Source organism: Andrena cerasifolii, chromosome 11 (genome assembly GCF_050908995.1).
Source record: "Andrena cerasifolii isolate SP2316 chromosome 11, iyAndCera1_principal, whole genome shotgun sequence".
Lineage (NCBI taxonomy): Eukaryota > Metazoa > Arthropoda > Insecta > Hymenoptera > Andrenidae > Andrena > Andrena cerasifolii.
In genome coordinates this window covers 287870-359958 of record NC_135128.1, presented here as the reverse complement: position 1 = coordinate 359958, position 72089 = coordinate 287870, and the positions used below count along the sequence as shown (strand labels likewise).

Sequence of the window (72089 nt, the reverse complement as noted above, 5' to 3'; positions counted from 1 at the left end):
TTTTCTTGAACATTCCCGCCCGCCATTCATCGTTCGATGAATGAATGTAACGTGGATTGGCTGGGACGCTATGGCGTGATCGCTCGCGGCTCGCGGCGCCACCGCCCTGTCCATGGGGAGATCGTTCATCGATTTAGATCCGGTTGTGAATTAGTGCCGTGTATCTGAAGTGAAATTCGTCGTTTCGGCAGCCTGAACATGCGGTAAGTAAATTAGCTTGACGATTGGTGTCAATCCATCCGGCCCGGGGATCAATCGCGTGACTCGTGCAAGTGGCCACTTGTTGGGTGGCAAAAGCTCATTCTTCAGGATACAAAGATCCCCAACTCGTGGTTGGGGGTGAGGTCGCGTCCATTTATTGCGGGCTTGGAGTGACTGTAGATACTCGCGCGACCAACTACGCCAAAACTGCAGTCTCATCTGCTGCAGTAGATGCCATCGGGACAAGCGTGACCTGGGGACGTCTTCCACCGGTGGATCGGGAACGGCAAGTAGTGCGTCACCAATCAAGAAATGCCCTGGTGTGAGGGCCGTGACATCTCCCGGGTCGTCGCTCAGCGGTTGCAGAGGTCGTGAGTTCAAGCACGCTTCAATTTGGGCAAGCAGGGTCGTCATCTCTTCATAGGTGAGATGCTGATCGCCGACGACCCTCCTCAGATGGTGCTTTGTGGCCTTCACGGCCGCCTCCCAAATTCCCCCGAAGTGCGGGGCTGCAGGTGGGTTGAATCGCCAAGTAATGCCGTCGCCTAGTAGATGGGCCTGCATAACCTCACTTGTGCTGCGCAGAGGTTCCAGGTTATCGCGCAGCTCCCGTGCTGCCCCGACAAAATTGGTGCCTCGGTCGCTGTGGATGGTGGAACAGAGACCTCGCCTCGCGGTAAAGCGTCGCAGTGCTGCAAGGAAGGCCTCGGTGCTGTAATCAGATACGACCTCCAAGTGGGCGGCACGAGTGGTTAAACACACAAACACGGCCACATAACCCTTGTGTGTTCGTCGACCCCTGCCTCGGGAAGCCAACAGTGTGAAGGGCCCAGCATAGTCCAAGCCCACTTGATAAAACGGCCTGGCTGGCGTGACACGGTAAGCTGGTAAGTTTCCCATCAACTGTTGTCCTGGCGATGCCCTCCAGCGGAGACAGGTGACGCAGCGATGAATATGGGCCTTGACTCTCTGTCGACCCTGCAATATCCAATACCTTTGTCGTAAAGCCGCCAAGGTAAGTTGCGTCCCTCCATGTAGCGTTCTTCGGTGAGCTTCGTCAATTAACAGCTCCGTGAAGTGTCCTTCCTTTGGCAGGATGATGGGGTGCTTCTCCCAGGATGCCAGCGCAGCGTGCTTCAACCGCCCACCGACCCGCAGTAACCCTTGGGAATCTAAGAAGGGTGTGAGTCGTAGCAGCTTACTGCGACTCGTCAGCGGGGTTCCCTGTAGCAGTTGGTGGCAGTCCTCCCGAAACTCCTGGCGCTGAATCACCCTGATCCAGCGCGCCCGCGCGGCCTCGACTTCAGCGGGTGACAAGCACGGGTCCCGGCCTCCTCGGGGGGATCGGTGTGTCGTCCAGCGTAGACACCAGGCCGTTATCCTCAGGAGGCGCTGAATGGAAGAATAAGCGTTTAAGAGGTAATTGTGTGCAACCTCTTTATCACTAGTGGCCAGGTTCGACACGACTCTGGCCTCCAGATCTGTAACCTCCTCCTGGTTTGCAGTGTCGTTCAACCAGTGAGGGGGTCCGGTGAGCCAGGCTGGGCCCCTCCACCACAAGTCAAAGCTCGGTAGTTGATTGGGTGGCAAGCCCCTTGAAGCGCAGTCCGCAGGGTTCTCGCTCCCTGCCACATGATGCCACCGTGCCTCCGGCAGCTCCCGCTGGATATCCGCCACCCGATTCGCTACGTAAGTTTTCCACCGTGACGGATGGCCTCGTATCCAGTCCAGTACGATCCTTGAATCGCTCCACAGGTGTGTCGGGACGCTGTCCCATTCCATGGCCCCCTTCGTGACGGTCACCAGACGGCTCAGCAGTGCAGCAGCGCACAACTCGAGCCTCGGGAGCGTGACTCGCTGTAGTGGAGCCACCTTCGTTTTGGAGGTGATCAAGTGCGCCTGCGCGTGGTCGTCCTCATCCACGACTCGTAGATATACCACGGCGGCGAAGGCTCTCTCTGAAGCGTCCGCAAATCCGTGGAGCTCCAGATGCTTGACCCTGGGGTGAAGTCCTAGCCAGCGTGACACGCTGACCTCTGCCAGGCTCGGCAAATCCGCTAGATATTGGGTCCACTCTCGTCCGGCCGCTGGCGGTAGCGTGGTGTCCCAATCTATTTTCAACAGCCAAAGTGATTGCAGAAATATCTTTGCTGTTACAGTTACCGGCGCCAGAAATCCCAGAGGATCGAAGATTCGAGCAATGCGGGAGAGGACTGTGCGACGGGTAACGACTGGGGTAGCATGATCCTCCACTACCCGGACTCGGAACTCGTCCTCGCGCACGTTCCAATGGACGCCCAAAGCCGTGTGGAGTGTGCCTTCCTCCCAGTTGACGGCCGATGGGACCTCTTCGCCTGGGAGCTCCTTCAGTAAGGTGGGAGAGTTAGACACCCACTTCCTTAAATTAAAGCCGCCCGCCCTGCAGAGTAGGCACAGCTCCTCTTGGATCTTGCGTGCCTCCTCTTCTCCGTCGGCTCCAGTAAGCACGTCGTCCATGTAAACATCCCTTTCCAGGATCGCAGCAGCCCTTGGAAACCTGGAGCGTTCATCCTGAGCCAGTTGTCGCAGCGTGCGAATGGCCAGGTAGGGAGCACAGGCCAGGCCGTAAGTAACAGTATTCAGCTCGTAATCGCTGATCGCTTCGTCTTCTTGTCGTCGCCAAAGCAGCCTTTGAAAACGGCGGTCATCAGGGTGCATGATAATTTGGCGAAACATCTTTTCAATATCGGCAGTCAAGCAAATCCGATGTACTCGCCACCGCAGTAACACTCGTAGAAGACCCGGTAGCAAGTTGGGTCCCACCATGAGGAGGTCGTTCAGTGACTTCCCTGAGCTGGTAGCGTAGGAGCCATTGAACACCACCCGAAGCTTCGTGGTAGTGCTGCTCTCTTTTAGTACGCCGTGGTGCGGCAGGTAATAGCTCTCGCCATCTGGGCAAAGTTTATCGGTCTTAGACATATGCCTTAATTCCTCATACTCATGCAGGAACGACTGGTAGGCCTCCTTGAAAGCGGTGTTCCGACTGCTCTTGGCCTCCATCCGTTGAAGCATTCGGACGGCCCCGGCTCGAGACTCGCCCAGTCCTTGCGTCTCCTTGAAGGGGAGGCGCACCATATAACGCCCGGACGGAAGACGCTGGTGAGTGGTCGCAAAGTAATCCTCGCACTCCTGGTCCTCAGCATTGAAGGTAGTCGTCACCCTCACTTCTTCTTGTTCCCAGAACCGTTGGAGCATCGGGACGAGGTCATCTTCCATCGTACACTTCAGCGTGACGAGCCCGTTCGAAGCACGCGGTTCGTCTGGATTGGCCGTGGTAGCAAGGCCGGATATAATCCAACCCAAAGTCGTCTTTTGGGCAATGGGCTCACCCTCTTGCCCCTTGCGAACGCCGTCCTCCAAGATCATGGAGTAGACGTCGGCACCCAACAGGACATCGATCTGGGTGCCAGCAGTGAAGTCCGGATCAGCCAGTGGTAGACCTTGGAGGTGAGTCCAAACATTTATTGACTGCTTGACCTGTGGAGAATAGGCCGTAATACGTGGCAGCACCAAAGCCGTGGTGATCTGCCGTGAGCCGTCGCCTCCATGTGGCGTGAACTCCAGTTGTATGCTTCCACGCACTCGCTCCTTTCGCTGGTTGACGATGCCAATTAAGTGTATATTCGAGGGTCGCCTTGATAGTCGTAGCAGTTGTACCAAAGCTTCCGTAGCTAACGAGACTTCACTGCCTTGATCAATCAGAGCCCTCACTAATCTTGGCTCGCCGTCCCGGGAACGCAATACTATCCTGGCGGTAGCTAATAAAACAGGTGGGAAGCACACCGCGGCGCGAGGGAGGCTCTCCCTTGTTCTGGATTTCCCCAAATTTACTGAGACTTCCGAAGTCTCGGCTGGAGCACGAATGGAGGTCGCTTCGTGAATCGAGGTATGGTGCCTTTGCTGGCACTCCTGACACCGTTTGTCGCATTTACAGTCGGCGACGCGATGTCTCCCCAAGCAATTAAAGCAAAGGCGTTTAGCTAGCAGGACTTCTTTACGTTCTTTCGGACCCTTAGCCTTATAGTCAGCACAAAACAGAATAAAAAGACTAGCGCCACAGAGACTGCACTGGTCAGAAGAGCCTTTGGATTTGCTCACCTGGTGAACCTTGGCGTTTCTTTGTGTTCCAGGTGGCTTCGTCGACTTTCCCGCTAGACCACCACGCTGCTCTTCCAAGGCCTCCACGGTATTAACGCGTCCCTCTAAAAAGTCCTTCAGCTGCTGGAAGGTCGAGGGAGTCTTTGTCTTGCCAAGCTGTGTCTCCCATTCGCGCCTGGATTGGGGATCGAGTCTTTCTATGACCAGATGCACGAGCCAATCGCCGCTGGCATCATAGGGCCTCTTCAGGGCTGCGAGGGCCTCCACCGAATCGCACAACGTGTAGTAGAAGTCTTTGAGGTCAGGCCCTGACTCTCGTGTTAGTGAAGGTAAGCCAAAAATGGCCGCCATCAATGCTTTTACCGATAACCGCTGATTATCGTAACGGTCTTCCAGCAATTTCCATGCAGCTTCGAAATTCTCCTCCCGCACCGGTAGATTACGAAGGAGTTTGGTCGCATCGCCTTTAAGAGTGCCCCGCAGATAGTGTAGACGCTCAGCGTCCGACAAAGTCGTGTCTCGGACGACGAGGGACTGGAAAAGTCCTTGGAAAGATGGCCAGTCTTTATATTGACCATCGAAATTCGGTAAGGGGATCCGCGGTAGCGAGGCCTTTGAACGGACGATCCCCGTAGCTGCCACGTGGCCCGGCTCGTCCATGGACAAACGTTCCAGGGCTCGGGCCACAGCCCGTTCCTCTCTGGTAAGCTCCTCTAATTTTCCTACCAAGAGAGCCTCTTGCACGAGGAAGATCTCTTCCGTCTCTGCTGGTTGATCTTCCCTCCAATACGGATCGCCTACGACTTCCGAGTCCTCAGCCATGGCAAGTAATTGGTCATGCTGTGCCTCAAATTTAGCCCAATTTTTGCGGAGAGCCTCTAGCCTCGTAGATACGTTGGCTTTGTTCCAGTTATTTGCTCCTAATTTCTTTAAATTTTCGAACGCACGCGAGATTCGACCTTTAAGGTCGCGTTGACTCGTTATCAAATGGCTCATTGTTTCAGAGGTCACGCGCGACTGTTACCCACAACACTCGCGAGGAATCCCGAACGTTCCAGAACTACAGACTCCAACAGCGCTGCTCCGGCTCGAAGGACCAAAAAATGTTAGCAAAGTTTCGGATCACTCGCGTCGCAGGATCGGGATACTCGCGTGGAAGCTGTCTTTGACTTAAGCACTAAATGTAATCTTAAATATAAGTCTATTTACAGTATAATACAATAAAGAGTTATAGGGCACAATTATTAAACAATTATTACTTTAAATTTAATATCAGCGGTACTGGTTCCCCGGCACGATTAACCAGTTTAATTCTTAAACAGCGCGAAGCACGTGGAATCGGCACGATTCTCGTAGCAAGCAAGCGATTTAAGCAATTCAAGCGAAGCAGGCAAAGCGTTTTACAGGTGTTACCTCTCGGATGGCTCGTCGACAAGTAGATCGAGGAAATCTCGCTCGATTTCCTCGAATCCGCGTGCTCTCCCCCTTCCATCGATCGCCGATGGAGCTGGAAGGGAGATAAGATCGATGCTCCACATGAACAAGGGGGGATAGAATATTGCGTCACCACGCCTGAGTTAACTCGGGCTCGGGAGATGGCGCAATAAGTACTATTTTTCTTGAACAACCTGAAAACCTTTGGGGGTGGTTTCACCCCCTAAACATGACAACAGGCGAAAATAAAAAAACACGTATATGTTATTTTTCGGCCCTCTAAAACATATCCAAAAATCAAAGCAATCGGAGGCGAATACCTGGAAAACCATTGAGGGGTGGTTTCACCCCCTAAACATGCAAACAGGCCAAAATAAAAAAATACGTATATCTTATTTTTCGGTCCTCTAAAACATATCCAAAAATCAAAGCAATCGGAGGCGTACAACTGGGAAACTTGTGAGTACACGAGCGCGCTCGCCGGCAGGATACGCGGCATACTTTCGTTTTCGTTCAATCAGAGACACTTGCAAACTGAATTTGAACCTGTCAAGTACGTGGCATTATGCAAAAATGTCCGCTAGAAGAATACATAGGGGTGCTGGGTACAATAGATCACGGTAAAACGGTTTTTTCAGCCAAAAACTGAACTCCGTGCACTCCGTGCACCCGCGCGAGTACCGGAAGGTTAACCGGCTATACCCTTTGTAGAACCATATCCGTGGTATAATATGCCAACGACTGTACACAAAACATTAATTCATTCTGCGGACGTCATGGAACATACAATATTTCCAATTGGGCAACTGGGAGAAGAAGCACAAGAAAGCCGCAACAAAGATATCAAAAACTACACACAACATCACTCTAGAAAATGTTCTAGAAAGAAAACAATGGAAGAAGTTTTCCATAATTTGCTTGTTTCTTCGGATCCATATATAAGCAGCATGAGGAAAATATATCCCAAAAAATCAAAAAAAAATATCCAAAAGATGTCATGCAGTTTCTTGATACACCTGATATCGCTGAATCTGGAGGAGAAGAACAAGAAGGGGAAGAGGAGGAGGAGGAGGAAGTGGAGGAAGTAGAGGAAGTGGAGGAAGAGGAGGAACAGGAGGAACAGGAGGAACAGGAGGAACAGGAGGAACAGGAGGAACAGGAGTAACAGGAAAAACAGGGTGAAGAGGAGAAAGAAGAAGAAGGGGAAGAAGAACAACAACAACGACGACGACGAAAACAAGAGGAAGAAGAGGAAGCAGAAGAAGCAGAAACAAAACGAATAAGAGGAGGATGAAGTACAAGAAGAAGAAAAAACAGTAGAAGAATATTAAAATTAATTAATTACAATATTGTTCTTGAAAATGATGTTCATTACCCGTAAGTATAAATATGTAAAATGCATTCGACTTTATATTTATTATACATTATTAATTATTTGATTAATTAAATAATTATTGTACTCTTAATTACAATATTCCTCTCCTCGTGATATCTTCATGTGCTTTAAATTTGTATACATATAGTTAATTTCATTATTTTTATATTCAATATTTAACATTAAAACAGTACATTATTATCATTTTAGAGTCATAATATTGCTATTTATTCCAACAATTTATCTTAGATTCAAAAATATTACTTTTGGCCAGCTTTCTCTATAAACACGCCATTGTGTAGCGTCGCGAGCGAAAATCGAACAGTGTTTTGTTTTACCGACCAACGCGTCGTTACGTAACCATTTTCGTTCTATTATAATTTATATTGCAATTCCACGACATCACGTCTTACTATAACTATGTGAATAAACTATTTCTGTTAATTATTATTAAACGAAGGAATCTCGTTCGTGAAATTCATTTCTTTATCGCACGCCACCCGAACCAACCCCACCATTCTACAAGTAAACGTTATACATGTAACGTTCTCGATCGAGACGTTGCCGTTTGTTACAGGAGATTCCACAAGTAGAGCGGTTTATTTACCCGTGGAATTGTGGGTGTTGCGGCGCAAGCGAATCGATTTGCTTCGAGCACCAGGTAGTGCTGTGTATTCCGAGAAGATTAGTTCAGAGGACAAGAGTGTCGCGGCTACCGGCTGTTCTTGCGCGATTTCTTATGAAGCTTGTTAGCCTGCGTGCGAAGGCTCTCTCCTACTACCGACATTTCACGCGTACGTTAAGAAAAACGAACCAATCGGATTTGGACTAGCGGCGTAGTTTTGAGTGAAATCGATACGCAACGGTAGATACGAACGAGAACTCGAACAGACTGGAAGACCAGGAGTCTGAATTTCAATAAATTACAAGACATTCGTTACAACACAAATTTATCCGGAAGTATAATTATCCTTCACATCCACGTCTATTAAAGATCGCGTGTGACGTCCGGTACTGTTCCGCAAGCAAGTGGGAGCATATTCAGGACAAAACATATTGGTCCTTCGAGCCGGAGTCCGGCGGCTGATGCCGTGGTCCAATTCAAACAATCCTTCCGGAGTGGCCTTTTGAGCTGTGCCTAAATCAACCAACCTACGGAGCTGCAGTATCCAGAATCGTTAATTGGACGCTTGGGAGGAGCTGATAACCACATCAACCCACCAAGGAGTCGCAGACGGAGCCCTTGGATGTTTCCAAGGCAGTAGCAGAGGAGTCACGTGTCAGCCTCCTGCAGCTAGATCTTCGCATCGCAGCATCTGGACAACCTGCTACGTTCGACTACGAGGATCGCAGTTCGAGATCCGCATCAGTCATCCAAATCATCGACCAGGTAGCTGTGTCTGACCATCCTTCCTTACCGCTGTCCGTCTTTCTTGCCGTGCTTCAATTTCATATTTTAGTATGGCTACCGATCTCAAAGCCCTCGTCAAGAGGCGTGCCACCGTTAAAGGTCAAGTGTCGCGTTTAAATAGTTATGTCAGGCAAACGGACGATTTAGATATACCAGCCTTAGAAAGACGACAGCGTATTCTCGAAGAATATATCGAGAAATATACCGCGGTTCAGGAAGAAATAGAACAAGCAGATGATAGCGGTCAACAAGAACAGGAACGTATAGAATTCGAAACATTATGTTTTGAATGTGGAGATTTTATTGATAGAGCACTTTATAATTTAAAACATCCTGCAGTTATTACCGCGGAGACTACTATCCAAGATACTACTCTATCTACAACTTCTTCGCAGTCCATAATACCGAAAATTCAGATTCAGCCATTTGACGGCAATTACGCCCAGTGGCAGAGCTTTTTTGATACATTCCGGTCACTAGTTCATGAAAGCACTACGATAAAAACTGTCCATAAATTCCATTTATTGAAATCTTATCTAACGGGTAGTGCAGCGGCGGTGACTGACGTATTGGCAGCTACCGATGAGAACTATTTAGTCGCCTGGGAATTGGTTCAGAAGCGTTTTAACAAACCGAGAAAGATAATCCAAAGCCATATACGCGCTTTGTTTGAGCTACCGCAGATAATTAAGGATTCCCCATCCTCATTGCAAGCCCTAGCAGAGGGAGCGGAAATGCATGTAAAATCGCTGAGGTCACTTCAGCAACCCGTTGATTGGGAAGAGATGCTTATTTATATAGTATCGGCAAAGTTAGACAAGGTGACTCGAACTGCCTGGGAACGCACAATTGAGGATGGCGATCAGCCAAAATTTGCCGATTTGTTAGCATTTATGAACAAATACTCACGAGATGACGAACCGGTTCAGTTAGTAAGTCAATCTCGCGACCCACAGCCTAAAGGGCAAGCAGATAAACGTACCAAGTCAAGCCATAGATCCAGTGCCTTTGTTAGTACGAGTACGACCGTATCTTGTGCCTTGTGCCACCAAAACCATTATCTGAATCAATGCAATCAATTATTAAGCTTATGCCCGCGTGAACGACTTAAATCGGTCAAGGCTCTTAACCGTTGTATTAATTGTTTGCGAGATAACCACAAAACGGCTCAGTGCCGTGCCGGCACTTGTAGACAATGCAAGGGTAAACACCATACGTTATTACATTTTCCTGATACTGTATCAGCAGTTAAGGTAATTCCAAATACGGAGCCACCTAAGAATTCAGCTCCTTCGTTATCCTGTATCTCAGTGGGAAATTCGGAAATTTTATTGTCTACCGCACGCGTGAAAATTCTAGACAGGCTGGGCAGACCCCACGAGTGCAGGGTGCTTTTGGATCCCGGCTCCCAACGTAATTTTATTACAGAAGGGATGGCTAACAAGTTACAATTACAAAGGATTGAAATTAATCTGCCAATATTAGGTGTAGGTCAGATTAGAAACTGCAGTCATTATTACGCGCAGTCGCGTATTATTTCTAGAGTCACTAGTTTTTCATGCGAGGCGGAATTCCTCATGTTGCCTACCATCACTAGTCGATTACCTGCACAAACGGTTAATAGCAATTTACTAAACATCCCTTCGAATGTAGCTCTAGCCGATCCAGAATTCAATAAATCAGCAAATATCGATGCATTATTTGGAGAGTATCTATACTACAAACTGCTAGGTGCAGGACAAATTAGATTATCGAACGAAACTACGATATTACAAGAAACCCTTTTAGGTTGGATCGTTTCAGGAAGGGTAGGAATAAACCTAAACTCGAATGGAGGAACGAAGTGTTTTCTCGCCACAACTCAGCTGGATTCTATTTTAACAAAATTTTGGGAATTAGAAGAGTGTCCTGGTAAAAGGGTGTTCTCAAGGGAAGAAGAAGAGTGTGAGAAATTATTTCAAGACACCACGCGTCGAACTAGTACGGGTCGCTACGTGGTTAGGTTACCCTTTAACGATAAGGCGAAACGATTGGGCAGTTCCTATGGGACGGCTCTAACTAGACTTTACTCATTGGAACGCAAACTCCAAAATAATTCCGATTTATATTCTCAGTACTCGTCATTTCTAGAAGAATATGAAAAATTAGGGCATATGACCGACATAACCGATTCGGATCAGGTTCACGAAGGGTGCTATCTACCCCACCATGCCGTAATAAAAACAGGCAGTCTAACATCTAGGCTCCGAGTAGTTTTTGACGGATCGGCCAAAACCAATAGCGGAATTAGCCTAAACGATTGTCTTATGGTAGGTCCGACTATTCAAGAAGACATTTTTTCTCTAATAACGCGATTTAGATCTCATACTTACGTTTTAACTGCTGATGTGGAAAAAATGTTCCGCCAGATAACAGTAGATCCGAAGGATGCAATATATCATAAAATATTATGGCGCAGGGACCCATCAGAGGCAATAAGAAGCTATCGATTAGATACGGTGACTTATGGCACAGCAGCGGCTCCCTTTTTAGCAGTTCGATGTTTACACCAATTGGCCAGTGATGAGGCTAATGCCTTTCCGGTAGCTGCTGAGGCCATTAAAACCGATTTTTATATGGACGACTTATTAACCGGAACGTCCACATTAGAGGACGCCTTAATGCTTCGAAACCAATTAATAGATGCCCTTCGGGCAGGAGGTTTTAATTTGAGGCAGTGGGCTTCGAATGAACCAACGTTGATTGAACATTTAATGGAACATAGATCCGAAGAATATTTATACTTAGATTCGGATAGCATTAAAAAAACCCTGTGAATCGCTTGGCGTTCGCGCGAGGATATCATTTGTTATGAAGTAAAGGTAGATAATTCGGAGGTGCGCGCAACGAAAAGAAACATCCTGTCTAGAATAGCAAAACTTTTCGATCCCTTAGGATTACTGGGCCCGGTTATAATTAAGGCAAAGCTAATAATGCAACAGTTATGGAAATCGAGTATTGGTTGGGACGAGGTCATTCCGTCGAACCTAGCCTCCGCATGGAAAACCTATCAGGAGCAACTTCCACTATTAAATAATTTTTCGTTGTTCCGTAACCTTTTGATAAGGAAGCCAGTGGATATACAAATTCACGGTTTCTGCGATGCGAGTGAAGTAGCGTATGGGGCTTGCATCTATATGAGATCCGTGGATGATCAGAATAAAGTTGTGATACGTCTAGTTGCAGCCAAATCAAGAGTAGCGCCACTCAAGACCATATCATTGCCCAGGTTAGAATTATGCGCCGCTGATCTACTTAGCAACTTGTATCAGGCAGTTTCTAACGCAATGAAGCTTTCGATCAATTCAGTCCACTTTTGGTCCGACTCGACCATAGTGTTGCACTGGATTCGTGCACCACCACATACCTTGAAAACGTTTGTGGCGAATCGAGTGTCGAAAATCCAAAAACGTACGAACTGTTGGGATTGGAATCATGTAACTTCCGCTAATAATCCTGCGGATTGTATATCTCGCGGACAATTACCGGAAGATTTTCTGCAGAACCGGTTATGGATCGAAGGTCCTGTCTGGCTGACTCAGGCACCTGCAGCCTGGCCAATGATACCTATAGTTAACATTGATATTCCAGAACGACGAGCGGTAATAACTTTGGTAGGATGTAACGATATATTTACGTTCTTCGAAAGGTATTCCTCGATAAGTTATCTTGAGCGGGTAGTAGCATATTGCATTCGATTTTACAAAAATGCGTTGCAGCTAGAAAGGAATACTGGCCCACTGGCAACCACTGAAATCCAGAGAGCCAACAAAATCATAATCCGATGTATACAAAACAAACATTTCACTCAAGAAGTCCAGGATTTGGGGGAACAGGGATTCGTGCGCAAGGAAAGCAGAATCTTTAGCCTGACGCCCTTTATAGATCGGGATAAAATTATTCGCGTGGGCGGTCGATTAAAGAATTCAAATATTCCGTATTCCCAAAAATACCCTATTCTTCTTCCGCGATCAGAGCATGTCACGCGTCTCATAATTCAATACGAGCACCATAGGCATATGCATGCGGGTGTACTCGGAACCTTTTACGCAGTAAGACAAAGGTATTGGCCTATAGATGGCAAAAATATGACCAGGGCAGTTGTACGTAGGTGTATCCGATGCTTTAGAACAAATCCCAGAGATGCACCGGATTATCTTATGGGCAATTTGCCTAAGGATCGCATAACCTCAATAAGGCCGTTTCAAGTAGTCGGTGTAGACTACTGCGGCCCCTTTTTCATCAAAGAAAAGAAATATCGGAATACAAGGAAGCTGAAGGTTTATGTCGCCGTCTTTGTCTGTTTTGCCACAAAGGCGATACACTTAGAAATCGTTAGCGACCTTTCTACCGAGGCATTTTTGGCTAGTTTGAAAAGATTTTTTGCTCGGCGAGGGTACGCACACACGATCTACTCAGATAACGCTACTAATTTCGTAGGCGCTAAAAATGTTCTGGAGGACCTGCAATCCTTAGTCTCATCGACTAGGCACAACGAACTGGTGACCGGAGAGTTATCTGCGAAGGGTATTTCCTGGCATTTCTCCCCTCCAAGATCGCCGCATTTTGGAGGGTTGTGGGAAGCAGCGGTAAAGAGTTTTAAACACCACTTGAACCGTACAGTAGGCGATACATTGTTTACTTACGAGGAGCTCAACACTTACGTCATTGAGATTGAAGCCATACTAAACTCCAGACCACTAACTCCCTTGTCCACCGACCCGAACGATCTTACAGCCCTCACTCCGGCTCATTACCTCATTGGTGAGACATTCACAAGCCTACCTGAGTCTGATTTGACCAGCGTTGCCGTTAATCGATTGTCCGTTTGGCAACACATCCAAAGGGTTAAACAACATTTTTGGTATAGATGGTGTAAGGAATATCTTAACGAGCTAAATCTTCGAAGCAAATGGCGGAACAACCCCAAGGCGTATTTAAAAGTAGGCACCTTGGTGTTACTCAAGGAAGAGAACCTGCCACCTATGCGTTGGTGCCTCGGCCGTATCCTAGAGGTGTATCCTGGTAACGACAATATAATTAGAGTAGTTACTGTTAAAACGATCCATGGCACTTACAAAAGAAGTGTAAAAAATATCTGCCCACTACCGATAGACCAAAGCTCGGAGCAACCAGGCGTTGTGTAATTGGTGTTTAATACTTATAAGACGTTTTACGCTATGTACTATTGTTATTACTCCTACACTTAGTTCATATTAGGGCCAAGTGCCGTTATGCTTGTTTAATGAATTATAAGTTAGTTTAGACCAAGCCGATAATGTTAAATCAAGGCGTTAGGACTCTAGCCCTGTTAAGGTAATATTCCAACATTCAAGCACCTTCTAATAGCCAAACATTATCATTGTACATACGTTCACTATAATTTAATATGTCATAAGCTTAATATATAGAATGATTAGTCATAAGTTTCGAAAGGCGGTTCTTTAGGAGCTTTCGCCAACTTCGTTTTCCTTATTGTCTTTTCTCTTTTTGAACGCAACCGTTCAAGGCGGCGGCATGTTGCGGCGCAAGCGAATCGATTTGCTTCGAGCACCAGGTAGTGCTGTGTATTCCGAGAAGATTAGTTCAGAGGACAAGAGTGTCACGGCTACCGGCTGTTCTTGCGCGATTTCTTATGAAGCTTGTTAGCCTGCGTGCGAAGGCTCTCTCCTACTACCGACATTTCACGCGTACGTTAAGAAAAACGAACCAATCGGATTTGGACTAGCGGCGTAGTTTTGAGTGAAATCGATACGCAACGGTAGATACGAACGAGAACTCGAACAGACTGGAAGACCAGGAGTCTGAATTTCAATAAATTACAAGACATTCGTTACAACACAAATTTATCCGGAAGTATAATTATCCTTCACATCCACGTCTATTAAAGATCGCGTGTGACGTCCGATACTGTTCCGCAAGCAAGTGGGAGCATATTCAGGACAAAACAGTGGGAATGGTTCGGGTGACGTGCGATAAAGAAATGAATTTCACGAAACGAGAGTCCTTCTGTTAACAATAAATAACAAAATAGTTTATTCAAAAGTTTTGACTCTAGGTCTAAATGGAACATAGAATACGACACGGAGATGTGTGAAATATAACGTTAAATTAATATAATAGAACATAAGGTAATTACGTAACGACGTATCGGTCGGTATTAAAGAATATCGTTTTGATTTCGGTTTAGACGCTAAGTCGGTGTAATAGAACGTAAGATTAATTATCGAAAAATTACGCTTGGTTGATAAGTAACAGAATCTGACGCTTCGGTCGGTAAAGCAGAACATAAAGATCGTTTGACGCTTTCGGTATAGAATAGTTAGAACTGAGGCGTTAATTAATATAGAAGATATAGTGTAAAGGTACGATATTAAATCGCTAATTGAACATGAAGTCTCGACTCAAAGTCGGTATGATGTATATTACAAGAAATGACGCTTTGGTCGATTTAGAATGTTAAGTTGAGAAAATTGAGATCCTCTGGGAGTTGTATTGGCTTCCTGTCGCCTATCAGCTGGTTCACGCTTTCTAGGATGGAAGCTGACGAGCTAACTAAAGCTGCCTCAGCTGGGAGCCGGGATGCTAGCTAAAGTAACCCAGTTGTTGATTTCACGTGGCTCAGGAGATAATGAAAACTGCCTGAGATGGAAGGGAGGAGCTAATTAAAGCTACCTCGTTTGCTGCTGCTAGTTCGATGGAAGAACCAGGAATGAATCTCGCTTCTCTCTGCTGGCGGCCTCTATTTATACTCCCTGCCAGAGCTTGGCCCGCACCAATCACTCGTTGCGCGATTACCCGCACCAATCAGATTTTACATCCGGTTCGCGCCACTCGCGCATTACACTCGGTTTATTCGGTGTCCGGTTGATCGTGAGCTCTGCACACGCGCGCTTGATCCACTCCTGATCTGCACTCAATTCACTTGTCAAGTGAATGGCACTGCGCATGCGTGGTATACTAACTTATTGCTAACGCTGAAAGGTTTAAGTATAATATAAAGTGAATTACAATCCACGAGGTAAGAAAAAGAAAAAAATGACGGCGGTTCGTAGCGGTACGTTAGATATGTTTCCATTCTTTGTTTCTCTCTTTCTTCACGAACACCCCTTCATTTGTCGACACCAGTATGCTTTCTATCTACCCCTATCATTGAACCCGGACGGCCTTTTTCCCTTTGTTTGATTAGAAACTGCTTATCTTCAATAATTTTGATCATATTTAGAGCATTTTGATGAGCTATATCAAATAAATCATCTAAAATGTCGCAGAACTCTTTCTTTTCTATCCTAAACACTTCTCCGATCTTGTTATTATTTTTCATGAGGTTTTGCCAATCTCCATATAATTTATTTAATTTCTCTTTATACTTTTGGATGCGTAGAGTTGGAATTTTCGCTTTTTCCACAACACTACACATTCTTTAAGAACTAACGTGATACTTTCGTTTAAATTTAACTTTGGTGTTACATGCCCCTATCGGTTCATCCTGTACTTGCAGTCTTTGCGTCGCTTTCTATCGTAGAAGACGATTCAGCGGAATCGCCTCGCGCCTGGCAGTCACGCCGAACCGCGAAGCGATCGTAATGACAACGTGACCGTCGGCTGGAAGCGCGACTTCCAAATAAGGAGCGATCTACGATTGCCGACGGGGCGGTTTCCCCCATTCGCCTGCGATAATGCGGGGCTCCGCCCCGAGCCGCCAGCGAGCGAACGGAGAATTGAGGTCGAGAGTTCGTGGTAGGGAGTTCGATTGACGATGAGCCGACGAGCCGTCCAGAACCGCGATCTCGTCACCGCGCATAATTTTGTAAATCACGCTCGGCCGAACTGGTCAGGCGAAATGTATCTCCATTCCGACACACCGAGAAATGGCACGCGCCGGGAGTGCACTTACGCGCCGTTACGGACGCGAGCGAACCAGATAGACGACGAATACACCGACCTCCGTGCTTTATTCGAGAACAGCGCGAGCGACCACAACCTGCGCCAGGTCCAACGACACGCGAGCGATAGCAGAGACGGAGCGCCGTCTCCAGGATATGTCCTTTTTATTTATGTGTTTTTTTAAGAATAAATAACCACATACAATGTGTCTAGTGTTCCTTCTCGAGAATTTCTCGAGAAATTTTAAAATTTGCTTATTTCTGATTTCTCGAGAAACTTAAATCTAGGAAATCGCAAAAGCATAAACACATCTACAATTTACAATAAGTTTTATTAGTAACATTAGAACCTATATGAATTAAAATAGAAAATCTCAGTAGAGAAGATTCGACATTATTTACTGGTGAAGGTGCACTTAAATTTTTATTTAACACTTTAGACAAATTGTTTGCCTACTGAATTAAGTAATGAGTTTCGTGTGGCTATGAAAGAAAAAAATATCGAAAACAAGAGACAAAATTATTGTATCCCTTACAAAATTTTTGCATATGAAATCCAGAATCTCTTCAAAAAGATTCAAAAGACGCGTTCTTTCATTTAATATCCAAGACAGATATGTGTAAAACGGTAAAACAAATTGTAAGTCGCTAGACTTTTCGGAAAATATAACAGAAAATACTGAAAAACTTACGGATCCTCAAAATGAAGAATTACCATTAAGAAAACAATTAGAGTTAGCAATCGCAGAGAGCCTCCAAGAATTTAGTATCAACCAAGAAAAATATAAATTCCGGACTTTAACATAGGAATTTCATATTTTTCAGTCCACTGGAAGAAGAACACCTGTTAGCAAAGATATCGAGTCGCGCACGTGATGGGACTTGGGATTCGCACGAGTCTTAATTTAACTTTAAAGATTGGCGGAGTCACTTATTTAATATTCACATATTATTTACAGTTAAATTTACACTATTTATATCTACAGTTTGTTTCAATAAAACGCAACGCGGAGTAATTACTGTCCGTTAATTACCAAGCAAAGAAGTACAAACTTTCCTACGCGGTATCAAAGCCCGAAGCAATTAGAAAGGCGCGTGGCACGTGGAATCTGGCTCAGATTCCCAGAAACAGAGTACAAAGCGTGCGATAAAGCGTTTAGCAAGCAACTAGAAAAGGTATTACCTCGCAGGCAACTCGTCGACAAGTAGATCGAGGAAATCGTCGTCGATTTCCTCGAATCCGCGAGCTCTCCCGATCGATGGAAGGGAGACAGAATCGATGCTCCACATGAGCAGGGGGGGGGGGCGTAAATTACTCATCACGCCTGGGTTCGATTCGGACTCGGGAGATGGCGCGATGTTGCCGATTTCGCGAACAACACCCAATTTACCATAACTGTTGCGTGTGCTACATACGATGAATCCAACATCCACTCAAAACGAAAGATATTTTTCTACAGCTATAAATTTTATCACAAGAAAAAGAAAAGAAATAGATTAAAAACCTACTTTAAAACAAAAAAGTAATGTTTCCTTTGCACAAATTTTGTATTAAATAAAAATCAATTATATTTAATATCTGTTTTTCATTTATATAAATTTTGTGCAAATTGGACAAGAATGAACAATTAGTTAAAATTTTCTTGTGTCTGATAAATCAACATTATTCCAAAAATATAAATTTTGTAATATTTTTTTTTTCAATTTCTCGAGAATTCTCGAGAAGTATAATCTAATTTTTTATTTCTCAAGAAAGAAAAAATATCGAGAAATCAGGAACACTAAATGTGTCGCTACACTTTCGCCGAGTTGCTCAGGTGATAATAGACAGCTTATGCGATAAATACAATTTTTTTATTTTTCATCGAATCGATAGGTATGGTGGTGACACCAATGGATTCCCTATGTTTTTCCGATGAAAACCATACCAAATGTAATGTAAATCGGATTACTTTTAATGAAGCTAATTTTGCGGGAGGCCCGCGTGTGCCTGTGCTAGAGAATTACAGCTGATATGCACGATCAGTTAATGCCTCCGAGAAGACCGTTCCTTGCTTAGTTTCGTGGCCTCCAACGCTCGAGAAGGATGTTGCGCACTAGGAAATGACGAATCTGAAATTATTCTGTACTTTTCATCAGATCTTTGCGAAAGTGGTGTCAATCGATTCCTTATGTTTTCCCTATAAAAGTGGCCCCAAAAACGACATAATTAAGGAAATTACATGAAAAAATTGATTTGCATAATGAAAAATGATATTCATGAAAAATAGGAAGAACATACGGAATCCATTGGTGTCACTGCCATACCTATCGATTCGATGTAGAATAAACAATTTAATTTATCGCATAAACCGTCTATTATCGCCTGAGAGACTTGGCGAAGCCCGGCGAAAATGTAGTGATACATTGTATGTGAATTGTTTATTCGTAACGTTTTTCGTGTCCTTCGCGCAAGGATTTGGCCGAGGGCTCCTCAATTTGACGACTGTCGTCAACGCGAGCACAGATTGTAATTGGCAAGAAATATTTCGAAAATAAACCGAAATTTGTAAGGGTTGGGTGGGAGGGGGAGAGGACCTCTACAATAAAATTTTAGCTTCGGTTATTTGTTAGTTTCTGAGATATTAATAAAAAACTTTCGGCATAATGCTGTTGCGAGCACCGGGTATAGGCCCGTGCATAGCCTATTGGTGCTCGTAACTGAAGGTACAAGAAGGTCGGCCTCCTTCAAGAGGACGATCGGGAGGCCGACAAGAAGAGAGTCCTGAACCGAACGCCGTGGTGTTCGGACGTACGGGTTGGGCTTGTAACATTGTAATGTATTGCCTTTGCCCTATACACCGGAAGTATAGTTGTGTCGTGTGTGCGCCCATCTAATTATTCGATTCCTTTGCGTCGGGGTGGCCGGCGGTGAAAACGCCCCGGCGCAATATTGGTGTCAGAAGTGGGATCCGTAGCTACGGATCCCGAAGATATGCAAGGAGCTGTTGCGTGCGATACGCAAGGAGCCGTTGCGTGCGATTCAGCCTGCAGCTGAACGACGAGGAACAGCGAGAGCTGCAATGCCGGTCGAAGCCCGCTGACATCGGAGCGGTTATAAGACTTCGACGAGACAATCGTTGCTCGTGCCGAAGGAGACGAACGAAGCTGTCGGAGACGGGAACTAGGAGGTCATTGCAGGGTCAGTTCTGAACGCTCGGGAAGCCGACTCACGAAAAGGAATCCGAATTTTGATTGTGTCGTTCCTGTTGAGTAACGTAGAAAACGGCAGGAAGCCGAATTTTGGTTTATTATTCTCGTTGGGTAATGTAGAGAACTGCAAGGGACAGTTACCCAATTACACAAAAGAGCGTGTGACAGATGGGAGCGCGCGTCCTGAAGTTGGCTCTCGATAACGAGAAAACGTTGACGTTTTAACGTCTTTCGGAGGTTATCGCGAAAAGTGGTTTTCTGAAGGGACAGCGCGAGATGTGAGCGCAGGCGAAGATCTGTCAACATTTCCTCTCGGGGTACGAACGTGCGGCAGGACGTTTAGGAGTAGTGTCGGCGGCGTTTTTGCGGCGAGAGAGGGAGAGCGGAGTAGGGAATTCGCATTCTACGTTTGAACTGTGAGGTGCTCAATGGATATGAATCTGTTTCCAGGGTCCCGAGTCGGGGACGGTTGCTAGGGCACATTGGACTACGTGCTTGTCGTCACGTGGTGCCATTGGAATTGAGGTTCGAGATTGAGGCCGCGACTTGGTATGTCTCGCTACCGCTGTCTTTTCTTGTACAAGCATGGTTTTAAAGTAGTAAGAGTTAACTTCTGCTCCCTTCCACGCTCTCGATCACGATCGTCCGTTATTTACGAATGCTTCGCTATCTCTGGCGACTGAAACATACTTCTGTATTGGCTTTATGTTCTTTATTTGCTAAGCGTGACAACGTTTCAAATGCTTGATTCGAAGGCAAAGTAGAACAAATTGTGAGATGGATCTTTCCATGTCAGTTAAAACCGCCTAATATTTTTATGAAAGCTTCCACTTGGTCAAATCGACTTTGGCTTTCTGTCATCCCTTATACCACTGGATAATGCCTCTGCGATGATTATGACCATCTCGCGTACGGGGGAAAGTTGCGATGATATTGGTCCTGGTTGCGATGCAGGAGTACCGGGGCGTACCCCATATGTTCTCCCACTGTTTCCCCACTGTTTTTCTCATATGTTCTTCCACTCTTTCCCCACTGTTTTTCCCATGTTTCCTCACTGTTCTCCCACTATGTCTCCCCACTGTTCCCAAATATGTTTTAATGACTCGCCCCGTTCTCTTCATGTGCTTTAATCACTGTTAACCGTCGAGGACATCCTGTTGTGTTGTCCGACGGAACCGATGTTTGGGGGAAGCGCCGAACGTTGTTACAAGAGGCCGAGGTAGGACGCCATAGACGGTTGGTGGTGGGGTTGCGACTCCGACAGGGACGCAGGGACGTCCAAGAGTGCACGGACCACACCAAGGGTTGGTGGATGTACGGCTCTGGGTGGCAGTCAGGGATCCATGCAGTTGTGTTGCTGGCGAGCGGCGTCCCCAGGAGCGGGGACACCACCGAAATAACGAGGCGCTTGGTGGGCGCAGAATTACTGAAGCCGCGACGGAGGGAGTTCGAGGTCGAATACCGTCGGGAGATCGGCGCGGGAACGGCGCGGGAATGGCGCGGGTTCGACGAACCCCTTTCCCCCGAATGAGGGTCCGAACAGATGAATCCACCCGTTTGAGAACTGAATGAAGGATTATGCATGGAAGACACTGGACGAGGAGAACTAGGGAGAGAGTACGGGTGGCTCAAGTTGGACTGGACGTTCAAGTCGGTCGTTGGATGTTGCGGCTACGAGAGTACCCGTGGAAGAATAAGGAAATCGACTTTATCCTTGTAAAAAGGGAGGAAAAGGAAAGAATGAGGGGGAGGAATAGAGAACAGGATTCTGCACCTTAATTGGACTGAGCTGCGGAGGCTACCTTCGCAGCCCAGCCCTTGTCTTTGAATTGTTTCAGGAAACACGATACCCCACGACGAGGGACAAGGTGTCGGGGAACTGCCACCGCGGCCTGTATACGTGCTCCCGATTTCCCTGTCTGTGCTACGACAGAGTAGCAGTCCGCAGTGGAGCGCGGACATACGTGGAACCGCTTCTCTAGCCCTGTTTGCGTCGATCCTGACTTCTCCCCGGTTTGTGCAAACCAAGAGGTCCGCCTCAACAGGGTGGACAGCAGCCGGGAAATGACATCTCCAACAACCAGTCGGACAAGCGGTGCCACTGCTTGTATCGGCTGGAGATGTCGTGGAGACGGGAGCGTTAACAGGACAGCGGGGTGCGGACATACCGCCTGGCACGGATCTTGGTGGCTTCTCCACCCAGATTCTTGTTCACGATAGCGGTCCGTGTCGACTGAGGGACAGCAAACGGGAAAGGATGTCCCCAATCACCAATCGGACAAGCGGTGCTTGGATCGGCTGGAGGGGATGTCGCGGAGACGGGAGCGCTAACAGGACGTACAGGACAGTCACCTGGAGCTGCACCAGAAGCTTAGAAGAGAAATGGAGCCATCAGAGAGCGATGGCATGAGAGAGGGAGAAGAGAACCGGAAGAAAGAAGAAAATGCATTTGAGCTGGGAACGCTGGGTAGATTGATCGGTGAACGGATCGATAGCATATTCATTGTTTCGGTGTGATCCTCTGCTTTCGGTTCCGTCTCGCCTTTCTGTATTTCTGGTTCCTTCGGCTCCAACGGATTCTCTCAAGTGGGAGCGAATGATAATGTTTCCCTGTTTCTTTTGCAAGGAGTTCCGGAGCATGGAAGAGGAACGGAGTTCCAGTTGCTGTGTTCAGAGCCGAACAGTGTTGAACGTCGAGGACGGGACGGGACTTTGCTGGGTGGAGATTGGAAGGGGTACGTCCGGGGATGCAAGAAGTAGAAGGCGTCAATAGAGTTCTGGGGGACGCTGAAAGAGGCCGGGACGTCTCGCCGCTGGAGGAAAAGCAGCGTCGTTAGAGTTCCGGAGACGTCGCGTAGGAGGAACGCGCCAGGAGGAGCTGCGGGTTTCGTCGAGGGACCAGGAACCGCAGGTTTCCAGGGACGACGTGGGGCAAGAAGCTGGAACGCTTGACCGAGGAGGACTTCGTGACGAGAAGATTCCGTCAGCCGTCCCGTTGTACCCACGCCTTGCTCAGGATTTTTCCGTGGTTTTCCCCTGAGCGATAAGGTAAATTCCGAGGTGGATGTCTGAAGAAGCCACGGGGCTGCACGACCACTTCTTCAGACAGAGGTACGAAGATTCTGAAGAAGATCCTATGCGGTCGGGACGACCGCTCTTCCGGAGGGGTGAACAGTTCTGCGAGCACCGGGTATAGGCCCGTGCATAGCCTACTGGTGCTCGTAGCTGAAGATAGAAGAATGTCGGCCCCCTTCAAGAGGACGATCGGGAGGCCGACAAGAAGACGGTCCTGAACCGAACGCCATGGCGTTCGGACTTACGGGTTGGGCTTGTAACATTGTAATCTATTGCTGTTGCCCTGTACACTGGAAATATAGTTGTGTCGTGTGTGCGCCCGTCTAATTATTCGATTCCTTTGCGTTGGGGTGGCCGGCGGTGAAAACACCCCGGCTCAACAATACATTGAAATCTACCTATAGAGATGTTACTAAGTCAACCATCTTCTCGTCGCCTTCAACTTTTTCTCAGCCGACAGTATTAGTATTGGTTGGGGCTAAGGCAGTGCGGGGGGCGTGCGCCCGCTTGCGCGTTCAGCATGGTAACGAACCGATGTGAGTTTGGGGATGCTGAAAATGAGACTGCGGTTACAAGTATCGCGCGATGAGGTTAATATCGCTATTGTATTTTCGGCTGTGAAACAGTCGACGGCAACGAGAAGATGATTGTATTAGTAACGTCTGTATATGCAGATTTCAATATATTATGCCGAAAGTTTTTTTATTAATATCTCAGAAACTAACAAATACCAGGAGTTAAAATTTTATAATAGGGGTCCTCTTCATCTCCCTCCCAACTCCTCAAAATTTCAGTTCATTATGACGGTCATACCGTAGTATATCCAATATTTCTATTGTACTTTGCTCCGATGAGAAGAATTCGGCTGAAAGGTACAAGGAGCAATGGGCTACTTCGCTCGCATTGGATCCCGCCACCCATGTCCCGTTTGCTTACTTTGTGTTCGTCCACGGTGTTTCGTCGGCCAGTGGGGATATACTATTCGGACCTGATTGGGACCCTTGAGTTTCTCGCTGACTTCTTCTCGTCGGAGCACAGTAGAAAACAGTCTACGTTTTTAAATATAATTGGAGTTGTAGAACAATTTTAGGTTTAGTTTCAGTTTCAGTTTTAGTTTTAGCTTCAGCTTAGGTTCTTTGGATTTCTTTTCTTTTCTTTCTTAGGCTTTTTTGTGTGTGGTATGTAGAGTCGTGCGTACGGACAAATTTTCTACGGTGGAAGGATAATATTCGTTCGTGGAGCTCGCAGACATGCTCATTTGCTACGCTGAAGCGACGAGTAGTATTCCTGAAGTATTTTGCATTAATTGCCAAAAATATCCAAGAAGAAATGTGCCCGGTAGAAGGATATTTACCAGACTGTCTCAAAGATTACGCGATGCAGTTACGGGTACCGAACGATTACGGGTAACAAATCCATGGGAACGTGATCAACGAGATTCGCACCTCGAAGAGAGGGCGATGCGGCGTTCCAATGTAGGCAGCAGACACCACGTGTTTCGGTTCGAAAGGGTCCGAAGAGAAGAGAAACAGAAAGTTTTCGAATTGCTATAAAGAATGACATGTTTCCTGGATCTTGTTTCCCTTTTCCGATAACCTGAGTTCACGTCTGCTACGAGGCGGAACCAACTAACAATAAGCCATAAATTACTCAAAACTGCGTGTAGTCCCGCCTACTTCGTCCTACCTTCAAATTAAAGAAGGATACCTTATCTCTTTTCGTTCGTTCCCTGTTGCATACCTTTTCGTTTGTACGTTATTACAAAAGGAAATTTACGCGTTCCTTATCCTGTCACTCCAAATAATTATTAGTTTCGATTATTCTAAAAAAAAAACAAATCTGTATTCGTTTTTTTACGTTACACATGATTTTCATCCATTTATCCTTTATTCATTATTCACTTTAAATGGCAAACAAACCATGGCAAATGGTTAGATTTTTTTGTTACGTCTTTTTCAATTGTCATTCTACGCAATTTCCTTCGATGCCTGCCGCCTTGCTTGATCGTAGTCGCAGCGGCCCGGCGCGCGGCCACGCTAGCGCGGGAGCTCCAGCGGAAGACTCGCGCTCTGATTGGTCGGGCTTTTTTCTTAATATCTCGAAAACGAAACCCCAGATCCCAAAACGGTTAAGGACTTTTCGATGTCTTTTTGCATCAGGATGTTGCATGTTCCGGGATGTCCCTCAATTCTGGGACACCCTGTATAGCGAACCTACACAACCCATTCTGTGCCAAAATTGCGGGCATTGTCTTTTTGCGAAAACAACGATATAAGTTATTATTGAATTATAAACATTTAAATATATTTATACAACGATCATAGGGAAAAGGCACCCGAAATACACCAATTTTTGCAGACATCTTTCTATATATTTCAAAAACTAAGGGTCTACGAAAATATCTAACAACTCCGCGCGATGTAGCAGACATGTTTCCTCCGGAAAACATCAAAAGAAGTGGTAAAGCACTTTTGTTTTCAATACAGAAATGAAAGAGTTTGGCACACACCACTAGAGGCGCCAAATAGCACTGCACTGTCAGCGGAGCACGTTTTGCCAAACTCTTTCGATTATGTATTGTGAACAAAAGGTGTTTTACTACTTCTGCTGGTTGTGTCCAGTGGACAAATGTCCGCTGCATCGCGTGGAGTAATCAGATGTTCTCCTAGAATTTTAGTTTTTGAAATAAATTTAATGATATCTGCACTAATGGGTTGCATTTCGTGTGTCATTTTCCTTTTGATCGTTGTTTAAACATATTTAAATGTTTATAATTCAATAATAACTTATATCGTTGTGTTCGCGAGGGTTCATAGAATAATTTAACGCTACGAGCAACTGAATAACTATTACTGTTTCGACACAAAATATGTTCAACGTTGAATATTTGTATTGTCTTCAAAATCGAATTTTTCGGAAACTGAGAGTGATGACGACAAACGGTTAGCGGATTCGCGTGCAGCGCACACAAATCTATTAGAAACAGCTATTGAATATTAAAAATCAAAATGGCTGTTGTACAGTGATACATGGAATGGGAACGAGGCGCGTGGAGAGCACAACTTTTACGTTATATTACACGCTTCAGAACGTAACAGAAGCGAAACCGTTACATATTCTGCGTTTGTCAACATTTTGGTATTTTTCACAAAAATTGCAAAAATTCAAGGCGAGGTTCACAAGAGAAGATATTAGCCGATCAAGCTGAAATTTTACACATGTATTACTGTCATGGGTGGACAAGTTTCCCGCAGTATTTCGATAGGGTCCGACGAAAATAGTGTTTTTCGCTAGTAAAAAGTGTTTACCTTATTGGGTACCCTGATTATTCAACAACGTAGGAACTTTTGGTTATTGAAATAAAGGTTAACAAAGTATTACATTTTCAAATATTTATTGAAGGATTTATCTTATTTCAAATGTCCCAACTGTCTTCCAAATCCTACATACTTATATTCTAATTTATCGAATTAAAAAAAATAATCACAATTCCGTAACATATCAGAGTCAAGTATACAGTCTTACTATTTTAATATGCTGCGTTTATAACTGATTTACATCTAGAGACTCGTCTCGACGCCAAGTACATGTTTCGGCACCCTGTATATGTCGACTGTCGCTACCGCTATTATTTACTGGTCGCCCGGCTAATCCAACCTAACCTGGAAATTAATTCATTAACATCTCATCACGCCTGCAAAATTTTCTAAATGAAAAGGTATTTTTCTTATGTAAACCGCATATAAGTTTTCGAATAATACCAAAATCAATAAAATCGGTCCACGCATGCCAGATATAGCGTAAAATCGTCTTATGGATCAGTCGGAAACGGTAAGATTTTTCTTCTGATTCTTCAAGTCAATTTTTCGTCAACATAATACGTATACGCGTTTCACGCACACTTTCAGCCAAAAAGAAACTAACACATGTTTCGTTCTTCGTTCGCTGACTCTCGGGATTATTCATATATCTATGTATACTATTGAATTTTAATCCACCAAGTGTCATCCCTGATAACCAGATCGGGCAGCAGGATCTGCCGGCAGCTGCGGTGCAGCCTACGCCCGCATCCAGCTACGGTTCTGCCGGCAGGGTCTGCTTGTCAGGGTCTGCCGGCAGATCGACGGCAGATCGACGGCAGGTCCTGCTGCCCGCCTGACACATCCAACAGCGCCATCTGAAGGCCACAATTGCCAAAGAATTCCCTACGCGTGACGTCACATGGACCTACGCACCAACACAAATGTATCGTTATTGCTGTAGGTGTATCCCTATTCCCTCCCTTTCTATTACGCATGGAGAATTGATAGACAGGAGAAATGGAGCAGTGGATTCTGCTCACATAACCTGCGAGCAGATTCTACAGTTTATTAAATAAGTTTTCTATTTATTTGTAAAAGTATATATTTTGTCTTTAAGAACATACAGTGATTACAATTACAGAATAATATAAGTGGCACATATAAATCGGAAGAGAAACTTTCAATATTTACATTTAGAAGTGGTGATTCTAGATGCAAACATAAGTCAATTTTGTCTGGAACGAAGGGCAATATCAGAAACTTTTATTCTATATATTTGACTTATTTTTTTGCGTAGAATCACTACTTCTTCTTCGCTTGTGTTAACTCTGAAAACAAATACAATATTAGCTTAAAATTGAAATGATACTGGGAAAGTACCGATTAATGAGTATTTTATTAAACGGGCGCTGAAAAATGCCGATTGTTGTTCATTGTGAACGTCGAGAGATAGTTCCCGTTGTAATAAATTAAAATGGGCACTGAAAAGTACCGTTTGGTCTCTTCGCCACTGTAAAAGGAGACACATCTCTACTTTTAATGGGCACGTGAAAACGGACCTTCAGAGGTCGTCATCAGCTTCGTCGGGCTGCTGGTCGCTCCAGAAACTGCGGGGCACTCGAGGTTCCTGGGATGGCGATGCTGGCTTCGTGCGCGGACCACGCTTCCTACAGCGTATCCTCTCCTTTGCCGCCTTCAGTTCCGCTTGCATCCGCAATTGGAAGTCCGATCGGGTTGGCTTCTGGAACTTGGGATTCTGAGCCACACCATCTGAAAAAGAAATGTATGCAAAGTACGTTAGCATCAATGGAACATACAGTAATAGTAACAATAATTCTACGTGAAAAGATGAAAAATGCTTATTGTTTCGTACCAAAAATCGCCCTCGCGATGCGGGTGTCACATAAGGATCTGGGTCCTTCGCGGCCAAACCAAGTGAACGACGACGTTAAGTCGTCCGGCAGTGCTTCCTTGAAGCAGCACTTGACCGCTCCCTTCAAATCGAACCCGCCCACGTATTCGAAATACTTTACCTAAACAAAGCGAGTAAAGATTGATGTAAGTATATATTATATATAAAAGTAAATAAAAGAATAATTTCGTTTTCACTTACAACTTTGGAATAAGTGTCGTCATCGATGTCCTCAAAACAGTCCACCTCCTGCACTGAAGACAAAGGGAGGACTGCTGGTTTCATCGGTTGACCGGTATTATGGGTGGCCTGGACAGATTTCTGAATACTCAGCAAGAGAGTATTCATTCTTCTGCAAACAGAACGGATGGAGACGTAACGTATTAATAAACACGATACACGCGATACTTACATTAGCTCCGCCTCGATCCGATTGCGCTCCGTGAGATCTTCCATGCTCCTGCGAACATTAACATTTATAAGAAAATGTCCTTACAGTAATATTTTTATAGCAAAAAAAAAAGAAACATGTAAATTTACCCATTATCAGGAGGTTGGGTTGACGCTGTATTGTGCCGCAACGGCTCACTGTGGATCACAGTGGCGCGTGCAGACGACGTTGTCCCTGGATCTGCGAATGCTTCGAAGACAGGAACATTGGCGGCATACGTATCCTGAAACATATTATCCGAGTTAACAGTAGGAACACCGTTTGACGTTGTTGGACCGTCTTCCTGCATGATAATCGACAAATCCTGGATGTCCTGGTTGATGGTTGGTCTCGGCGCGGTCGACGTCCTTCGCCGTTTCGGAGTTTCCTCCTCCGAAGATGTTGTTTGGTAACGTGTGGGTTTGGTAACCACACGTTTCTCTCTTTGGCTCATGTCGGTCTGTAAGTAAAAAAAGTACATGTTACAATACTTAACAAAGGCGTGTTAGCTGTTTTTTACATTTTACATGCAATATTTTATGCACCACCTATTCAAGACGAACCTGTATAACGTGCTACTCAATAAGTGGAGTGTAACTCAACAAAGGCTACAACAGTAGAAAACGTGAAAATGACCCATGCTGAAACATTCGAACCAAACGATAAAATAACTCATCACCAGAGATTAACAAGGATACGTGTAAGTATGGTTTTACTTGTGAAGAGCAGTACAAAAGAAGAAAATGTAAATATTATAGCACGTCACTCACCAGAAAATAGTCGTAACTTACCAAAAACAGGAGACGAAACTGAATAGGGAAAACGATTTTTTTTTTTCACATGGTGGAAATCCCTAACGAATATCTCACCCCCGTGGGAGGGGTAAGATTATGTGGGGCTTGCACCCACTAAAACCACCATGGTGACCACCTGACGCGAGAGGCTTACACAAGGGAGAGGGACTGACAACGAGATACTTCTAACGAAAATAAATATTGAAGAATTTGAATACTACGACTTCTCGCTGTGTGTAATAACGGCAACGACATAACTACGGGTTTCTAAGGGGATGGGGTCGCCGTTACTGCCAATGGGCGTACTACCGTAAAAAGGAATTCTATAACATTTAGCGCGAACCTGATTGGGGGAGATGTTTAGAATTTCAGGGCTCAATCTGGCGCATTTATATACACCAAGAACGGAAGACTTTATGCCGACATCATAAAAATCATCGACCTCTAGAAATTTTTTAATACCTAAATGATAGGAGTTATCGGAGTTCATGCTAATATTGAAAATTAAGCAGATCGAGCCGTCGACTGAGATGCAACAATTATCGCGTACATTGATGCCCAGAGATATGTTATTAGTAGTATGGCAATGGGGATTCTAATTCAAATTTGAAAATTTGTTTTTTTTGTCGGCGGGCTGGCAGCGGATGACGTCATAGAGATGGCGGAGTGGTGGGGGGTATCATCGAGGAGGAGGAGGAGGAACCGCGGGTGAAGGTGCGCTACTCTGGAGCGTGGTACAGACTGTCGGTAAGGAAGGTGCTACTCTGGAGCGTGGTACAGACTGTCGGTAAGGAAGGAAATATTAATTTTATCATATTAATATAAATGAAAAAACTTCTCGGGGCGACGGGGCTCGAACCCAAGACCTCCGCGGTACGAGTCAGCCGCCTAACCAACTCCCCCAAACGCCGTCTCAGACATTAGTCTTTTCCGAATGGTACATATAGCGAAACCAACGGAGCGTCACATATGTGACACACACACACACACACACACACACACACACACACACACACACACACACACACACCATGAGCCGTTGCCAAACGTCGGCGTATAATAATAATTTATTTTTATGAGAAATTTTTTTTTTTTTCGACACCGCGTCTTCGAGGGAAAAAGACGGAGCATTACTTTAAAGTTAAAATTCTAGGAGGGAAAGAGACACCACTACATAGGGGATAGAATCGCATGCATTCTAAAGCTAACTGTATTTCAAAGCGTTCCGATTTAACGTTGCTGCGTATCGCGCGATCTCGCGTAATTCGACTCCTCTGGAACGGCCGTGCAGGGTGATGTCACTTGGCGGCGCGAAGAACGAAATAGAATTATGCTGCGTCAGCAGAAATCTTTTTTCCTAACGCAGAGAAATAATAATTATTGAATCGGCGAATCTTAAAAATTAGGCCGTGGGAGGAGGAACACGGGTAAATAAAATTGAGAAATAATATATGTTTAAGAAATATATATATTGCTACAAATAATAATATGAAAGAATAATATGAAGGAATAATATAGAATATAAAAAATATAATTAAAATTTATTGGGCTTAATTATCCCACTCGATCACATCATCAGCAAATAGATTAGTTAATGGTAAATCCATAGGAACTTGCACAGGGTCAGTTTGAACTGCAACAACACTAGCCCGAAGCCCCGATACTTTATTCCTATACGTATCAAAATCAATATTTTCCGCTTTGACGTTTCGCCAAACCACACTCTTTGGATGATACTCATGATTATTCCGAGATATAGTTATTTGTACATTATCATCATCATCGAAATCGCGTAAAAACGTTTGTTGTTCATATCGATGCATCCAATATTCCTCATCATCCTCGAAGTAGTCGTGTACTGGATTATCGCATTTTTTAAAAACTTTTAAAAATATATCGCCATCCTGATTAGCTTCCGCCTCATAAAGTTCTGCACATCGAATTTCTTCGGTTTGAACCGCAACATTTCGACAGGCCACATACATTTTCGGGCTGGATGAATGGATAACTACCGCAGCAGCGGTGATCGTAGCGGTAGCCGGACGTTTCAAATTCATGGGCAATGACATAATCTGAAACCGAGTTTTCTTATAATTCTCAAAGTTATTAACACAACGATTCACTAAAATAGGATAATGGAAACTTACGGTATTAATCGATTGCATTTCCATGCGTTGAACGATTGATAATATTCTTCAAAAGCAATCTTCTTCAAAGCAATTTCACGTAACACAAAAAATGCAAAAAGTGTTTCAAAGAACTGTCAAAGAGACTGCACGTTGACCACGATTTGAAGACAACTGGTCTCGCTGCATCTCCAAGCTGCCACATGTGGGCCCATGCCTAAAGTTGCATAGCTTTGCAAAGTAGGATGCCTTTGTTCTTCGCCATCTTCATCACAGGCCACCTGCATTTTCGCTGACCATCCTCACCTTCTATACATATTCGAATTATTCACTGACCATCCTCAGAGTGCACTTATCATATCCTTCGAATTCTTCTCCCTTCTTCTTTGGACACATCATTCGATTAGGTCACACCACTTTTGATCGCGTATCGAACGTGTATTGGACGTCTATTGAACCACTTTCAACGCCTAACGTACCACTTTCAACGTCTATCGTACCACTTTCAACGCCTAACGCACCACTCTGAATGTCTATCAAACGTCTATTGTACCACTTTCAACATCTATCGTACCACTTTCAACGCCTAACGTACCACTCTGAACGTGTATCGAACGTCTATCGTACCACTTTCAACGCCTAACGTACCACTCTGAACGTCTATCAAACGTCTATCGTACCGCTTTCAACGCCTAACGTACCACTCTGAACATCTATCAAACCTCTATCATACGTGTATGGTTACCGCTTTGATCATGAATCGTACTACTTCTACATAATAATTACAACTATCTTCTTAATCTAGCGTGCATGCAGGAGGTCGGTGGTTGAGGAGGGTGAAGCAAAACAGTTATGCATTAAAAATTTATTATATTTTATTTGTGTATTTCCCTCTGGCGTTCAGACCACCAGTTGAATATTTTTAAATACATTTTGCATGGCACAGTGCTTTGCGTGTCAGCCTCATCGCAGAGTATTAACTACATTTAGCTTATTTAGGGATTTGATATCCTCGTAGTCAATGTCCAGCGTCTCGATGATCACGTCCACTCTCGTATTTTCATCGAGGAAATCCACGAGCCAATCGCAGCAATTCCTATTTCAATTGCTCTGCAAATTATGCCATACTATACTATTCTTTGTTATATTATATTAAACTACTTTGATTTATATTTTATTTATTTACATTCTACTTAACCTTAAGAAGGTGACAGGTTCTCAAAACAGTTGACAAACATCATTTGCAATTTAAATTTACGGAACTTAAGAATTCTAATGAAAATAATAAAAATCGTTTTTTTCTATTTCTTGGAATATCATCAAATATTCTACATTAGTTTCCACTTTGCTTACATCTTAAAATTTCAGTACTTGTCGTATGGCAAGGAAAGTATTCCTTTTATATAAAATGCAGTTAAAAATACGGTGTATTATTTACATAACAAGTTTCTTGTTTATAAATTATACTTTACACGTCGTCGCAACATTTAAAAGCAACGGAGATTTACTTTCTGAACTTATTTGTAAAGTGCTCCCTGCATTTTATCACAGACATGATTGTGAAATTAATTCATCGTGCACGCGTTGTCGTAGAGTTTACGGCGTAGACACAAAAAAATACCAATAATCATCATGTATTTAAGTCTCTTTGAATTTCTACGAACGTTTTACCTTTCGTCTCTGGCGTAATGCGAAACAGAATTAGTGTGCAAGCTGCAACGACTACAGAGTACGCTAAAAATGGTAGTGAGTGACCATAGTTCAAATTTATAGCTACCCATATGTAAAGTTTGGTCGCTATAGTACCTAACACCCCACCAATTACACCTACGAGACACGTGCCCATTGCTTTGACCTCGGTAGCAGAGATTTCTGACATTAGGATGATCTGTAAAGAGACCAATCCGCAATTGAAAGTGAAAATCAATATTATGGAAGCTAGAAGTAGTGCCCAAGTGTACATCTGTACGTTCAAATTCAAGTATTCCTCCGCGTAAAAGAAAACACCAATCATGAGATCACAAATAGCTGCTGTAATACCCGACGCGAGAATAAATGGCTTACGGCCAAGTTTGTCGACCAAAAATGTAGTTAGAAAGGAGGAGACCACTTGCGTTACACCGATAACAATATTCATCGAATAGTCAGACATCAAATTGCTGGTTGATTTGAAGATGAGCTGACCGTATATGAGAATTGTAAAGAAACCACCGAAATTGTGCATCACGGTAAACAGCAGTATAATAATGAGGGCACGTAAATTTCCACGCGATGCAAACATGTCCTTCAGAGTTCCACTCTTTACCACGTCTTTCTCTGTTTTCGATAGGGAGTCAACCATCGTTTGCAATTCTTCAGAAACGTCGGCTTTCCCTCTTAGTTTTTCCAAAACGTCTTCCGCTTCGTCCACTCTATTTCTCATTATCAGGAAGTACGGTGACTCGGGCATAAAGCAACAGGCGATTGCGAAAGCAATGTTGACGACCAAGAAAATTCCAGCCATCAGAGATAACGAGAGATGCGGGGCAACTATGAACGTCACAAGAATGCCGGTATTGTATATAATGCCTACCAAAGATGATGCAGCACCACGTGTCGCTGGTGACGATATCTCGCCTATGTACATTGGGAGAACGCAAATAAATATTCCTAATGCTAGCCCTGCCAGAAGTCTTGCCGCGTACAATTCCTATTAAAAAAAACAAGCGTATGAATTAGCGATTGTAGCTGATAAGGAAATTTGGATAAATGAAAGTAATTTATCGAATTGAAATTTAGTTAAAAATTTATATGGTAACTGTAAAAGTAAACTACTATTTGTAAAATACAATTTTTAGTCTATGGTAAACAAAACATATGGGTCATTCCACGCCAAATTGACCACTTTTTTCCCTTGATATCTGGAAATTTGTTTTAAACGGAGTATGATGTAGTCCTCGTTAAGTTATGGGGGATTTAAGTCATTGTTTTGCCGATTTCGAATTTGTTTAAAAATTACAAGGCTTTGAATTTTTCGATTTTTGATTTTGATTACTGTTTTCAACATGCAACAGTTTCGACCGCTTTCTTACTTGCTACCCTTATCGCCACCATTCGAAATGATCATATTATCCTCTGCTGTTGAAAGGAGCCCACAACTGACTACGACGTTGAATATGAGCGGTAACACCTAAATGATGCAGTACCACGCCATGTAGCCTTATTTTATAGAGAACACTTCAGCGAATATGGTAGTATTTTAGGGGTATTTTAAAAATCGTGTCTACGAGCCGAAATTTGCAAAATAAAACTTTGTTTATAATTCTCATTATTGTGAAAATGATTTTTCAACCTGAAAAAAATTATTCAAGAAGGTCGATTCTTCTCGATTAAAATAAAAAGGAATCGAGTAAATACGATAAATAGTTCCCCAGATAAAAAATCATCTGTAGGGTGACCTGTCCAGTGAATGAACGTTGTTCATGTAATACGAAAAATTAACGCCTATTTTTCTTTTTATTTTCTTTTTACTCATAACTTATACGGCGTTAATTCCGTTTATTCAATATTTGTCCTCACTGCCGTTCATTCATTGGCAAAAGTGTACATTTCTTACGTTACCATTGAATGAACAGCTTACCCGGTCTTTTTTTCTTTTGACACTTTATAACTATCAAATATTGTCTGACTTTAAGTAATAAAACAGCTCGCTTATAACAATAACATTCAGAGGATTAAATAACGACTTTTGAATACTAATTTTAAAAGACATGCAGCTTAAGTGTTAATTCCCTGGGCAGGTCACCCTACAACTCATTTTCATGAAAATGGACAAAAATCGTGAAATCAAATTAAACCACCCATAATTTCCCAAGGACTACACCATATTCCATTTGGAACAAAGTCTCAGCCATCGACGGAAAAAAAATGATCGATTAGGGGTGGAATGACCCATACAGAATAAAATGACTACAGAGACACTCCAAACCAAATTAATCTCATGAATTTTGATGAATTTTAAACATGATATTAGTGCGCGTTAAAAGGAGTATACATTTGTTTTACAATATTACACCCAAGTTATGCAATGTGTGCCTATTCGTGCGAAAACATTCTGTATAAATATATTTGTATCTCGAGCCCCATTCATTTTAACACTTAGAATTAGGTAGGTTGTTGACAAGAATGAACAATTGCTGTGCCCTGATCAAAGGGTACTATGTAAACGGCTATGAAATCTGTCTATTTCATTAGTAGACTATTTCATTAAGATACTCAACCGCCCGTAATAACGGCTCATATACAGTAGCGGACAAAACAGTTACCACTTTTCCGATCCACTCTACTTCTATTACTTATTAACATCAACCCAAAATTGCAGCATGTGTCCTATGTAGGTATATATTCTGGTAGAGAATTGAAAGCTGTATAAAACCCAGCTAGCGGGGAATTTATTTAATTAACAAACAAAACAATACATAACATTAAACAAGACTATACACTTTTAAAGCCCCCACAAAATATTAGCGTCGAATCGAGGGATCGTAACACGAAGGCCTACATCCCCATTGGTTGTAAGAATATAAGACTGATTTATTCCGTAGATGTAAACTTATATACAAAAGATGACGCGTATGCTCAGACGGTGCTCCTCGAGAAATTTTCTGGTCCTCCGAGGGGAGCGCGGGGGAGCGCCGCGGAGAGAAACGTGGGCGCGGGGAGACTGCATGTCTTTTAAAATTAGTATTCAAAAGTCGTTATTTAATCCTCTGAATGTTATTGTCATAAGCGAGCTGTTTTATTACTTAAAGTCAGACAATATTTGATAGTTATAACTTACATTAAAAGTCTGACAAAGGATTAGACAAAGAGTCGATACGAAGTTGCCGTCAACTCTTTCGTTTCCTCTCGCTCGCTCATTGGGTTTTCTCACTCGCGCCATTGGTCGCGCGGAATAGTGTCCACAACGCGTTAGCAGCCCGCCGCCAGCCCCGTTCGTAGGGCTGGTAACGAGGATTTACTGTAGTTGAAATTTGGTTTTTAGGGTGGGTTAACCTAATCTCCACACTCGCGGCGAAAGTGTCAAAAGAAAAAAAGACCGGGTAAGCTGTTCATTCAATGGTAACGTAAGAAATGTACACTTTTGCCAATGAATGAACGGCAGTGAGGACAAATATTGAATAAACGGAATTAACGCCGTATAAGTTATGAGTAAAAAGAAAATAAAAAGAAAAATAGGCGTTAATTTTTTGTATTACATGAACAACGTTCATTCACTGGACAGGTCACCCTACAGATGATTTTTTATCTGGGGAACTATTTATCGTATTTACTCGATTCCTTTTTATTTTAATCGAGAAGAATCGACCTTCTTGAATAATTTTTTTCAGGTTGAAAAATCATTTTCACAATAATGAGAATTATAAACAAAGTTTTATTTTGCAAATTTCGGCTCGTAGACACGATTTTTAAAATACCCCTAAAATACTACCATATTCGCTGAAGTGTTCTCTATAAAATAAGGCTACATGGCGTGGTACTGCATCATTTAGGTGTTACCGCTCATATTCAACGTCGTAGTCAGTTGTGGGCTCCTTTCAACAGCAGAGGATAATATGATCATTTCGAATGGTGGCGTTAAGGGTAGCAAGTAAGAAAGCGGTCGAAACTGTTGCATGTTGAAAACAGTAATCAAAATCAAAAATCGAAAAATTCAAAGCCTTGTAATTTTTAAACAAATTCGAAATCGGCAAAACAATGACTTAAATCCCCCATAACTTAACGAGGACTACATCATACTCCGTTTAAAACAAATTTCCAGATATCAAGGGAAAAAAGTGGTCAATTTGGCGTGGAATGACCCATATGTTTTGTTTACCATAGACTAAAAATTGTATTTTACAAATAGTAGTTTACTTTTACAGTTACCATATAAATTTTTAACTAAATTTCAATTCGATAAATTACTTTCATTTATCCAAATTTCCTTATCAGCTACAATCGCTAATTCATACGCTTGTTTTTTTTAATAGGAATTGTACGCGGCAAGACTTCTGGCAGGGCTAGCATTAGGAATATTTATTTGCGTTCTCCCAATGTACATAGGCGAGATATCGTCACCAGCGACACGTGGTGCTGCATCATCTTTGGTAGGCATTATATACAATACCGGCATTCTTGTGACGTTCATAGTTGCCCCGCATCTCTCGTTATCTCTGATGGCTGGAATTTTCTTGGTCGTCAACATTGCTTTCGCAATCGCCTGTTGCTTTATGCCCGAGTCACCGTACTTCCTGATAATGAGAAATAGAGTGGACGAAGCGGAAGACGTTTTGGAAAAACTAAGAGGGAAAGCCGACGTTTCTGAAGAATTGCAAACGATGGTTGACTCCCTATCGAAAACAGAGAAAGACGTGGTAAAGAGTGGAACTCTGAAGGACATGTTTGCATCGCGTGGAAATTTACGTGCCCTCATTATTATACTGCTGTTTACCGTGATGCACAATTTCGGTGGTTTCTTTACAATTCTCATATACGGTCAGCTCATCTTCAAATCAACCAGCAATTTGATGTCTGACTATTCGATGAATATTGTTATCGGTGTAACGCAAGTGGTCTCCTCCTTTCTAACTACATTTTTGGTCGACAAACTTGGCCGTAAGCCATTTATTCTCGCGTCGGGTATTACAGCAGCTATTTGTGATCTCATGATTGGTGTTTTCTTTTACGCGGAGGAATACTTGAATTTGAACGTACAGATGTACACTTGGGCACTACTTCTAGCTTCCATAATATTGATTTTCACTTTCAATTGCGGATTGGTCTCTTTACAGATCATCCTAATGTCAGAAATCTCTGCTACCGAGGTCAAAGCGATGGGCACGTGTCTCGTAGGTGTAATTGGTGGGGTGTTAGGTACTATAGCGACCAAACTTTACATATGGGTAGCTATAAATTTGAACTATGGTCACTCACTACCATTTTTAGCGTACTCTGTAGTCGTTGCAGCTTGCACACTAATTCTGTTTCGCATTACGCCAGAGACGAAAGGTAAAACGTTCGTAGAAATTCAAAGAGACTTAAATACATGATGATTATTGGTATTTTTTTGTGTCTACGCCGTAAACTCTACGACAACGCGTGCACGATGAATTAATTTCACAATCATGTCTGTGATAAAATGCAGGGAGCACTTTACAAATAAGTTCAGAAAGTAAATCTCCGTTGCTTTTAAATGTTGCGACGACGTGTAAAGTATAATTTATAAACAAGAAACTTGTTATGTAAATAATACACCGTATTTTTAACTGCATTTTATATAAAAGGAATACTTTCCTTGCCATACGACAAGTACTGAAATTTTAAGATGTAAGCAAAGTGGAAACTAATGTAGAATATTTGATGATATTCCAAGAAATAGAAAAAAACGATTTTTATTATTTTCATTAGAATTCTTAAGTTCCGTAAATTTAAATTGCAAATGATGTTTGTCAACTGTTTTGAGAACCTGTCACCTTCTTAAGGTTAAGTAGAATGTAAATAAATAAAATATAAATCAAAGTAGTTTAATATAATATAACAAAGAATAGTATAGTATGGCATAATTTGCAGAGCAATTGAAATAGGAATTGCTGCGATTGGCTCGTGGATTTCCTCGATGAAAATACGAGAGTGGACGTGATCATCGAGACGCTGGACATTGACTACGAGGATATCAAATCCCTAAATAAGCTAAATGTAGTTAATACTCTGCGATGAGGCTGACACGCAAAGCACTGTGCCATGCAAAATGTATTTAAAAATATTCAACTGGTGGTCTGAACGCCAGAGGGAAATACACAAATAAAATATAATAAATTTTTAATGCATAACTGTTTTGCTTCACCCTCCTCAACCACCGACCTCCTGCATGCACGCTAGATTAAGAAGATAGTTGTAATTATTATGTAGAAGTAGTACGATTCATGATCAAAGCGGTAACCATACACGTATGATAGAGGTTTGATAGATGTTCAGAGTGGTACGTTAGGCGTTGAAAGCGGTACGATAGACGTTTGATAGACGTTCAGAGTGGTACGTTAGGCGTTGAAAGTGGTACGATAGACGTTCGATACACGTTCAGAGTGGTACGTTAGGCGTTGAAAGTGGTACGATAGATGTTGAAAGTGGTACAATAGACGTTTGATAGACATTCAGAGTGGTGCGTTAGGCGTTGAAAGTGGTACGATAGACGTTGAAAGTGGTACGTTAGGCGTTGAAAGTGGTTCAATAGACGTCCAATACACGTTCGATACGCGATCAAAAGTGGTGTGACCTAATCGAATGATGTGTCCAAAGAAGAAGGGAGAAGAATTCGAAGGATATGATAAGTGCACTCTGAGGATGGTCAGTGAATAATTCGAATATGTATAGAAGGTGAGGATGGTCAGCGAAAATGCAGGTGGCCTGTGATGAAGATGGCGAAGAACAAAGGCATCCTACTTTGCAAAGCTATGCAACTTTAGGCATGGGCCCACATGTGGCAGCTTGGAGATGCAGCGAGACCAGTTGTCTTCAAATCGTGGTCAACGTGCAGTCTCTTTGACAGTTCTTTGAAACACTTTTTGCATTTTTTGTGTTACGTGAAATTGCTTTGAAGAAGATTGCTTTTGAAGGATATTATCAATCGTTCAACGCATGGAAATGCAATCGATTAATACCGTAAGTTTCCATTATCCTATTTTAGTGAATCGTTGTGTTAATAACTTTGAGAATTATAAGAAAACTCGGTTTCAGATTATGTCATTGCCCATGAATTTGAAACGTCCGGCTACCGCTACGATCACCGCTGCTGCGGTAGTTATCCATTCATCCAGCCCGAAAATGTATGTGGCCTGTCGAAATGTTGCGGTTCAAACCGAAGAAATTCGATGTGCAGAACTTTATGAGGCGGAAGCTAATCAGGATGGCGATATATTTTTAAAAGTTTTTAAAAAATGCGATAATCCAGTACACGACTACTTCGAGGATGATGAGGAATATTGGATGCATCGATATGAACAACAAACGTTTTTACGCGATTTCGATGATGATGATAATGTACAAATAACTATATCTCGGAATAATCATGAGTATCATCCAAAGAGTGTGGTTTGGCGAAACGTCAAAGCGGAAAATATTGATTTTGATACGTATAGGAATAAAGTATCGGGGCTTCGGGCTAGTGTTGTTGCAGTTCAAACTGACCCTGTGCAAGTTCCTATGGATTTACCATTAACTAATCTATTTGCTGATGATGTGATCGAGTGGGATAATTAAGCCCAATAAATTTTAATTATATTTTTTATATTCTATATTATTCCTTCATATTATTCTTTCATATTATTATTTGTAGCAATATATATATTTCTTAAACATATATTATTTCTCAATTTTATTTACCCGTGTTCCTCCTCCCACGGCCTAATTTTTAAGATTCGCCGATTCAATAATTATTATTTCTCTGCGTTAGGAAAAAAGATTTCTGCTGACGCAGCATAATTCTATTTCGTTCATCGCGCCGCCAAGTGACATCACCCTGCACGGCCGTTCCAGAGGAGTCGAATTACGCGAGATCGCGCGATACGCAGCAACGTTAAATCGGAACGCTTTGAAATACAGTTAGCTTTAGAATGCATGCGATTCTATCCCCTATGTAGTGGTGTCTCTTTCCCTCCTAGAATTTTAACTTTAAAGTAATGCTCCGTCTTTTTCCCTCGAAGACGCGGTGTCGAAAAAAAAAAAAAATTTCTCATAAAAATAAATTATTATTATACGCCGACGTTTGGCAACGGCTCATGGTGTGTGTGTGTGTGTGTGTGTGTGTGTGTGTGTGTGTGTGTGTGTGTGTGTGTGTGTCACATATGTGACGCTCCGTTGGTTTCGCTATATGTACCATTCGGAAAAGACTAATGTCTGAGACGGCGTTTGGGGGAGTTGGTTAGGCGGCTGACTCGTACCGCGGAGGTCTTGGGTTCGAGCCCCGTCGCCCCGAGAAGTTTTTTCATTTATATTAATATGATAAAATTAATATTTCCTTCCTTACCGACAGTCTGTACCACGCTCCAGAGTAGCACCTTCCTTACCGACAGTCTGTACCACGCTCCAGAGTAGCGCACCTTCACCCGCGGTTCCTCCTCCTCCTCCTCGATGATACCCCCCACCACTCCGCCATCTCTATGACGTCATCCGCTGCCAGCCCGCCGACAAAAAAACAAATTTGAATTAGAATCCCCATTGCCATACTACTGTTATTGAACTCTATTTTGTGGTACTGAGAACAATTGGGGTCGTTACTAAGTGGTCTAGATACGTGAATAGAAAAATCAACATTATAATGAATGTTTGTGCCATGAAATTGTATCTCCCTCATCCTATTGGAAAATTGTTGGAGAGGAAGACTTGGCTTTCGCAGATACTTTTTAAAAATGGACATGTTGTTTTCATATGGAAAAGCAGAACATGAATCTAAATTACCAAGACATCTGACATCGTTGGTTAGGTGAAGAAGACCATGGACGTTATAACTATTAAACGTTGGGCCATAAAATTCTTCGTTACGAAGAACAAATTTCTCCAGAGCTGACTCTGCGAATCTCAAGTGTTGGCTCGATGGAGATTCTGAAACTAAAACCCGTATGGCTGCATGTAAGAATAAGAAATGCTTGTATACAGTTTCCTCCAGTACACCATTCAGTATAACTGGCCCTGTATACAGAAGGAACTGACGAAATTCGGTCGCTTTATATTTAGAGCATAGTTCAATAGCTCTGGGACGTCTGCCAAAGTCTGAGGGGCAATATCTGTTAAGACTCTTCAGTCTCGTAGACAGTATAGAAATGTGTCAGCGGCGCAATTTTGAGAAAGGGGAATATTCTCCATGTACCCACGCAGACAACAGTTTTTTTACTACGCCCAAACATACAAGATGCATGTACTCGAATGGAACTTGCGAAACCATTCCTATCTGTAGCAATGACAATGGGCTTGTACCTAGCTTGTGATGTTTCTGTGATGTTTCTTGTGATGTTTCTAACTGCCTAATGTAATCCTCATCGGTTCGAGGAGAATGATGTATCCCATTGAAAGCGTAATGCCTACCGTTCAGGGTACCAGAAACCGTACATTTGGAACAGGGATGGAAAGACATATGCCCACGATGATTTAATACAAATGCTCGAGCTGGGGCATCGGCTATGAAACATCTCAGTCGTACGGGCAACTTAATGGAATGAAAATTTATGCCTCCGTTGGACATGATCGCCCTGACGTCTGCAATAAATTTCTCAAAGAAAATATTGGGGTCGTGTGGTTTTTGGGGACCTTTATAGATGCCTACCACTATCGGCTTTATCTGAGGAATATTTGAAATCCTACATTGAACGGGCCAGATATGAATGGAACTTGATTTGTCCAAACTACATCCATTGGTATGAAAATCTAATTCTAACTGTCTAACAAATGATACCGACAAAGTGTTAATAATTTCTGCTTCTAGATCAAAATGAATGTATTCTCCTGGTGGCACGACGAATGTGGCAGCAGGATTACGTGGCGTAGATACAAGTGTTCTAACATCCTGAGGCAACTGGGAGGAACAGGAATGTGTTCGAAGGAGAGATAATATATTATCTCCTTGAACGTGTGTCAAATTGTTGTCTACGAAACAAGACGCTAACCGTTGGCGAAAAGATGGCTCGGAGGAAGTAGCACAGGACAATAAAACGGTATCGCGGAGATTAGAAACGCGTGACGTGGAAGTAGAAGGACCGGCGTCTTCTACATTTATATCGCGCCTATCACTGAATCTATCGGGGATTAAATTAACAGGAGCGGACGAACTACAACCTGCAGATGTGCCAGCAGCATCTTGCACGGTAGAAGAATTATCCCCTACTCTACGAACGGTGTGAAATGCAGAACGGTATCGCACGCGTAAGTTGCTTCGCACTTCGCGCATAACCCTACGTTTTTGCCTCGTCGATAGTGCGTGTCCCGATTTCCGCGACGCAGACAATTTGAAATTATTCAATTCCATAATTACTTACGTCTTGTGGATGTCTCGGGATGATTTTCGTGGTTTTTCAACGTTCTAAAAATTCTTTGGATCTGCCGTCGATGACTGCCACCTCAGAATGAACGAGAATTCGAAACAAACGCGAACTGGGAAGTAGAGTCCCGACCAATCACGAATGACCGCATGGCGGCGCAGCCAATCCGAGCGTAGTCCACTGTACCGCCAAAATGATACCATGTGGTACCCTTTATTCGACGTGGAAACATCACAAGCTAGGTACAAGCCCATTGTCATTGCTACAGATAGGAATGGTTTCGCAAGTTCCATTCGAGTACATGCATCTTGTATGTTTGGGCGTAGTAAAAAAACTGTTGTCTGCGTGGGTACATGGAGAATATTCCCCTTTCTCAAAATTGCGCCGCTGACACATTTCTATACTGTCTACGAGACTGAAGAGTCTTAACAGATATTGCCCCTCAGACTTTGGCAGACGTCCCAGAGCTATTGAACTATGCTCTAAATATAAAGCGACCGAATTTCGTCAGTTCCTTCTATATACAGGGCCAGTTATACTGAATGGTGTACTGGAGGAAACTGTATACAAGCATTTCTTATTCTTACATGCAGCCATACGGGTTTTAGTTTCAGAATCTCCATCGAGCCAACACTTGAGATTCGCAGAGTCAGCTCTGGAGAAATTTGTTCTTCGTAACGAAGAATTTTATGGCCCAACGTTTAATAGTTATAACGTCCATGGTCTTCTTCACCTAACCAACGATGTCAGATGTCTTGGTAATTTAGATTCATGTTCTGCTTTTCCATATGAAAACAACATGTCCATTTTTAAAAAGTATCTGCGAAAGCCAAGTCTTCCTCTCCAACAATTTTCCAATAGGATGAGGGAGATACAATTTCATGGCACAAACATTCATTATAATGTTGATTTTTCTATTCACGTATCTAGACCACTTAGTAACGACCCCAATTGTTCTCAGTACCACAAGATAGAGTTCAATAACATATCTCTGGGCATCAATGTACGCGATAATTGTTGCATCTCAGTCGACGGCTCGATCTGCTTAATTTTCAATATTAGCATGAACTCCGATAACTCCTATCATTTAGGTATTAAAAAATTTGTAGAGGTCGATGATTTTTATGATGTCGGCATAAAGTCTTCCGTTCTTGGTGTATATAAATGCGCCAGATTGAGCCCTGAAATTCTAAACATCTCCCCCAATCAGGTTCGCGCTAAATGTTATAGAATTCCTTTTTACGGTAGTACGCCCATTGGCAGTAACGGCGACCCCATCCCCTTAGAAACCCGTAGTTATGTCGTTGCCGTTATTACACACAGCGAGAAGTCGTAGTATTCAAATTCTTCAATATTTATTTTCGTTAGAAGTATCTCGTTGTCAGTCCCTCTCCCTTGTGTAAGCCTCTCGCGTCAGGTGGTCACCATGGTGGTTTTAGTGGGTGCAAGCCCCACATAATCTTACCCCTCCCACGGGGGTGAGATATTCGTTAGGGATTTCCACCATGTGAAAAAAAAAATCGTTTTCCCTATTCAGTTTCGTCTCCTGTTTTTGGTAAGTTACGACTATTTTCTGGTGAGTGACGTGCTATAATATTTACATTTTCTTCTTTTGTACTGCTCTTCACAAGTAAAACCATACTTACACGTATCCTTGTTAATCTCTGGTGATGAGTTATTTTATCGTTTGGTTCGAATGTTTCAGCATGGGTCATTTTCACGTTTTCTACTGTTGTAGCCTTTGTTGAGTTACACTCCACTTATTGAGTAGCACGTTATACAGGTTCGTCTTGAATAGGTGGTGCATAAAATATTGCATGTAAAATGTAAAAAACAGCTAACACGCCTTTGTTAAGTATTGTAACATGTACTTTTTTTACTTACAGACCGACATGAGCCAAAGAGAGAAACGTGTGGTTACCAAACCCACACGTTACCAAACAACATCTTCGGAGGAGGAAACTCCGAAACGGCGAAGGACGTCGACCGCGCCGAGACCAACCATCAACCAGGACATCCAGGATTTGTCGATTATCATGCAGGAAGACGGTCCAACAACGTCAAACGGTGTTCCTACTGTTAACTCGGATAATATGTTTCAGGATACGTATGCCGCCAATGTTCCTGTCTTCGAAGCATTCGCAGATCCAGGGACAACGTCGTCTGCACGCGCCACTGTGATCCACAGTGGGCCGTTGCGGCACAATACAGCGTCAACCCAACCTCCTGATAATGGGTAAATTTACATGTTTCTTTTTTTTTTTGCTATAAAAATATTACTGTAAGGACATTTTCTTATAAATGTTAATGTTCGCAGGAGCATGGAAGATCTCACGGAGCGCAATCGGATCGAGGCGGAGCTAATGTAAGTATCGCGTGTATCGTGTTTATTAATACGTTACGTCTCCATCCGTTCTGTTTGCAGAAGAATGAATACTCTCTTGCTGAGTATTCAGAAATCTGTCCAGGCCACCCATAATACCGGTCAACCGATGAAACCAGCAGTCCTCCCTTTGTCTTCAGTGCAGGAGGTGGACTGTTTTGAGGACATCGATGACGACACTTATTCCAAAGTTGTAAGTGAAAACGAAATTATTCTTTTATTTACTTTTATATATAATATATACTTACATCAATCTTTACTCGCTTTGTTTAGGTAAAGTATTTCGAATACGTGGGCGGGTTCGATTTGAAGGGAGCGGTCAAGTGCTGCTTCAAGGAAGCACTGCCGGACGACTTAACGTCGTCGTTCACTTGGTTTGGCCGCGAAGGACCCAGATCCTTATGTGACACCCGCATCGCGAGGGCGATTTTTGGTACGAAACAATAAGCATTTTTCATCTTTTCACGTAGAATTATTGTTACTATTACTGTATGTTCCATTGATGCTAACGTACTTTGCATACATTTCTTTTTCAGATGGTGTGGCTCAGAATCCCAAGTTCCAGAAGCCAACCCGATCGGACTTCCAATTGCGGATGCAAGCGGAACTGAAGGCGGCAAAGGAGAGGATACGCTGTAGGAAGCGTGGTCCGCGCACGAAGCCAGCATCGCCATCCCAGGAACCTCGAGTGCCCCGCAGTTTCTGGAGCGACCAGCAGCCCGACGAAGCTGATGACGACCTCTGAAGGTCCGTTTTCACGTGCCCATTAAAAGTAGAGATGTGTCTCCTTTTACAGTGGCGAAGAGACCAAACGGTACTTTTCAGTGCCCATTTTAATTTATTACAACGGGAACTATCTCTCGACGTTCACAATGAACAACAATCGGCATTTTTCAGCGCCCGTTTAATAAAATACTCATTAATCGGTACTTTCCCAGTATCATTTCAATTTTAAGCTAATATTGTATTTGTTTTCAGAGTTAACACAAGCGAAGAAGAAGTAGTGATTCTACGCAAAAAAATAAGTCAAATATATAGAATAAAAGTTTCTGATATTGCCCTTCGTTCCAGACAAAATTGACTTATGTTTGCATCTAGAATCACCACTTCTAAATGTAAATATTGAAAGTTTCTCTTCCGATTTATATGTGCCACTTATATTATTCTGTAATTGTAATCACTGTATGTTCTTAAAGACAAAATATATACTTTTACAAATAAATAGAAAACTTATTTAATAAACTGTAGAATCTGCTCGCAGGTTATGTGAGCAGAATCCACTGCTCCATTTCTCCTGTCTATCAATTCTCCATGCGTAATAGAAAGGGAGGGAATAGGGATACACCTACAGCAATAACGATACATTTGTGTTGGTGCGTAGGTCCATGTGACGTCACGCGTAGGGAATTCTTTGGCAATTGTGGCCTTCAGATGGCGCTGTTGGATGTGTCAGGCGGGCAGCAGGACCTGCCGTCGATCTGCCGTCGATCTGCCGGCAGACCCTGACAAGCAGACCCTGCCGGCAGAACCGTAGCTGGATGCGGACGTAGGCTGCACCGCAGCTGCCGGCAGATCCTGCTGCCCGATCTGGTTATCAGGGATGACACTTGGTGGATTAAAATTCAATAGTATACATAGATATATGAATAATCCCGAGAGTCAGCGAACGAAGAACGAAACATGTGTTAGTTTCTTTTTGGCTGAAAGTGTGCGTGAAACGCGTATACGTATTATGTTGACGAAAAATTGACTTGAAGAATCAGAAGAAAAATCTTACCGTTTCCGACTGATCCATAAGACGATTTTACGCTATATCTGGCATGCGTGGACCGATTTTATTGATTTTGGTATTATTCGAAAACTTATATGCGGTTTACATAAGAAAAATACCTTTTCATTTAGAAAATTTTGCAGGCGTGATGAGATGTTAATGAATTAATTTCCAGGTTAGGTTGGATTAGCCGGCAGATCCTGCGCTTTCCTGGCAGACCCTGCTGTCAATCTGCCGGCAGACTGCAGGCAGATGGCTATCAAGGATTATAACCTACCAAATGTCAAATAAGGAAAGTTGTCAAATTTTTCAGAAATGTCGCGAGTTTTTACACTAAATAGGAGACTGAATTATTGTCTCAATTTACAAGGTAAGTCGCCAAATTTTTTTAATAGATTTCTTATGTAGAGTCGCAGACTTGGAAGTTGTCTGGAGAAGGTTCGACAGAAAAGCATCTTCTTTCGCATAAGTTTCTGGAAATTTGTACCGTGAGTGTACAAAATAATACTATGCATGTACAAAGTAATATATTGTAACCAATTGCATTGCATTTAACTTGCTAGATATTTTTATACCAGCAATTTAGAGTTTTTATGTAAAGCTTATAGAAATGAAGGGGACGCACAGGACTTGGATAAAAATGAAGGGGGCGCACAGGCTTGCATAGAAATGAAGGGGACGCACAGGCTTGGATAGAAATGAAGGGGATGCACATGCTTGGAGGTTGTCCGAAGAAGATTAGATAGACAGAGTATCTTGTTTCGCACAAGTTTCTGGAAATTTGTCAAATAAGGTAAATCGACAAAATTTGTCAAATTAGCATAGCATTAAGAATTAAGAAAAATATGGCGGACTGCTTGCAATGTAGAACAGGTCACATTAGTGAAGAAAGTACGCCGAAAACACATCTCCCTTGATACTTATCAATCCTTTGTGAAAGACATTCGTAATACTTTAATATAAAATCCACAGTAGTTGCTACACTATTCATTAATTTTACTAGTTTCCCAATTACAATATCAGATGATGCAGTGTGATCTATGTCAGACAGGTAGGGTTTTACATACGCAATTATTCATTCAATGATCTTGACATCAAATAAAAAATTTATTTTTTTAAAATATATTATTTTACTGTTAAAATGTTATATCTTTGTAAAAATAAGTAACCCCAATAGAAGTATCCCATAAAAACTTCAAAAAGGTAAAAAAAAATAGGCCAAGTACATGAAATCAAATAAATCACAAAAATAGAAGATAATAATAAGTACAAAATAAAAAAAGATGTGAAATCAAAATGGGCTGCGAGTACATAAATGTGCTTTCAGTCAAATACTTGGCCTGGCGAGGCGAGGTCAAGGTGTAGATGAATAAGAATTATTTAAAAACGCAAAATAATGAAAGTGTATTCATATTGTCAGAGTTTTAAATTGACGAATTATCTGAAAGCTTGTGAGGGGAAAGGTATCGGTGTCGATGAATGATCTTGGAATTATGTTAAAACGCAATAAAATGAAAATGTACTCATATTGTCAGAGTTATAAATTGATAAATTATATGAAAGCCCGTGAGAGGGAAGGTATGGGTATTGATGATCTGAGAATACCTTATCTCGTCAGGCCAAGTATTTGACTGAAAGCACCTTTATGTACTTGCAGCTCATTTTGATTTCACATCTTTTTTATTTTGTACTTATTATTATCTTCTATTTTTTTTATGATTTATTTGATATCATGTACTTGCCGTAATTTTTTTTTACTTTTTTGAAGTTTTTTTATGGGGATAACCGTTACAGATAACGTCAATTCTACGAAACAACAACAGTAAAATGGAATAGCGTAGGTTGCTATTGCATTGCTTAATTTTTGTTGTTTGCAAGATTTCTTTGTAATTACTTTAAGTTAAAGTTCAAATCGCTACAGTTTAATTTTATTCGATTAAGCCAGAACCTTTACACATCACTATATTAGATCAAATGAAACAAAATTAGGGGGGGGGGGCATGGAAAATTTGAATTTTTTTTACTTTTTGGGGAGATCCCGAACCTGAAAATTCAAAAAATTCTTAAACTTTATGGATATGTACGGAATTTCTTTCCGATTACAGGGCAATATTTTGCTGCCCAAATTCAATCTAAAGGGGTGAAATTAACTCCTGAAGATTCGGTTATTTTTCGATTTTATTTTGTAACACCCAATCTGTAAGAGATAGATAAAGAGTAACGAGATAAAAGTTACTTATTTCAATAAGATCTATCAAATCGTAAAAGTGTTATCAATTGTTTGGACAATTAGAAAAAACTTATAAACAAAAATATTAATGTTTTTTAAAATTCGTTTCTTCATGGGAAATCTGAACTGGATGTTTGAATAATTATGAAACAGCATAATACATATTTTTTCCATACAATTTCAACTTTTTTTGTATTGCGGAACTGTGTTCCTCGACAATCTAATAACTTTTAGGTCCCATTGTAACGTACTGTACGCGAAGGTCTCTAAATCTTGTTTGAAAGTTCATTTCTTTACAAGATGGAAGGATAGACAATTCGGAATACATTTGGATGGTTAGATCAAAGCAAAGCGTTTTAATGGCCGCCCATGCGGCACGTGTTGCCAGTGAATATAATTCCGCGATTTCCGTAGCACAGTGACTATTACACGGATCGCACAGAATCGACTCGAGGATAGACGAAAGTCATTCACTGAATTGCTTAAAAAATTCACAATTTCGCACGCGAACACTCGCGTGCGAGCACAAAACGTTATTCAGAAATTAAGGTTGGCACGTTCGACGATAACACATTAGCCAATAGTGCCCGAAGAAACTGAACTTCGCTCGAAGTTCACGAGTCGCCGATCGGCCTCGGCACCTCCCTCGCCGATCCCGCAACCCGAGCTACTCGGTCCACCCGAATTACGGAATCAACGAGAGCAGGTAGCCAGTTCCCTCGTCGGCCCGCGCAGTTTAAAAGATTTACATATATACAGTCCTTCAATCTAAATCCAAACATTTGTACAGTTAATATTTACAACGCGAATATTCGGAAAGTGTTCCGAACACGTACCTTAAGCTGCAAGACAAGCAATGTTCATCTAACATTTATTAGGAAATAATACGTGACTTTGGACAGTCTTAATTTTTTTTTTCTTCCAAACCAATGTTGTTACACCATTTCTTCGAACCGTACAATGCTTGGTGCAACTACTAAATGCAGTACAATCGAGAAAAAACATGTTTTCAAAAAATTGGGGGGGGGGGCTGCCTTAAAAATTGGTTTTCTCAATTTTTTTCGGAAACGGTTCCGAATTTTTGAAGACTCTCAACAGTACAGCGCGGTACAAAATTAGTACAAACTAGTACAACAATGATTTTATAATTTTTCGCAATATGGGGGGGGGGGCGAACGTCACACACATAAACTCTTGTTGTGAAAAACCGAAATCTACAGGATTATCAAGATTATTTGGATTTTCAACAATATATCCATTTCTACAGGGTGTTCCACTAAGGAGTGGACAGCGCGATATCTCTTAAAGTATTGTCGATAAAAATATAAAAAAAATAGGGAATTGCATGGTTCGAGGGGGCCCATTTATTAGCGCGAACGAATTTTGTTTTCGATTATTATTTTAAAAGATACGATGGTCAAGTTCGGTTTTTCAAATGGAACTATTTTTTTTTGAAGACCTGAGTTGATAGTGCGTTCCAAGACAAATTCAATAAGCTTTAATGTATACACTTTATTTCCACTGGTTTTTAAGATATTGCGCTTGCAAATTTACTGATTTTCACTGCAAGAAACCCCTCTGGAATGGCAAAAACCCCTCCGGGGGCGGTCTTACTGGCGCCACGGGTGGCACTGCCTGTTGAAATGAATACTTACCTGCCAAAGGTCTACGCCAGAAATGGCAGGCCCAAAGGCTGGACAATTCTTTTCCGTCAGAAATGCTACTTAGGTAGGTATCGTTACTTTTATTTCGCACTTGCTTCTACGCTCGGATGGCCGGTTCTTTTGGGAGGGATGCAAGTTGGATTGGTTAGGTTAGGAGGAGTGAAAGTTGCTAGACTAAATTTCATCCATAGGGAGCAGATTGTATCAGAACCAATCCAACCGCAGATGTACCTACCTAAGTAGCATTTCTGACGGAAAAGAATTGTCCAGCCTTTGGGCCTGCCATTTCTGGCGTAGACCTTTGGCAGGTAAGTATCCATTTCAACAGGCAGTGCCACCCGTGGGGCCAGTAAGACCGCCCCCGGTTTTTGCCATTCCAGAGGGGTTTCTTGTAGTGAAAATCAGTAAATTTGCAAGCGCAATATCTTAAAAACCAGTGGAAATAAAGTGTATACATTAAAGCTTATTGAATTTGTCTTGGAACGCACTATCAACTCAGGTCTTAAATAAAAATAGTTCCATTTGAAAAACCGAACTTGACCATCGTATCTTTTAAAATAATAATCGAAAACAAAATTCGTTCGCGCTAATAAATGGGCCCCCTCGAACCATGCAATTCCCTATTTTTTATATTTATATCGACAATACTTTAAGAGATATCGCGCTGTCCATTCCTTAGTGGGACACCCTGTATACCTCGTCTGTGGTTGTACTTATAAAAATTTAAACGGAAAGTCGGCTGGTACTGCAAACGTAGAAAATTCATTGTACATTTTAATTACTTGAAATGTGCTTATGCTACAATATTCTACGTTAGCAGTAAGGAATTCTAAAGGCTCGTGTAGACTGGGCGATAATCGCCGGCAAGTTTGTCGCCAGCGACTCCAGCGGGTCGCCTGGCGACTCGCTGGGATGCATCGGCTTGTCTCCAGCGACTTTTACCGAGCGGCTGGTATCCAGCGACTTGTGTCCGGCGACTCGGCAACTTGGGTCCCCCACGTTATGACCAAGACCCTTCGGCGTCCATTCCAAACTCTATTTAGTAGCCATGAATCCGTCAATAGCTATGGGTGTTGGAGTCGCGTTCATTGTAATACCATCCACCAAAAGAAAAAGAAAAAGGCGTTGGTGGAAAAAGGCGTTTTTGAGAAATGGTGAACATTACGGTGACGATTTAATGCCACAGTTTCTATTAAACGACGGAGGTAGTTTTACTAATTTTGTGCGAATGACAAAATCTGATTTTGAAGAGCTCCTGACTTTAGTGGCTCCAAAAATTGCAAAGAAAGACACAAATTGTCGTCTTGCAATTCCGCCCACTATACGATTAGCTGTCACGCTATATTGAACTCGCTACGCATATGGAACGGGAACCTCAGGTATACATTATCATAAACGATGTAAAATTGTTCATATTTCAGGCCCAAGGCAAACCAGTTGTTTCCGAAAATCTATCCAGGTTAATCAGCCAGAACGTCTCAACAGAGTCGCGGTTTATGATCGTATTATCCCGCACTTCGATAGTGGACAACGGTGCATACGGGTGCGAAGTCACCATCTATACCTACTCACCACCCGCCGACACACCAATAAACGGATTAACAAAAAGGCCGCTTTATATTCTATTTTCAAATTTTATTATATTTTGGGCCTTTATATTGTGTTCTGTATTTTGCCCCTATGTTGGGTCCTTAATTATCGCGAAGCGAAAACTCATTTATCGTTTATTGATGGGCAATACCGTATTTCCCAAGACAGCTTCGATAACATCTGGTTGGCAGATTTTCAAAGGGCAATCAAGAATGTACCTTCGCAGTCTTTAAGAATTTATAGATTATTCGCTGTGAACAAAAATGCGACTTTTCGTTAATACGCAGGTATCCACGGGAACAGTAAACAGCTGGATGGTTCCCAACGTATTGGAAATAAAAAAAATTGTTTATATGCAATTGCATGCTTTCGGGGGGGGGGGGGGGGGTGTAAAACTTTAGCTCATACGGTATTTTTCTTCGATTATTATTTTAAGAGATAAGATGGTCAAGTTCGGGTTTTTAAATGGAACTATTTTCTATTAACTATTGTCCCAGTGTTCCTTTTGTAAGCGTAGTGAAAGTAATAGTTTGTTGAATCGTTTACCGTTCAATCCATTTCTTTGCTGGAGGTTAAACGATTGAGCAAACTATTATTTTTACTATGCCTGCAGAAGGAACCCTGGGACATTTAAATAAAATACTGTTATTGTAATGATAATAAATGGGTATGATTCTGAATTGTTCTTTTCGGTTTTTTATTTGATTTCACTAGTTATGGCCTGTTAATTAATTCAAAACGCAGAAGTATTCGATGTTAAAGAAAACATCTATGCGTAGTTGCGATGCATTACATCGAGAAAAAAGTTAGTGAGATTGTACAGATTAAGAACAATACAGGGTGTGTTGAAAAAAAAAACAAGAAATTGATAATTAACTGTAAAGTATTGAAGTACGTCCTATAGTAAATTTTGTAACGTAAACATCTACTATATGATGTATATACACACGCATACATATTTATATATATATTTAAATATATATATATATATATATATATATATATATATATACATGTATGTATATATGTATATATATATATATATATATATATATACATGTATGTATATATGTATATACATCTTATAGTAGATGTATACGTTAAAAATTAACATATAAAATAAAAAAATTACATATATATGTGTGGTGTGTTGCCACAGAGTCGGCGATGTTTCCCATTCGGAACGGGAAACAGAATACAGGCACTAGACACTCGGGCGATGTTGCTCACCGACCACTTGAATACAGTTTTTCGGGAACATGTGGCCAACAGTCATTTCTAGAAGGCCGTTTGAGGCAAGGGTCGAGTTGCTGTATCCCACAGAGATTGTTGAAAGTCGCCGGCGACTTTTATCCGGCGACTGCGCCAGGTCTATTCGTATCTCTTAACCTGTAAAGGACGAGTCGCCAGCTAAAAGTCGCCGGATAAAAGTCGCCGGCTACAAGTCGCTGGAGACAAGTCGGTTATCCCACCGACTCGTCAGCACCTCCAGCGACAAAGTTGCCGGCGATTATCGCCCAGTCTATACGAGCCTTAAGTGAAAACGGAAAATAGATGAGGGAATGTCCCCAGAAAATGAAATTTGTTAGGTTAGACATTTTTTTACTAGGAAAGCACCGAAACAGAACATGAAATACACTTATTACACGTCCTCTGCAGAAAGCAGTTATCAACAAACAGTAGTAGTAAATAGGTTTATTTTTTGCCTTTCGGCCTCAAAATGGAGTTACATGTGTTAAGTGTGTAAGTGTTACTGGGACTGTTAACTGCATGTTGTGCTTTCGTTTTGATTTCTTCCTTCATCTTGGTCTTCTTTTCTTCTCCTTTTTCCAGAACTATACGCATCCATTCCGCTCCTTCTGCATCTCCCTTTAATATTCCTCTGATCGTTGCATTTTCTCTTTTCAACTCCTTACAGTCTCGTAACATGTGACCCAACGTCTCTCTAGCCCCATTACATAGTCTGTATACTGTCTCTTTTTCTTCCTTCCAGTACTTGCTTCCCCGTTCCTCGTTCCCACATCTGAACCTTGCGATCATGCTTTGGTCTCTGCCTCTGTAGTTTCCGTCTAGGTAATTTGCTCTTTGGTTATCTCTGATTTCTGTGTAATGTGCGTTGTATCTGCCTTCTAGTATTCTGTCGTATTGCCATTGCACCTGCTCTGCCCTGTCTCTTTGCGCTAGTTCCTCCGCAAACTCTCTTCCTCTCCTTCTTTCTATTTCCATTTCTTGCATATCCATCATTTCTTGTCTGTAGTATGCGTCTCTCATTTCCTCCCATTTCGACTTTTTCTCTGCTTGCTTCTCGTCTATTTCCCTCCAACACTCTTGTACTATTTTATTCTTATTCATCCGTTTCGCCTTCTCCTCATATTTTATTGCTCTTTTCCCCGCTTCTATCCTTACTTTGTCCGTTTTTGTTTCCTCCAAAATTAGATACGCTGGTGTATTGAAGTCCAAACCTAAAGTCCACCTTATGTATTTCTCCTGTATTTTCTCTATCTTTTCTGCTTCCATCCATCCCCAAATTTCTGACGCGTACAGCAAGATACTTTTCACTATGCTTCTAAATATTGTCATTCTTCTCTCAAAATTGTTCTTGAACATTCTTTGCCCTATTCCCCATATCTGCGCCATTGCTATTCTTGCTTTCTTTATGACTTCCCTTATATGCATCTCTCTGCCCCCATTTTTCTGAAAATTATACCCTAAGTATTTGAACTGCTTTACTTCTTCTAGATTGTGCCCCTGCCAGCCCCATTCTTCTCTCTTCTTCTTTCCTCTTCCTTTATGGAAAATAAGCACCTTTGACTTCTCTGCATTCAGTTGCAACCCTTTCCTTTCAAGATATTTTCCGAATCTACTTATCATGTCCTTAAGATCCTTTGGTTCATTTGCTAGTAACGCTATATCGTCCGCATATGCTAGAGTCCAGATTTTTTCTTTTCCTACTCTAACTCCTCCCGCTTGGTTTTTCCTCATGGTTTCCTCCAAATTCGCTACATATAGTGTAAATAACGTTGGACTCAGTGGGCATCCCTGTCTTACCCCTTTTGTTGTCCAGAATTTGGATGACATTTCTCCGTTTGCTTTTATAGTATTTCTTGTTTCTTTGTAAATTTCTCCGATTCTCATCCTCAAACATTTACTTATCTCCTTTTTCTTCATGATGTCTTGAAGTTTTACTCTATCCACTTTGTCAAATGCAGCGCTTAAGTCTGCAAAAAAGGTATACAGCTTTCCCCTTTTTTTTGTATTTCTCTGTTAGCTACATAGTTCAGAATAAAAATATTATCTATTGTCGACCTACCGCTCCTGAATCCTGCTTGTGTTTCTGGTAGTATGTGGTTCTTTTCCAATTCCTCTTTTAGTCTTTTTTCCAAGACCATAGCATATATTTTGTACGCTGTGTTTAGGATCGTTATCCCCCGGTAGTTGCTCACCTTTTCTCTATCTCCTTTTTTGAATATTGGTGAAATCACCCCTTCTTTCCACCTCTCCGGGAATCCTTCTCCCTTCCACACTTTATTGAAAATTTGTGTGATCCTTTTTACTATTTTCACGTTACCGTAAATCCAGGCTTCATTTTCTATTTTGTCTTCCCTTGCTGCTTTCTTCTTTTTTAATTTCCTGATTTGTTCTTTTACTTCTGCTTCTGTTATTTCCTCTTCCTTTTCTCCTTCCGTGTTGTCTAATTCTTCCAACTCTCCTACTTCTTTTTTACAGTCGACGCCTTCTAGCAATGTTTTAAAATGATCCTTCCATTCTTTTAAATCTATTTTATTGGAGATTCCTATTCTTTTCTTTCTCTGTTTATTTATATATTCCCATATTTGATTTTCTCCCTTTAATTGCATTATCTCATTCTCAGTAGTTTCTTGTAATTCCCTTCTCCTTTCATCGCACACTTTTTTGTACTCCCTTCTTTTCTTCTGGTAGCCTTCTTTGTCTCCTTTACCCCTTCTCCAGATCCTCAATGCTTTCCTGGCTTCCCTTTTCTTTTTTGTACAATTCGAATTCCACCACTTAAAGCTGCCCAATTTCCATTTTTTAATTTTTACTTCTTCTTTTCGTACTGCATTATTTATTTTTCTTATCATTTCTTCTACCATTTCATTCACCTCCGTCCTATTAAAGTTTATTTTGTTTAATTCTATTTGAAACTCTCTCCTCCCTTCTTCTGTCCAGACTCTTCTCTCTCTCCACCTCTCCTTCTGATTTCCCTCTCGTTCTCCCCTTTTATTTCCCCCATACAGTTCTGCAATCAGAGGCATATGGTCTGACTCCACTCTCTCTTCCACTTTGAATTTCTTGATCTGTTCTTTCGCCTCGACATTTGTCATTATATAGTCGATTACCGTACTGCCTCTCGGCCCCGTATATGTATACTCTCCTTTCTCATCTCCCTCCATATTCCCATTCAGAATATTCCATCCTCTTTCCTCAACCACCTCTAATAACACCTTACCCTCTGTGTTTTAACTTTGTCTTTTGATCTCCTTACACCATGCTTTTCTTCTATTCTAAAATCGCCCCCTTCGTGTCCAATTCTTGCGTTGAAATCTCCTCCGATTATCAGTTTCTCCACCTCCTTCTCCTCTATTATCTGGTCTACCTCTTCTTTCGTCTCCTTCATATCTCTGTTGTACACTGTTATTATTCTCCATTTTTCATTTTGTATCTTTATTCTTCTCTCTTCAATGTGTTTTGTTCCCGTGTTCGATTCCTCCTCTTCTATGCCCTTTCTTATGCTTGTGATAATTCCGCCTATCGCTCTCCCTTTTTTTCTCTCTCTGGTGGCATATTTACATTTCCATGAGAATTCTTGTGGCAATTTATCTTTCAATCCTTCCAATTGTTTCTCTTCAATCCACGTTTCTACTAATCCTATTACATCGATTTCTTTTAGGAAATCCCAAAACTGCTTGTCTTTGCTGAGTAATCCTGCTACATTCCAGTATCCTATTTTAAATGTATCTATTTCTCTTTGATTTCTTATTCCTTTCCCAATTCTGTGTACCCCCTCTCCCCACATATCTGCATCCGCAGGCGCGCGGGGAACGGGTGTTGGTATTGCCTTTTGTCGTGCTTTCGTTGTCCTTGTAAGCTCTGCGGTCCTCCTAAAATTTAGAGGTTCACAGAACTTTGCCGACTCCAAAAATTTACTTCTTTCAGCCCACCATCCTCTTTCCAGATAAATGTCTTATCGTTGATTATTACTTTCCTGTACCCAACTTTCACCTTTGCCCCTTGCTCCCTTTCCACCTTGGCAATATCTTTAATGTTTCTTTGTATCTCCCTTTCCTTTTTCGTCAGGTCATTGTCAATAAACAGCCTCTTATCTTTCAATGTACTCTTCTTTAGCATTACTGCTCTTTTCTGTTGCCAGCTTCTTAACTTCGCTATCAGTAGCCCTTTTTTCTCCCCCTTTCCTATCCACTATGCTTCCTCTATTTCTGCTTCTACCTGCAATTCGTGCCTTAACACATACTCCACCGTATCCTTCGGCGTCTCTTTACGTGGTAGATCTTCTCCCCTTAGGGTAATATTATTTCTTCTCTCTCTCTTTTCTCTAGTCTCTTCCTTCCTTTCTAGCCCCTCCAGTCTTTCTGTCAGCCTCTCTGCCTGAACCTTCTTGGTCTCCAGTACTTCTATCCTTCCTCTCATTTCCTTTCTTTCCTTTTCCCATATCTCATCCCTGCTCTTCCACTCGTCCCTCAGATCCTGCATTCCCTGCCTTAGATCTTTATTATCTTTTCTCAACTCTTCCACGTCTTTCTTAACTGCCAGCACAGCTTCCATCAATTTGTCTCATTTTGCATCCATTTCTTTTTTCTGCCCTGTCTTCCGGCTGTCCGGCGTTTCCACAGTTTCTATAGCTACCTCAGTTTTCTTCAGCGGAGGCGACCTCCCTACTTTCCTCGCTTTTAAGAATTCTTCTTTTATTTCCCTTTCGGCCCTCAACCTCTCCTGCTCCTCCTCGCCGTCCCGTTTCCTCTTAAATGAGTCCAGTATCGAGCCTTCGCTGTCCGCTCTTCTTCTTCCCAGCTGATCTGCCAGCGATGGTCTTCCCCTTCTTCTGGTTTCCTTTTGCACTTCCCCAACTTCGCCTGCTTGGCTCATTAGAGTCTCCGCTCTTCCTTACCAACTGCTGTCTTCGCTTTGTCTTCTCACTTCTTCCACTCCCTAGATGTCACTTATCCTTGCCATGTATCTTGTATTTCGTGTACTCGTTTCACACCTTCTCTTCTTCACCTTTTATCTCACCCTTCGGCCCTTTATTACTTGTCGATTATACTGTCCACCGGAACCTTGTCTAATCCCCTCATTTTCCACCCGGCCTCGTAATTTTCTGCGCACATTTGCCACACTTTTCGTCTATTTCTGTCGTCTGTCTGCCGACACACGTTATTCTCTCACGCACGTCACGTGGTTCCCCCCAGTTATCAACAAACATTATATATAAAAAATTGTATTGAATGTTGAATTCGGCTAGTGAATGTGCGCAGGCTGGATGCGCGTGATTATTATGTGGTCGGCTCCTCGATGTGACAGAAAATATAACCTAATTGTTATACCCGATTTCCTAAAGATACTGTTGTGACGTAATAATAATATTTTGAAAGGATGATAAAAAGTTCACAAATGTTTCGCAAAAGAACGAAATGGCCACTAAACATTTCTTGTCATATACCATATACTTAGGTTATATTTTCTGTCACTTCGAGGAGCCGACCACATAATAATCACGCACATCCAGCCTGCGCATTTTCAGTAGCGGATTTCATGAACGGATTTTCTGTCATCGAAGTGACAGAAAATATAACCTAATTGCTATACCCGATTTCCTACAGATACTATTGGAGCGTAATTGTATTGTTTATTGTATGTCCCTGAATTTATTATGCTGAGTGCACAAATGTTGTGTGTCCATGCCAGAGGATGAAAATAGTCTTGGAAAAATGTAACAATAAATAAAAAAATTTAAAGTCTTCCTATATCTACCGCGAATTACTTTTTTATTCCTGTTACTTTAAAAATAAATATAATATTGAAGTGAGATTATTTCCAGTATTATTCCTTTCATTCATTTTTTATATAATATCATTCAGTATAGTATGTCCTCCTCTGTACTTGGTTACAATAGCATGCCCAACTTCCAAGCATTATTGTCGAGTTATTATTATAATTTTGCAGATTCTAACTTATACTACTAATTACATACTTTCAGTGATACCTATATTACAATAATGCAAAAAGTATTTATGTAATTATAAAGTATCATTGAATGTATGAACCTGTTTTTCTCAGAAACGCTAAAAGTGGACATACAATATGTGTGCACTAATTGTAAGCCATCGATGTACAATAGGAATTTTTTTTAATGTAGGTTAGTCCGTTGTTGTTCTCACTGCCTGAATTACTATGCATAAATACGACAGCGATTTCAAGTGATGTATACAGGGTGTCCCAAAAATGTCGGAGTTCGTTGAAGGGGAGACTCAGGGGGTGATTTGAAACAACTTTTTCCTTAGCGAAAATATTGTCCGAAGCTTCGTTAACGAGATATTAACAAAAACCGCCGACCAATCAGAGCGCGCGCCTTCCGCCCAAGCTCCAGCGGTAGCGTTGGCTACGCGGTAGGCGACTGCGCTTGTACTACGAACGTACGAACAAGCAAGTCGGCATGCATCGAAGGAAATCGCGTTACACAGTTTTTTTTTTTTTAAAGCAGAATCTTAAATAATAATTGTTTGAACCGAGAGGACAAGAAATACGCAAATTTCGTTTTCAAATAAGGCATAAACGAAAAGGTAATGTAACAAAAAATGTATGACAAGTGATCGTAATTCGTTATTGAGGTAAAAATCCGTAGTTTAATTACGGCCAACATAACTAAATTTAAAAAATAATATTAGGTGTATGAATTAATTCTTTCAGACTGGATTTACATAATCAGTATAAAGCAACCGAATTTCTATCGCAGTGATATTCGTAAGCTAACAGAAAAATGGCAAAAGATAATTAACAATAATGGATATTATTTCGATGATTGAGTTGTTTTCATATTTTTTAAATCAAACTGTTATTGAACCCTAAAATCGAACAGAATTTATTTCTACACCTAATAATCACCAATAAATTAAATAAAACTCACCCTTCCGGACATTCCTTTCCTTCCTTTCCTTCCTTTGGGAAACCTGTGTCACTGGGTCACTGTACCGATCCTGGTCATCGGTGGACGAAAAGATTTATGGTAGGGTAGCGCCCAATGCTCAGCTGATCGCAGGTATACGACACCACCCAAAAATAAGGTCGCAACGTCAAGTGCGTACGGGTTAATGTACCGATTATTCACTTCACTGCACGGCTACTAACACTGATCACTAAATTTATTTTTCATAGAACATGTTGTTCCTACGTTATAAAAATTAGTGGCCCCGAAAGGGGCCGATTACTGTTAATTGAGCAGTTGCTCTATGTGGTCACCCTCAGCGTCTATGCACGCCTCAGCGCATACAATCACCTGCCTTTGGACGGCCTGCAATGTTTGTGGCGTAATGTTTGCTACTACAGCGTGAATTCGTACGACTATGTCTTCCAGTGTATCCACTGGCTGACGGTACACCTCATCCTGAAATGATTGTTGTACAACAAATACAAAACGTAAGTAAAAAAAGAATACTTATAAGAAAAAGTAACAGCAATAATGAAATTACCTTCAGGTAGCCCCAGAAGAAAAAATCCAACGGGGTCATATCCGATGACCGTGGGGGCCACGCAACAGGACCGCCGCGGCCGATCCACCTGTCCTGTCCAGCGAGAGATCCTGGCCCAGCCGCAACTCGAGGACATGGCGATCGTCGACCCACTCCCGGCATCTGGCCAGGGTGTGATCCGCCGTATCCTCGTCGCCCGAGTCGCAGCTGAAGCACCGCGACGTCTCCTCCCGCCCGATGCGACGCAGATAGGTGCCGAAACAGCCGACACCTGTGATGATCTGCGTCAGGCGGAAGGTAAGCCTGCCATACCCGCGCCCCACTCATTCGTTCATGATGGGCAGGAGCGCCCCGACAACGCGACCCTCCCAATGTTCTGGGAGGGCCAACCATTCGAGCCATTTGGCTTCCATGCGCTGCCGGGCCTGGCCCCTCGCCACTTCTTGCCCGTCGGCCAGTGGGCCCCCAGCTTCGCGGAGACCTCCGACGGCGGAATATACTTCCGCCTCCATCTCCGCGAGCAGATGGCAAGGAGGGGACCCGGCCAAGGCGGACGGTTCGGCGTGTGACACCGTGCGATAAGCTCGCACGGATCGGAGGACCGCCTGGCGATGAACTCTTGCCAAAAGTTCGCGCCCAACGCGGCAGCCCTCCAGGTCGCCGGCCCAGACAGGCGCGCCGTACAGCGCCATGGACCGAACGACCGTCACGTATAACCGCCGAACACCCTCGTGTGGACCACCCAGGTTGGGCATGATTCGACAAAAGGCGAATACCTGCCTCTCCAACCTGGGGGCGAGGGTTTTGAAGTGGCGCGTGAATCGCCAGTAGGTGTCCAGGGTCAGACCGAGATACTTCATCGATCGGCCAACCCTGATGCAGGCATCCCCGATCCTCAGGGACGCTCCGTTGGGGACACCGCTCCGAACCCTATCCGCGAGCCACATTGCCTCGGGTTCTCCAAGGCGACTCGCAGACCGAGCGTCCCGATCGAGGCGACGACGCGTCGTAGTGCTCTCTCCGCGAAGCCGATCGCGTCCTTCCACTTCCGCCCGGAAGCCACCACCAGAGTGTCGTCGGCGTAGCAAACCAACGAGACCTCCGGCGACGGCATTTCAACCCGCAGCACCGCGTCGTAGGCTAGGTTCCATAGCAGGGGGCCCAACACGGACCCCTGCGGAACCCCGCGGTGCACTGGAGCCACCGCGTTCCCTCCCCGGCCGACGTACGACACCAATCGGCCGCGGAGGTATTCCCGGACCAGGCGGCGAAGGTAGAGCGGGACGCTGTGAAAGAGTAGCGCCCGCTCGATCGCCGCCCAGGAGACGGTGTTAAAGGCGGTGGCTATGTCTAAAGAGACTGCAACGCTCACACCGCCCCCCTCGGCCGCTCGGCGCGACAGCGACCGTACGAGTTGAATCGCATCGATGGTCGATCGTTGCCGTCTGAAGCCGAATTGGCGGTCGGATAGGTCCGGGCCAACGGCCTCTAGGTGCGCGCACAGGTGGGCAGACACGATACGCTCGAGGAGCTTGCCCGCCTCGTCCAGGAGGCATATCGGCCTATAAGCCGATGGAGACTCCGCGGGTCTTCCAGGCTTCCGGAGGAGGACCAGCCTCGCCTCCTTCCAGGCAGGGGGGAATCTGCCGGTTCTCAAGACGGCGTCGAACAGCCGCCTGAGGCCGACTCCAAGGGCACTCAACGCGCAGGCCCATACACGCCCGGGCACTCCGTCGGGACCCGGAGCCGCGTTCCTCTTACGCATTCGCTCCACCGAGGAAGCGAGCTCCTCGCCGCTGACCCCAGGGGCATCGGAAGTATCCGCACCCCCGATCAACCACGGATCCCCGGACTCGTCGGCGCCACCCTCCCCGTGTACCGGGGGAGGAGGGAGCCCGCGACTACCTAAATCAAACCTTCCAGGACAGGTGGATCGGCCGCGGCGGTCCTGTTGCGTGGTCCCCACGGTCATCGGATATGACCCCGCTGGATTTTTTCTTCTGGGGCTACCTGAAGGTAATTTCATTATTGCTGTTACTTTTTCTTATAAGTATTCTTATTTTACTTACGTTTTGTATTTGTTGTACAATAATCATTTCAGGATGAGGTGTACCGTCAGCCAGTGGATACACTGGAAGACATAGTCGTACGAATTCACGCTGCAGTAGCAAACATTACGCCACAAACATTGCAGGCCGTCCAAAGGCAGGTGATTGTATGCGCTGAGGCGTGCATAGACGCTGAGGGTGACCACATAGAGCAACTGCTCAATTAACAGTAATCAGCCCCTTTCCGGGCCACCAATTTTTATAACGTAGGAACAACATATTCCATGAAAAATAAATTAAGTGATCAGTGTTAGTAGCCATGCAGTGAAGTGAATAATCGGTACATTAACCCGTACGCACTTGACGTTGCGACCTTATTTTTGGGTGGTGTCGTATACCTGCGATCAGCTGAGCATTGGGCGCTACCCTACCATAAATCTTTTCGTCCGCCGATGACCAGGATCGGTACAGTGACCCAGTGACACAGGTTTCCCAAAGGAAGGAAAGGAAGGAAAGGAATGTCCGGAAGGGTGAGTTTTATTTAATTTATTGGTGATTATTAGGTGTAGAAATAAATTCTGTTCGATTTTAGGGTTCAATAACAGTTTGATTTAAAAAATATGAAAACAACTCAATCATCGAAATAATATCCATTATTGTTAATTATCTTTTGCCATTTTTCTGTTAGCTTATACTGTTGCTTTATACTGATTATGTAAATCCAGTCTGAAAGAATTAATTCATACACCTAATATTATTTTTTAAATTTAGTTATGTTGGCCGTAATTAAACTACGGATTTTTACCTCAATAACGAATGATGATCACTTGTCACACTTTTTTTGTTACATTACCTTTTCGTTTATGCCTTATTTGAAAACGAAATTTGCGTATTTCTTATCCTCTCACTTCAAACAATTATTATTTAATATTCCGCTTTAAAATAAAACTGTGTAACGCGATTTCCTTCGGTGCATGCCGACTTGCTTGTTCATACCTTCGTAGTACAAGCGCAGCCGCCTGCCGCGTAGCCAACGCTACAACGGGAGCTCGGGCGGAAAGCGCGGTCTGATTGGTCGGGTTTTTTGGTTAATATCTTGTTAACGAAGCTTCGGGCAATATTTTCGCTAAGGAAAAAGTTGTTTCAAATCACCCCCTGAGTCACCCCTTTCAATGAACTCCGACATTTTTGGACACCCTGTATAAAGAAAAAAATGTATTAAATACACTGTTGTCTCCTTATGGGCTCGGTTTGGTGTACACGGTGTGGGTTTTTTGCTATCCCCACCACTTCTGTCTCACTCTTGTCCGGCGAAGGCGAGAGCGAGATGGAACGAGAGCGAGCGAGAGGCACTGAAAGCGTGCGAGGGCGGTACGACACAAACAACACGTTGATGTTTTTTCTCGCTCCGTCTTTCGGAGGCCGTGACATGCAATTTTTTTCTATATTTCTTGTCTGACAATCAGTGTTGTCTTGTCTTGTTTTATTTATTAACCAAGACAATTAACATTTCTTTCGGAGAGCAGCGCCAAGTATTTTGAATAAAATATTTGTTCCTAAGTAGTAGGACAAGGGGGATTCTAATTCAAATTTGAGTGTCAAGGTCATGATCATGACCTTGAAACTCAAATTTGAAAATTTGTTTTTTTGTCGGCGGGCTGGCGGCGGATGACGTCATAGAGATGGCGGAGTGGTGGGGGGTATCATCGAGGAGGAGGAGGAGGAACCGCGGGGTGACGGTGCGCTACTCTGGAGCGTGGTACAGACTATCGGTAAGGAAGGTGCTACTCTGGAGCGTGGTACAGACTGTCGGTAAGGAAGGAAATATTAATTTTATGATATTAATATAAATGAAAAAACTTCTCGGGGCGACGGGGCTCGAACCCAAGACCTCCGCGGTACGAGTCAGCCGCCTAACCAACTCCCCCAAACGCCGTCTCTGACATTAGTCTTTTCCGAATGGTACATATAGCGAAACCAACGGAGCGTCACATATGTGACACACACACACACACACACACACACACACACACACACACACACACACACACACACACGCACGCACACGCTCAAGCACACGCACACGCACACGCACACGCACACGCACACGTGCACGCACACGCGCACGCGCGCACACACACACACACATACACACACACACACTTAATAATAATTAATTTTTATGAGAAATTTTATCAGAAATTGTTTCGGACGATATCGGGAAAGATCGGCGTTTTTCGACACCGCGTCTTCGAGGGAAAGAGACGGAGCATTACTTTAAAGTTAAAATTCTAGGAGGGAAAGAGACACCACTACATAGGGGATAGAATCGCATGCATTCTAAAGCTAACTGTATTTCAAAGCGTTCCGATTTAACGTCGCTGCGTATCGCGCGATCTCGCGTAATTCGACTCCTCTGGGACGGCCGTGCAGGGTGATGTCACTTGGCGGCGCGAAGAACGAAATAGAATTATGCTGCGTCAGCAGAAATCTTTTTTCCCAACGCAGAGAAATAATAATTATTGAAACGGCGAATCTTAAAAATTAGGCCGTGGGAGGAGGAACACGGGTAAATAAAATTGAGAAATAATATATGTTTAAGAAATATATATATTGTTACAAATAATAATATGAAAGAATAATATGAAGGAATAATATATAATATAAAAAATATAATTAAAATTTATTTGGCTTAATTATCCCACTCGATCACATCATCAGCAAATAGATTAGTTAATGGTAAATCCATAGGAACTTGCACAGGGTCAGTTTGAACTGCAACAACACTAGCCCGAAGCCCCGATACTTTATTCCTTTACGTATCAAAATCAATATTTTCCGCTTTGACGTTTCGCCAAACCACACTCTTTGGATGATACTCATGATTATTCCGAGATATAGTTATTTGTACATTATCATCATCATCGAAATCGCGTAAAAACGTTTGTTGTTCATATCGATGCATCCAATATTCCTCATCATCCTCGAAGTAGTCGTTTATTGGATTATCGCATTTTTTAAAAACTTTTTAAAAAATGTCGCCATCCTGATTAGCTTCCGCCTCATAAAGTTCTGCACATCGAATTTCTTCGGTTTGAACCGCAACATTTCGACAGGCCACATACATTTTCGGGCTGGATGAATGGATAACTGCCGCAGCAGCGGTGATCGTAGCGGTAGCCGGACGTTTCAAATTCATGGGCAATGACATAATCTGAAACCGAGTTTTCTTATAATTCTCAAAGTTACTAACACAACGATTCACTAAAATATGATAATGGAAACTTACGGTATTAATCGATTGCATTTCCATGCGTTGAACGATTGATAATATCCTTCAAAAGCAATCTTCGTCAAAGCAATTTCACGTAACACAAAAAATGCAAAAAGTGTTACAAAGAACTGTCAAAGAGACTGCACGTTGACCACGATTTGAAGACAACTGGTCTCGCTGCATCTCCAAGCTGCCACATGTGGGCCCATGCCTAAAGTTGCATAGCTTTGCAAAGTAGGATGCCTTTGTTCTTCGCCATCTTCATCACAGGCCACCTGCATTTTCGCTGACCATCCTCACCTTCTATACATATTCGAATTATTCACTGACCATCCTCAGAGTGCACTTATCATATCCTTCGAATTCTTCTCCCTTCTTCTTTGGACACATCATTCGATTAGGTCACACCACTTTTGATCGCGTATCGAACGTGTATTGGACGTCTATTGAACCACTTTCAACGCCTAACGTACCACTTTCAACGTCTATCGTACCACTTTCAACGTCATTCGTACCACTCTAAACGTATATCAAACGTGTATTGGACCACTTTCAACGTCTATCGTACCACTCTGAACATGTATCGAACGGCTTTGAATGGATATCCAACGGGTTTTGAACGGTTTTGAACGGCTTTCAACGTGAATCGAACGGGTACTGAACGGCTTTCAGCATGTGCCGAACGGGTATCAAACGGGTCCTGAACGGGTATTGAACGGTTTTGAACGGCTTTCAACGTGTACCGAACGGGTATCGAACGGGTATTGAACTGGTATCGAACGGGTTTCGAACGGCTTTCAACGTGAATCGAACGGGTACTGAACGGTTTTCAACGTGAATCGAACGGACGTCTATCAAACGTGTATTGGACCACTTTCAACGTCTATCGTACCACTTTCAACGCCTAACGTACCACTCTGAATGTCTATCAAACGTCTATTGTACCACTTTCAACAACTATCGTACCACTTTCAACGCCTAACGTACCACTCTGAACGTGTATCGAACGTCTATCGTACCACTTTCAACGCCTAACGTACCACTCTGAACGTCTATCAAACGTCTATCGTACCTCTTTCAACGCCTAACGTACCACTCTGAACATCTATCAAACGTCTATCATACGTGTATGGTTACCGCTTTGATCATGAATCGTACTACTTCTACATAATAATTACAACTATCTTCTTAATCTAGCGTGCATGCAGGAGGTTGGTGGTTGAGGAGGGTGAAGCAAAACAGTTATGCATTAAAAATTTATTATATTTTATTTGTGTATTTCCCTCTGGCGTTTAGACCACCAGTTGAATATTTTTAAATACATTTTGCATGGCACAGTGCTTTGCGTGTCAGCCTCATCGCAGAGTATTAACTACATTTAGCTTATTTAGGGATTTGATATCCTCGTAGTCAATGTCCAGCGTCTCGATGATCACGTCCACTCTCGTATTTTCATCGAGGAAATCCACGAGCCACTCGCAGCAATTCCTATTTCAATTGCTCTGCAAATTATGCCATACTATACTATTCTTTGTTATATTATATTAAACTACTTTGATTTATGTTTTATTTATTTACATTCTACTTAACCTTAAGAAGGTGACAGTTTCTCAAAACAGTTGACAAACATCATTTGCAATTTAAATTTACGGAACTTAAGAATTCTAATGAAAATAATAAAAATCGTTTTTTTCTATTTCTTGGAATATCATCAAATATTTTACATTAGTTTCCACTTTGCTTACATCTTAAAATTTCAGTACTTGTCGTATGGCAAGGATAGTATTCCTTTTATATAAAATGCAGTTAAAAATACGGTGTATTATTTACATAACAAGTTTCTTGTTTATAAATTATACTTTACACGTCGTCGCAACATTTAAAAGCAACGGAGATTTACTTTCTGAACTTAATTGTAAAGTGCTCCCTGCATTTTATCACAGACATGATTGTGAAATTAATTCATCGTGCACGCGTTGTCGTAGAGTTTACGGCGTAGACACAAAATAATACCAATAATCATCATGTATTTAAGTCTCTTTGAATTTCTACGAACGTTTTACCTTTCGTCTCTGGCGTAATGCGAAACAGAATTAGTGTGCAAGCTGCAACGACTACAGAGTACGCTAAAAATGGTAGTGAGTGACCATAGTTCAAATTTATAGCTACCCATATGTAAAGTTTGGTCGCTATAGTACCTAACACCCCACCAATTACACCTACGAGACACGTGCCCATCGCTTTGACCTCGGTAGCAGAGATTTCTGACATTAGGCTGATCTGTAAAGAGACCAATCCGCAATTGAAAGTGAAAATCAATATTATGGAAGCTAGAAGTAGTGCCCAAGTGTACATCTGTACGTTCAAATTCAAGTATTCCTCCGCGTAAAAGAAAACACCAATCATGAGATCACAAATAGCTGCTGTAATACCCGACGCGAGAATAAATGGCTTACGGCCAAGTTTGTCGACCAAAAATGTAGTTAGAAAGGAGGAGACCACTTGCGTTACACCGATAACAATATTCATCGAATAGTCAGACATCAAATTGCTGGTTGATTTGAAGATGAGCTGACCGTATATGAGAATTGTAAAGAAACCACCGAAATTGTGCATCACGGTAAACAGCAGTATAATAATGAGGGCACGTAAATTTCCACGCGATTCAAACATGTCCTTCAGAGTTCCACTCTTTACCACGTCTTTCTCTGTTTTCGATAGGGAGTCAACCATCGTTTGCAATTCTTCAGAAACGTCGGCTTTCCCTCTTAGTTTTTCCAAAACGTCTTCCGCTTCGTCCACTCTATTTCTCATTATCAGGAAGTACGGTGACTCGGGCATAAAGCAACAGGCGATTGCGAAAGCAATGTTGACGACCAAGAAAATTCCAGCCATCAGAGATAACGAGAGATGCGGGGCAACTATGAACGTCACAAGAATGCCGGTATTGTATATAATGCCTACCAAAGATAATGCAGCACCACGTGTCGCTGGTGACGATATCTCGCCTATGTACATTGGGAGAACGCAAATAAATATTCCTAATGCTAGCCCTGCCAGAAGTCTTGCCGCGTACAATTCCTATTAAAAAAAACAAGCGTATGAATTAGCGATTGTAGCTGATAAGGAAATTTGGATAAATGAAAGTAATTTATCGAATTGAAATTTAGTTAAAAATTTATATGGTAACTGTAAAAGTAAACTACTATTTGTAAAATACAATTTTTAGTCTATGGTAAACAAAACATATGGGTCATTCCACGCCAAATTGACCACTTTTTTCCCTTGATATCTGGAAATTTGTTTTAAACGGAATATGATGTAGTCCTCGTTAAGTTATGGGGGATTTAAGTCATTGTTTTGCCGATTTCGAATTTGTTTAAAAATTACAAGGTTTTGAATTTTTCGATTTTTGATTTTGAAGATGACATGACTGTTTTCAGCACAAATCTGATGAAGATTACTGTTTTCAACATGCAACAGTTTCGACCGCTTTCTTACTTGCTACCCTTAACGCCGTCATTCGAAATGATCATATTATCCTCTCCTGTTGAAAGGAGCCCACAACTGACTACGACGTTGAATATGAGCGGTAACACCTAAATGATGCAGTACCACGCCATGTAGTCTTATTTTATAGAGAACACTTCAGCGAATATGGTAGTATTTTAGGGGTATTTTAAAAATCGTGTCGACGAGCCGAAATTTGCAAAATAAAACTTTGTTTATAATTCTCATTATTGTGAAAATGATTTTTCAACCTGAAAAAAATTATTCAAGAAGGTCGATTCTTCTCGATTAAAATAAACAGGAATCGAGTAAATACGATAAATAGTTCCCCAGATAAAAAATCATCTGTAGGGTGACCTGTCCAGTGAATGAACGTTGTTCATGTAATACGAAAAATTAACGCCTATTTTTCTTTTTATTTTCTTTTTACTCATAACTTATACGGCGTTAATTCCGTTTATTCAATATTTGTCCTCACTGCCGTTCATTCATTGGCAAAAGTGTACATTTCTTACGTTACCATTGAATGAACAGCTTACCCGGTCTTTTTTTATTTTGACACTTTATAACTATCAAATATTGTCTGACTTTAAGTAATAAAACAGCTCGCTTATAACAATAACATTCAGAGGATTAAATAACGACTTTTGAATACTAATTTTAAAAGACATGCAGCTTAAGTGTTAATTCCCTGGGCAGGTCACCCTACAACTCATTTTCATGAAAATGGACAAAAATCGTGAAATCAAATTAAACCACCCATAATTTCCCATGGACTACATCATATTCCATTTGGAACAAAGTCTCAGCCATCGACGGAAAAAAAATGATCGATTAGGGGTGGAATGACCCATACGGAATAAAATGACTACAGAGACACTCCAAACCAAATTAATCTCATGAATTTTGATGAATTTTAAACATGATATTAGTGCGCGTTAAAAAGGAGTATACATTTGTTTTACAATATTACACCCAAGTTATGCAATGTGTGCCTATTCGTGCGAAAACATTCTGTATAAATATATTTGTATCTCGAGCCCCATTCATTTTAACACTTAGAATTAGGTAGGTTGTTGACAAGAATGAACAATTGCTGTGCCCTGATCAAAGGGTACTATGTAAACGGCTATGAAATCTGTCTATTTCATTAGTAGACTATTTCATTAAGATACTCAACCGCCCGTAATAACGGCTCATATACAGTAGCGGACAAAACAGTTACCACTTCTCCGATCCACTCTACTTCTATTACTTATTAACATCAACCCAAAACTGCAGCATGTGCCCTATGTAGGTACATATTCTGGTAGAGAATTGAAAGCTGTATAAAACCCAGCTAACGGGGAATTTATTTAATTAACAAACAAAACAATACATAACATTAAACAAGACTATACACTTTTAAAGCCCCCACAAAATATTAGCGTCGAATCGAGGGATCGTAACACGAAGGCCTACATCCCCATTGGTTGTAAGAATATAAGACTGATTTATTCCGTAGATGTAAACTTATATACAAAAGATGACGCGTATGC

General features: G+C 42.5%; 6 protein-coding genes across 6 annotated transcripts; 3 read left to right on the top strand and 3 right to left on the bottom strand.

The window, feature by feature from the left end:
• Nucleotides 1-150: 150 nt before the first annotated feature.
• LOC143374895 (uncharacterized) lies at nucleotides 151-3159 on the bottom strand. Its single transcript, XM_076823443.1, has one exon. It carries the CDS (start codon nucleotides 3157-3159, stop codon nucleotides 151-153), a length of 3009 nt encoding a protein of 1002 aa, XP_076679558.1.
• Nucleotides 3160-3180: 21 nt separating this feature from the next.
• LOC143374894 (uncharacterized) lies at nucleotides 3181-3660 on the top strand. Its single transcript, XM_076823442.1, has 2 exons — nucleotides 3181-3339; nucleotides 3422-3660. The coding sequence occupies exons 1-2, from the start codon at nucleotides 3181-3183 to the stop codon at nucleotides 3611-3613; spliced, it is 351 nt and encodes a 116-aa protein (XP_076679557.1). The 3' UTR covers nucleotides 3614-3660.
• Nucleotides 3661-27373: 23713 nt separating this feature from the next.
• Nucleotides 27374-28848, bottom strand: LOC143374892 (uncharacterized). Its single transcript, XM_076823441.1, has 4 exons — nucleotides 28505-28848; nucleotides 28377-28424; nucleotides 28166-28316; nucleotides 27374-28085 (listed from the first exon to the last, which is right to left on the bottom strand). Exons 1-4 carry the CDS (start codon nucleotides 28846-28848, stop codon nucleotides 27912-27914), a joined length of 717 nt encoding a protein of 238 aa, XP_076679556.1. The 3' UTR covers nucleotides 27374-27911.
• A 13261-nt stretch (nucleotides 28849-42109) lies between these two features.
• Nucleotides 42110-43581, bottom strand: LOC143374567 (uncharacterized). Its single transcript, XM_076822809.1, has one exon. It carries the CDS (start codon nucleotides 43346-43348, stop codon nucleotides 42155-42157), a length of 1194 nt encoding a protein of 397 aa, XP_076678924.1. The 5' UTR covers nucleotides 43349-43581; the 3' UTR covers nucleotides 42110-42154.
• Nucleotides 43582-43592: 11 nt separating this feature from the next.
• Nucleotides 43593-44697, top strand: LOC143374891 (uncharacterized). The gene is given in 1 exon segment (XM_076823440.1): nucleotides 43593-44697. A coding segment is annotated over 1 exon segment (1062 nt). The 5' UTR covers nucleotides 43593-43635.
• Nucleotides 44698-45253: 556 nt separating this feature from the next.
• On the top strand, nucleotides 45254-46637 carry LOC143374890 (uncharacterized). Its single transcript, XM_076823439.1, has 4 exons — nucleotides 45254-45597; nucleotides 45679-45726; nucleotides 45787-45937; nucleotides 46018-46637. Exons 1-4 carry the CDS (start codon nucleotides 45254-45256, stop codon nucleotides 46189-46191), a joined length of 717 nt encoding a protein of 238 aa, XP_076679554.1. The 3' UTR covers nucleotides 46192-46637.
• The last annotated feature ends 25452 nt before the right edge of the window (nucleotides 46638-72089 follow it).

What these genes read in the sequence shown, in the direction of transcription:
- LOC143374895 (XM_076823443.1), bottom strand. Translation starts at nt 3,159, where the DNA reads ATGTCTAAGACCGATAAACTTTGCCCAGATGGCGAGAGCTATTACCTG.
- LOC143374894 (XM_076823442.1), top strand. Translation starts at nt 3,181, where the DNA reads ATGCAGGAACGACTGGTAGGCCTCCTTGAAAGCGGTGTTCCGACTGCT. An exon ending in CGCCCGGACGGAAGACGCTG is followed by an intron (nt 3,340 to 3,421) that starts GTGAGTGGTCGC and finishes TCTTGTTCCCAG; the next exon opens with AACCGTTGGAGCATCGGGAC.
- LOC143374892 (XM_076823441.1), bottom strand. Translation starts at nt 28,848, where the DNA reads ATGAGCCAAAGAGAGAAACGTGTGGTTACCAAACCCACACGTTACCAA. An exon ending in CGGATCGAGGCGGAGCTAAT is followed by an intron (nt 28,317 to 28,376) that starts GTAAGTATCGCG and finishes TTCTGTTTGCAG; the next exon opens with AAGAATGAATACTCTCTTGC. An exon ending in ACGACACTTATTCCAAAGTT is followed by an intron (nt 28,086 to 28,165) that starts GTAAGTGAAAAC and finishes CGCTTTGTTTAG; the next exon opens with GTAAAGTATTTCGAATACGT.
- LOC143374567 (XM_076822809.1), bottom strand. Translation starts at nt 43,348, where the DNA reads ATGGAATTGAATAATTTCAAATTGTCTGCGTCGCGGAAATCGGGACAC.
- LOC143374890 (XM_076823439.1), top strand. Translation starts at nt 45,254, where the DNA reads ATGAGCCAAAGAGAGAAACGTGTGGTTACCAAACCCACACGTTACCAA. An exon ending in CGGATCGAGGCGGAGCTAAT is followed by an intron (nt 45,727 to 45,786) that starts GTAAGTATCGCG and finishes TTCTGTTTGCAG; the next exon opens with AAGAATGAATACTCTCTTGC. An exon ending in ACGACACTTATTCCAAAGTT is followed by an intron (nt 45,938 to 46,017) that starts GTAAGTGAAAAC and finishes CGCTTTGTTTAG; the next exon opens with GTAAAGTATTTCGAATACGT.